Source organism: Megascapheus bottae, unplaced genomic scaffold (genome assembly GCF_031878675.1).
Source record: "Megascapheus bottae isolate mThoBot1 unplaced genomic scaffold, mThoBot2.hap1 HAP1_SCAFFOLD_48, whole genome shotgun sequence".
In the NCBI taxonomy this organism is placed as follows: Eukaryota; Metazoa; Chordata; class Mammalia; order Rodentia; family Geomyidae; genus Megascapheus; species Megascapheus bottae.
In genome coordinates, this window is record NW_028327313.1 from 2,318,046 (window position 1) to 2,382,285 (window position 64,240).

Sequence of the window (64,240 nt, forward strand, 5' to 3'; positions counted from 1 at the left end):
TGAACGACTCCTCCCCGCAAAACCCTACACAGAAAAACAGGAACACCAAAGGAAAAAAAAAAAACAGTGAAAACCGTAACCACCACCAAAAGAAACCAACAAATATGCGAGGAAAGACAGGCTCCGGTCGTTTGGCCCAGTGCAACGGAGTGCTTGCCTAGCTGGATCCCATTCCTTGGGACCACCTTCCAGGACAAAGCTGACTGAGATCCTCCTGTTCACGCTTTCCACATAGCTGAGAGGACCCTAGTGCCCTGAGGGCCCTAGTGCTCCTGGCTTACTTGTCTGTTGAGTTGGGATGCTGATAACTTGTGAGAGGGGGGCAGGGCTCAAGGGGTGAAGACCCTGCCCAACAGAGGTTCCTAAGGAGTTCCAAAAATAAACTGTAGGAGGATGCCCCAGTACCATGACATACACTCCCTCAGCTCTCTTTAGGAAACACAAGGTAGGATGGCTGTTCCCAGCGAGCTTGGCCACGTTGCGTGGTTAAGTCATAAAGTACGAGATGGAGAGAAATGAGTTGGGGGAGGAGGGAGGAAAAAAGTCGGTTTGGGGAGGGGTGTCTCAAGTCTCAACATCCTAGCTACTGAGGAGGCTGAGGTCTGAGGACTGCAGTTCAACGCCAGCCTGGCAACTACAGGACCTGAGACTCGCAGCTCCAAAGAATCATTAGAAAAATGGGAAGTTGGGCTGTGGCTCCAGGGGTAGGGCAGTAGCCATGAGCTGAAGAGTTCAGGGACGGGGCCCAGAGTTCAAGCCCCGTAACACCACAAAGCAAGCTAGGAAGGAAAGAAACCAGACAAGAAAGAGGCCCTAAAAGGGAAGAAAAGAAAGAGCCTTTTGGCCATGGGGTCAAACCTCACTTTCACTGAAAATTCCCTTGAAATGGCCAGTGCAGAAAGAAGTGGTCAGAAGCATTTGCCTGAAAAAGGAATTGAAAGGTGTGGCTGCTGCTGCTGCTGCTGCTGCTGCAAGGTCAATTCCAGCACCTATTGATATGCAAATCAAGTTGCCTGGAACAGGTGCGTCATTGCAAGCCCTTCCGGGGGCTCCGCCCCCCTCAGCATAAATAAGAGCGCTGGTCCGCCTCTCGGGCCTCTCGGAGGAAGGGCCACCCCAGCGAGACCGTCTGCGTTGGGAGCTTGGATAGCGCCTCTGAGTGTGAGAGCGGTAGGATCTGCTCTTTTCATCCTTGTTCACGTTTGCTTTGGTCTTTGAGCGGCTCACTCGGTGGGTGCGTGGTTCCTTCGGTCTGTCGGTCGTTCGGTCTCGGTCTGTTGTGGGGCTAGCGCCGGGGCCTGGGGGCCACCCCTGCGGCCCTCTGGGCTCTGGGCTTGCGCTGTGCCACTGGAGCCGCGGCGCCGCGCCTGATTACCGTGTGGTCGATCGGAGGGAGGAGAGAAGGGGGCCAGGCGCGCTTTCCTGCGCGGGCAGGCCGGGAAGCGGGACCTTCAGATCCCAGCCCCCCGAGTAGCCAAGATCAGCGGTGCGAGCCGGCGACGCCCGGCTCCCCGCTTTCAAGGATGGACGGCGCGGCTCTGCAAGCCTTCCAGAAGGAGCTGAGCTGCGCCGTCTGCAGAAATACCTTCCTAGACCCAGTCACCATAGACTGCGGCCACAGTTTCTGTCGACCTTGTCTCTGCCTGTCCTGGCACGAAAGGCAGACCCCCCCAGGAACGTGCCCTGCCTGCCGCGAACCCACCCAGCAGGGAGACCTCAGGTCTGACGTCCTTCTGAAGAGCCTGGCGGCCCTTGCCAGAAAAGCCAGCCTCTGGCGAATCCTGAGCTCGGAGGAACACAAGTGTGGCCCACACAAGGAGACAAGGCACATCTTCTGCCAGGTCGACAAGGACCTGCTCTGTGCGCAGTGCTCCCGTTCTCAGGAGCACGAGTCTCACAACCACCAGCCCGTGGAAACGGCTGCTGAAGAGCAGCGGGAGGCCATTTGCAAGCTGATGTCCACCATCTGGAACAAGGTACAAGAAAACCAGAGGAACATCCACAAGAACAGGAGACTCATCGTCCAGTGGGTTCGCTATGTGAACCTCTACCGAGGGACCACCAAGGAGGTTTTTGCCATGCTGGATCGGGAACGCCACGAGGAGGAAAAGCAGCATTCGGACAGACTTCTCAGCCAAGGAAGACAGGTTTTGGGGCAACTCAGCCAAATGGAGACCCAGATGATTCAGAAGAGGCGCCAGCTCAGAGAAACCTACCAGGAGCTCATCCAGACGTACCAGAAGCCAGACCTGGAACTTCTCAGGTCTGTCGACCTGACACTGGAGAGTGGCAAGGAAGTGCTGGCCTTCATGCCTGGCCCTGTGAGGCCACAGCTCCGTGCTCTTCCAGTCCCTGGAGTACTGGAGACACTCAACAGGTACCGAGTGGGCATTTCCTTGCGAGAGGCTGCCCACAATCAAGGTGAGCCGCCCGCTCCTCCGCGAGAGGTTGGAGCCGCCCGTGGAGACACGCTTGGGAATCCTGCTGAACACTCCATCGACTCGACCGCCTTCGGGGCCCAGGTCTTCAGCTCGGGGAAACATTACTGGGAGCTCAGTGCCAAACGTTCTTCCACCTGGGCTGTAGGAGTCTGCAGGGACTCGGCGGTGGGGAGAGACCTCCCCATGGATGAATCTCAGGACCTCTTTCTTCTCTTAGCTATGAAATCCAACCCCTACGACAGTCTGTTCACTACTTCTCCACTTGTGTCTCACTACATGGAGATGCCTCTGGACCTGGTTGGGGTCTTCCTTGACCTGGACAGTGGGACTGTGAGCTTTTGGAATGTCGCCAAGAGTTCCCTTATCTGGAGATACCCCAATGGCACTCTGCAATTCCCGGTCAGGCCCGTTTTTCACAGGGGCAACCCATTGCAGTGAGTGGAGGGCCTTTCTAGGTGTTGGGAACTCCGCACCCGAGAACCCGGCTCACAAGTTGTCGCCGTGCCAACTCAACCAACCGGTAAGCCAGGGGCTCTCTGGCCTGTGGTCTCAGCTATGGGGAAAGGGTGAACCGGAAGGTCAAAGTCCACAAGAGACCATGCCAAAACAAAGAGCCTCTTCCCGGAACAAAAGCGCAAACAAAGCAACAACAGAGCAACAACACACCCCACCCACCCCAAATGAAACCAAAACCCAAGGAGTGAACGACTCCTCCCCGCAAAACCCTACACAGAAAAACAGGAACACCAAAGGAAAAAAAAAAAACAGTGAAAACCGTAACCACCACCAAAAGAAACCAACAAATATGCGAGGAAAGACAGGCTCCGGTCGTTTGGCCCAGTGCAACGGAGTGCTTGCCTAGCTGGATCCCATTCCTTGGGACCACCTTCCAGGACAAAGCTGACTGAGATCCTCCTGTTCACGCTTTCCACATAGCTGAGAGGACCCTAGTGCCCTGAGGGCCCTAGTGCTCCTGGCTTACTTGTCTGTTGAGTTGGGATGCTGATAACTTGTGAGAGGGGGGCAGGGCTCAAGGGGTGAAGACCCTGCCCAACAGAGGTTCCTAAGGAGTTCCAAAAATAAACTGTAGGAGGATGCCCCAGTACCATGACATACACTCCCTCAGCTCTCTTTAGGAAACACAAGGTAGGATGGCTGTTCCCAGCGAGCTTGGCCACGTTGCGTGGTTAAGTCATAAAGTACGAGATGGAGAGAAATGTGTTGGGGGAGGAGGGAGGAAAAAAGTCGGTTTGGGGAGGGGTGTCTCAAGTCTCAACATCCTAGCTACTGAGGAGGCTGAGGTCTGAGGACTGCAGTTCAACGCCAGCCTGGCAACTACAGGACCTGAGACTCGCAGCTCCAAAGAATCATTAGAAAAATGGGAAGTTGGGCTGTGGCTCCAGGGGTAGGGCAGTAGCCATGAGCTGAAGAGTTCAGGGACGGGGCCCAGAGTTCAAGCCCCGTAACACCACAAAGCAAGCTAGGAAGGAAAGAAACCAGACAAGAAAGAGGCCCTAAAAGGGAAGAAAAGAAAGAGCCTTTTGGCCATGGGGTCAAACCTCACTTTCACTGAAAATTCCCTTGAAATGGCCAGTGCAGAAAGAAGTGGTCAGAAGCATTTGCCTGAAAAAGGAATTGAAAGGTGTGGCTGCTGCTGCTGCTGCTGCTGCTGCAAGGTCAATTCCAGCACCTATTGATATGCAAATCAAGTTGCCTGGAACAGGTGCGTCATTGCAAGCCCTTCCGGGGGCTCCGCCCCCCTCAGCATAAATAAGAGCGCTGGTCCGCCTCTCGGGCCTCTCGGAGGAAGGGCCACCCCAGCGAGACCGTCTGCGTTGGGAGCTTGGATAGCGCCTCTGAGTGTGAGAGCGGTAGGATCTGCTCTTTTCATCCTTGTTCACGTTTGCTTTGGTCTTTGAGCGGCTCACTCGGTGGGTGCGTGGTTCCTTCGGTCTGTCGGTCGTTCGGTCTCGGTCTGTTGTGGGGCTAGCGCCGGGGCCTGGGGGCCACCCCTGCGGCCCTCTGGGCTCTGGGCTAGCGCTGTGCCACTGGAGCCGCGGCGCCGCGCCTGATTACCGTGTGGTCGATCGGAGGGAGGAGAGAAGGGGGCCAGGCGCGCTTTCCTGCGCGGGCAGGCCGGGAAGCGGGACCTTCAGATCCCAGCCCCCGAGTAGCCAAGATCAGCGGTGCGAGCCGGCGACGCCCGGCTCCCCGCTTTCAAGGATGGACGGCGCGGCTCTGCAAGCCTTCCAGAAGGAGCTGAGCTGCGCCGTCTGCAGAAATACCTTCCTAGACCCAGTCACCATAGACTGCGGCCACAGTTTCTGTCGACCTTGTCTCTGCCTGTCCTGGCACGAAAGGCAGACCCCCCCAGGAACGTGCCCTGCCTGCCGCGAACCCACCCAGCAGGGAGACCTCAGGTCTGACGTCCTTCTGAAGAGCCTGGCGGCCCTTGCCAGAAAAGCCAGCCTCTGGCGAATCCTGAGCTCGGAGGAACACAAGTGTGGCCCACACAAGGAGACAAGGCACATCTTCTGCCAGGTCGGCAAGGACCTGCTCTGTGCGCAGTGCTCCCGCTCTCAGGAGCACGAGTCTCACAACCACCAGCCCGTGGAAACGGCTGCTGAAGAGCAGCGGGAGGCCATTTGCAAGCTGATGTCCACCATCTGGAACAAGGTACAAGAAAACCAGAGGAACATCCACAAGAACAGGAGACTCATCGTCCAGTGGGTTCGCTATGTGAACCTCTACCGAGGGACCACCAAGGAGGTTTTTGCCATGCTGGATCGGGAACGCCACGAGGAGGAAAAGCAGCATTTGGACAGACTTCTCAGCCAAGGAAGACAGGTTTTAGGGCAACTCAGCCAAATGGAGACCCAGATGATTCAGAAGAGGCGCCAGCTCAGAGAAACCTACCAGGAGCTCATCCAGACGTACCAGAAGCCAGACCTGGAACTTCTCAGGTCTGTCGACCTGACACTGGAGAGTGGCAAGGAAGTGCTGGCCTTCATGCCTGGCCCTGTGAGGCCACAGCTCCGTGCTCTTCCAGTCCCTGGAGTACTGGAGACACTCAACAGGTACCGAGTGGGCATTTCCTTGCGAGAGGCTGCCCACAATCAAGGTGAGCCGCCCGCTCCTCCGCGAGAGGTTGGAGCCGCCCGTGGAGACACGCTTGGGAATCCTGCTGAACACTCCATCGACTCGACCGCCTTCGGGGCCCAGGTCTTCAGCTCGGGGAAACATTACTGGGAGCTCAGTGCCAAAGGTTCTTCCACCTGGGCTGTAGGAGTCTGCAGGGACTCGGCGGTGGGGAGAGACCTCCCCATGGATGAATCTCAGGACCTCTTTCTTCTCTTAGCTATGAAATCCAACACCTACGACAGTCTGTTCACTACTTCTCCACTTGCGTCTCACTACATGGAGATGCCTCTGGACCTGGTTGGGGTCTTCCTTGACCTGGACAGTGGGACTGTGAGCTTTTGGAATGTCGCCAAGAGTTCCCTTATCTGGAGATACCCCAATGGCACTCTGCAATTTCCGGTCAGGCCCGTTTTTCACAGGGGCAACCCATTGCAGTGAGTGGAGGGCCTTTCCAGGTGTTGGGAACTCCGCACCCGAGAACCCGGCTCACAAGTTGTCGCCGTGCCAACTCAACCAACCGGTAAGCCAGGGGCTCTCTGGCCTGTGGTCTCAGCTATGGGGAAAGGGTGAACCGGAAGGTCAAAGTCCACAAGAGACCATGCCAAAACAAAGAGCCTCTTCCCGGAACAAAAGCGCAAACAAAGCAACAACAGAGCAACAACACACCCCACCCACCCCAAATGAAACCAAAACCCAAGGAGTGAACGACTCCTCCCCGCAAAACCCTACACAGAAAAACAGGAACACCAAAGGAAAAAAAAAAACAGTGAAAACCGTAACCACCACCAAAAGAAACCAACAAATATGCGAGGAAAGACAGGCTCCGGTCGTTTGGCCCAGTGCAACGGAGTGCTTGCCTAGCTGGATCCCATTCCTTGGGACCACCTTCCAGGACAAAGCTGACTGAGATCCTCCTGTTCACGCTTTCCACATAGCTGAGAGGACCCTAGTGCCCTGAGGGCCCTAGTGCTCCTGGCTTACTTGTCTGTTGATTTGGGATGCTGATAACTTGTGAGAGGGGGGCAGGGCTCAAGGGGTGAAGACCCTGCCCAACAGAGGTTCCTAAGGAGTTCCAAAAATAAACTGTAGGAGGATGCCCCAGTACCATGACATACACTCCCTCAGCTCTCTTTAGGAAACACAAGGTAGGATGGCTGTTCCCAGCGAGCTTGGCCACGTTGCGTGGTTAAGTCATAAAGTACGAGATGGAGAGAAATGAGTTGGGGGAGGAGGGAGGAAAAAAGTCGGTTTGGGGAGGGGTGTCTCAAGTCTCAACATCCTAGCTACTGAGGAGGCTGAGGTCTGAGGACTGCAGTTCAACGCCAGCCTGGCAACTACAGGACCTGAGACTCGCAGCTCCAAAGAATCATTAGAAAAGTGGGAAGTTGGGCTGTGGCTCCAGGGGTAGGGCAGTAGCCATGAGCTGAAGAGTTCAGGGACGGGGCCCAGAGTTCAAGCCCCGTAACACCACAAAGCAAGCTAGGAAGCAAAGAAACCAGACAAGAAAGAGGCCCTAAAAGGGAAGAAAAGAAAGAGCCTTTTGGCCATGGGGTCAAACCTCACTTTCACTGAAAATTCCCTTGAAATGGCCAGTGCAGAAAGAAGTGGTCAGAAGCATTTGCCTGAAAAAGGAATTGAAAGGTGTGGCTGCTGCTTCTGCTGCTGCTGCTGCAAGGTCAATTCCAGCACCTATTGATATGCAAATCAAGTTGCCTGGAACAGGTGCGTCATTGCAAGCCCTTCCGGGGGCTCCGCCCCCCTCAGCATAAATAAGAGCGCTGGTCCGCCTCTCGGGCCTCTCGGAGGAAGGGCCACCCCAGCGAGACCGTCTGCGTTGGAAGCTTGGATAGCGCCTCTGAGTGTGAGAGCGGTAGGATCTGCTCTTTTCATCCTTGTTCACGTTTGCTTTGGTCTTTGAGCGGCTCACTCGGTGGGTGCGTGGTTCCTTCGGTCTGTCGGTCGTTCGGTCTCGGTCTGTTGTGGGGCTAGCGCCGGGGCCTGGGGGCCACCCCTGCGGCCCTCTGGGCTCTGGGCTAGCGCTGTGCCACTGGAGCCGCGGCGCCGCGCCTGATTACCGTGTGGTCGATCGGAGGGAGGAGAGAAGGGGGCCAGGCGCGCTTTCCTGCGCGGGCAGGCCGGGAAGCGGGACCTTCAGATCCCAGCCCCCCGAGTAGCCAAGATCAGCGGTGCGAGCCGGCGACGCCCGGCTCCCCGCTTTCAAGGATGGACGGCGCGGCTCTCCAAGCCTTCCAGAAGGAGCTGAGCTGCGCCGTCTGCAGAAATACCTTCCTAGACCCAGTCACCATAGACTGCGGCCACAGTTTCTGTCGACCTTGTCTCTGCCTTTCCTGGCACGAAAGGCAGACCCCCCCAGGAACGTGCCCTGCCTGCCGCGAACCCACCCAGCAGGGAGACCTCAGGTCTGACGTCCTTCTGAAGAGCCTGGCGGCCCTTGCCAGAAAAGCCAGCCTCTGGCGAATCCTGAGCTCGGAGGAACACAAGTGTGGCCCACACAAGGAGACAAGGCACATCTTCTGCCAGGTCGACAAGGACCTGCTCTGTGCGCAGTGCTCCCGTTCTCAGGAGCACGAGTCTCACAACCACCAGCCCGTGGAAACGGCTGCTGAAGAGCAGCGGGAGGCCATTTGCAAGCTGATGTCCACCATCTGGAACAAGGTACAAGAAAACCAGAGGAACATCCACAAGAACAGGAGACTCATCGTCCAGTGGGTTCGCTATGTGAACCTCTACCGAGGGACCACCAAGGAGGTTTTTGCCATGCTGGATCGGGAACGCCACGAGGAGGAAAAGCAGCATTCGGACAGACTTCTCAGCCAAGGAAGACAGGTTTTAGGGCAACTCAGCCAAATGGAGACCCAGATGATTCAGAAGAGGCGCCAGCTCAGAGAAACCTACCAGGAGCTCATCCAGACGTACCAGAAGCCAGACCTGGAACTTCTCAGGTCTGTCGACCTGACACTGGAGAGTGGCAAGGAAGTGCTGGCCTTCATGCCTGGCCCTGTGAGGCCACAGCTCCGTGCTCTTCCAGTCCCTGGAGTACTGGAGACACTCAACAGGTACCGAGTGGGCATTTCCTTGCGAGAGGCTGCCCACAATCAAGGTGACTCGCCCGCTCCTCCGCGAGAGGTTGGAGCCGCCCGTGGAGACACGCTTGGGAATCCTGCTGAACACTCCATCGACTCGACCGCCTTCGGGGCCCAGGTCTTCAGCTCGGGGAAACATTACTGGGAGCTCAGTGCCAAAGGTTCTTCCACCTGGGCTGTAGGAGTCTGCAGGGACTCGGCGGTGGGGAGAGACCTCCCCATGGATGAATCTCAGGACCTCTTTCTTCTCTTAGCTATGAAATCCAACACCTACGACAGTCTGTTCACTACTTCTCCACTTGCGTCTCACTACATGGAGATGCCTCTGGACCTGGTTGGGGTCTTCCTTGACCTGGACAGTGGGACTGTGAGCTTTTGGAATGTCGCCAAGAGTTCCCTTATCTGGAGATACCCCAATGGCACTCTGCAATTTCCGGTCAGGCCCGTTTTTCACAGGGGCAACCCATTGCAGTGAGTGGAGGGCCTTTCCAGGTGTTGGGAACTCCGCACCCGAGATCCCGGCTCACAAGTTGTCGCCGTGCCAACTCAACCAACCGGTAAGCCAGGGGCTCTCTGGCCTGTGGTCTCAGCTATGGGGAAAGGGTGAACCGGAAGGTCAAAGTCCACAAGAGACCATGCCAAAACAAAGAGCCTCTTCCCGGAACAAAAGCGCAAACAAAGCAACAACAGAGCAACAACACACCCCACCCACCCCAAATGAAACCAAAACCCAAGGAATGAACGACTCCTCCCCGCAAAACCCTACACAGAAAAACAGGAACACCAAAGGAAAAAAAAAACAGTGAAACCCGTAACCACCACCAAAAGAAACCAACAAATATGCGAGGAAAGACAGGCTCCGGTCGTTTGGCCCAGTGCAACGGAGTGCTTGCCTAGCTGGATCCCATTCCTTGGGACCACCTTCCAGGACAAAGGTGACTGAGATCCTCCTGTTCACGCTTTCCACATAGCTGGGAGGACCCTAGTGCCCTGAGGGCCCTAGTGCTCCTGGCTTACTTGTCTGTTGAGTTCGGATGCTGATAATTTGTGAGAGGGGGGCAGGGCTCAAGGGGTGAAGACCCTGCCCAACAGAGGTTCCTAAGGAGTTCCAAAAATAAACTGTAGGAGGATGCCCCAGTACCATGACATACACTCCCTCAGCTCTCTTTAGGAAACACAAGGTAGGATGGCTGTTCCCAGCGAGCTTGGCCACGTTGCGTGGTTAAGTCATAATGTACGAGATGGAGAGAAATGTGTTGGGGGAGGAGGGAGGAAAAAAGTCGGTTTGGGGAGGGGTGTCTCAAGTCTCAACATCCTAGCTACTGAGGAGGCTGAGGTCTGAGGACTGCAGTTCAATGCCAGCCTGGCAACTACAGGACCTGAGACTCGCAGCTCCAAAGAATCATTAGAAAAATGGGAAGTTGGGCTGTGGCTCCAGGGGTAGGGCAGTAGCCATGAGCTGAAGAGTTCAGGGACGGGGCCCAGAGTTCAAGCCCCGTAACACCACAAAGCAAGCTAGGAAGCAAAGAAACCAGACAAGAAAGAGGCCCTAAAAGGGAAGAAAAGAAAGAGCCTTTTGGCCATGGGGTCAAACCTCACTTTCACTGAAAATTCCCTTGAAATGGCCAGTGCAGAAAGAAGTGGTCAGAAGCATTTGCCTGAAAAAGGAATTGAAAGGTGTGGCTGCTGCTGCTGCTGCTGCTGCTGCAAGGTCAATTCCAGCACCTATTGATATGCAAATCAAGTTGCCTGGAACAGGTGCGTCATTGCAAGCCCTTCCGGGGGCTCCGCCCCCCTCAGCATAAATAAGAGCGCTGGTCCGCCTCTCGGGCCTCTCGGAGGAAGGGCCACCCCAGCGAGACCGTCTGCGTTGGGAGCTTGGATAGCGCCTCTGAGTGTGAGAGCGGTAGGATCTGCTCTTTTCATCCTTGTTCACGTTTGCTTTGGTCTTTGAGCGGCTCACTCGGTGGGTGCGTGGTTCCTTCGGTCTGTCGGTCGTTCGGTCTCGGTCTGTTGTGGGGCTAGCGCCGGGGCCTGGGGGCCACCCCTGCGGCCCTCTGGGCTCTGGGCTAGCGCTGTGCCACTGGAGCCGCGGCGCCGCGCCTGATTACCGTGTGGTCGATCGGAGGGAGGAGAGAAGGGGGCCAGGCGCGCTTTCCTGCGCGGGCAGGCCGGGAAGCGGGACCTTCAGATCCCAGCCCCCCGAGTAGCCAAGATCAGCGGTGCGAGCCGGCGACGCCCGGCTCCCCGCTTTCAAGGATGGACGGCGCGGCTCTGCAAGCCTTCCAGAAGGAGCTGAGCTGCGCCGTCTGCAGAAATACCTTCCTAGACCCAGTCACCATAGACTGCGGCCACAGTTTCTGTCGACCTTGTCTCTGCCTGTCCTGGCACGAAAGGCAGACCCCCCCAGGAACGTGCCCTGCCTGCCGCGAACCCACCCAGCAGGGAGACCTCAGGTCTGACGTCCTTCTGAAGAGCCTGGCGGCCCTTGCCAGAAAAGCCAGCCTCTGGCGAATCCTGAGCTCGGAGGAACACAAGTGTGGCCCACACAAGGAGACAAGGCACATCTTCTGCCAGGTCGACAAGGACCTGCTCTGTGCGCAGTGCTCCCGCTCTCAGGAGCACGAGTCTCACAACCACCAGCCCGTGGAAACGGCTGCTGAAGAGCAGCGGGAGGCCATTTGCAAGCTGATGTCCACCATCTGGAACAAGGTACAAGAAAACCAGAGGAACATCCACAAGAACAGGAGACTCATCGTCCAGTGGGTTCGCTATGTGAACCTCTACCGAGGGACCACCAAGGAGGTTTTTGCCATGCTGGATCGGGAACGCCACGAGGAGGAAAAGCAGCATTCGGACAGACTTCTCAGCCAAGGAAGACAGGTTTTAGGGCAACTCAGCCAAATGGAGACCCAGATGATTCAGAAGAGGCGCCAGCTCAGAGAAACCTACCAGGAGCTCATCCAGACGTACCAGAAGCCAGACCTGGAACTTCTCAGGTCTGTCGACCTGACACTGGAGAGTGGCAAGGAAGTGCTGGCCTTCATGCCTGGCCCTGTGAGGCCACAGCTCCGTGCTCTTCCAGTCCCTGGAGTACTGGAGACACTCAACAGGTACCGAGTGGGCATTTCCTTGCGAGAGGCTGCCCACAATCAAGGTGAGCCGCCCGCTCCTCCGCGAGAGGTTGGAGCCGCCCGTGGAGACACGCTTGGGAATCCTGCTGAACACTCCATCGACTCGACCGCCTTCGGGGCCCAGGTCTTCAGCTCGGGGAAACATTACTGGGAGCTCAGTGCCAAAGGTTCTTCCACCTGGGCTGTAGGAGTCTGCAGGGACTCGGCGGTGGGGAGAGACCTCCCCATGGATGAATCTCAGGACCTCTTTCTTCTCTTAGCTATGAAATCCAACACCTACGACAGTCTGTTCACTACTTCTCCACTTGCGTCTCACTACATGGAGATGCCTCTGGACCTGGTTGGGGTCTTCCTTGACCTGGACAGTGGGACTGTGAGCTTTTGGAATGTCGCCAAGAGTTCCCTTATCTGGAGATACCCCAATGGCACTCTGCAATTTCCGGTCAGGCCCGTTTTTCACAGGGGCAACCCATTGCAGTGAGTGGAGGGCCTTTCCAGGTGTTGGGAACTCCGCACCCGAGAACCCGGCTCACAAGTTGTCGCCGTGCCAACTCAACCAACCGGTAAGCCAGGGGCTCTCTGGCCTGTGGTCTCAGCTATGGGGAAAGGGTGAACCGGAAGGTCAAAGTCCACAAGAGACCATGCCAAAACAAAGAGCCTCTTCCCGGAACAAAAGCGCAAACAAAGCAACAACAGAGCAACAACACACCCCACCCACCCCAAATGAAACCAAAACCCAAGGAGTGAACGACTCCTCCCCGCAAAACCCTACACAGAAAAACAGGAACACCAAAGGAAAAAAAAAAACAGTGAAAACCGTAACCACCACCAAAAGAAACCAACAAATATGCGAGGAAAGACAGGCTCCGGTCGTTTGGCCCAGTGCAACGGAGTGCTTGCCATTCCTTGGGACCACCTTCCAGGACAAAGCTGACTGAGATCCTCCTGTTCACGCTTTCCACATAGCTGAGAGGACCCTAGTGCCCTGAGGGCCCTAGTGCTCCTGGCTTACTTGTCTGTTGAGTTGGGATGCTGATAACTTGTGAGAGGGGGGCAGGGCTCAAGGGGTGAAGACCCTGCCCAACAGAGGTTCCTAAGGAGTTCCAAAAATAAACTGTAGGAGGATGCCCCAGTACCATGACATACACTCCCTCAGCTCTCTTTAGGAAACACAAGGTAGGATGGCTGTTCCCAGCGAGCTTGGCCACGTTGCGTGGTTAAGTCATAAAGTACGAGATGGAGAGAAATGTGTTGGGGGAGGAGGGAGGAAAAAAGTCGGTTTGGGGAGGGGTGTCTCAAGTCTCAACATCCTAGCTACTGAGGAGGCTGAGGTCTGAGGACTGCAGTTCAACGCCAGCCTGGCAACTACAGGACCTGAGACTCGCAGCTCCAAAGAATCATTAGAAAAATGGGAAGTTGGGCTGTGGCTCCAGGGGTAGGGCAGTAGCCATGAGCTGAAGAGTTCAGGGACGGGGCCCAGAGTTCAAGCCCCGTAACACCACAAAGCAAGCTAGGAAGCAAAGAAACCAGACAAGAAAGAGGCCCTAAAAGGGAAGAAAAGAAAGAGCCTTTTGGCCATGGGGTCAAACCTCACTTTCACTGAAAATTCCCTTGAAATGGCCAGTGCAGAAAGAAGTGGTCAGAAGCATTTGCCTGAAAAAGGAATTGAAAGGTGTGGCTGCTGCTGCTGCTGCTGCTGCTGCAAGGTCAATTCCAGCACCTATTGATATGCAAATCAAGTTGCCTGGAACAGGTGCGTCATTGCAAGCCCTTCCGGGGGCTCCGCCCCCCTCAGCATAAATAAGAGCACTGGTCCGCCTCTCGGGCCTCTCGGAGGAAGGGCCACCCCAGCGAGACCGTCTGCGTTGGGAGCTTGGATAGCGCCTCTGAGTGTGAGAGCGGTAGGATCTGCTCTTTTCATCCTTGTTCACGTTTGCTTTGGTCTTTGAGCGGCTCACTCGGTGGGTGCGTGGTTCCTTCGGTCTGTCGGTCGTTCGGTCTCGGTCTGTTGTGGGGCTAGCGCCGGGGCCTGGGGGCCACCCCTGCGGCCCTCTGGGCTCTGGGCTTGCGCTGTGCCACTGGAGCCGCGGCGCCGCGCCTGATTACCGTGTGGTCGATCGGAGGGAGGAGAGAAGGGGGCCAGGCGCGCTTTCCTGCGCGGGCAGGCCGGGAAGCGGGACCTTCAGATCCCAGCCCCCCGAGTAGCCAAGATCAGCGGTGCGAGCCGGCGACGCCCGGCTCCCCGCTTTCAAGGATGGACGGCGCGGCTCTGCAAGCCTTCCAGAAGGAGCTGAGCTGCGCCGTCTGCAGAAATACCTTCCTAGACCCAGTCACCATAGACTGCGGCCACAGTTTCTGTCGACCTTGTCTCTGCCTGTCCTGGCACGAAAGGCAGACCCCCCCAGGAACGTGCCCTGCCTGCCGCGAACCCACCCAGCAGGGAGACCTCAGGTCTGACGTCCTTCTGAAGAGCCTGGCGGCCCTTGCCAGAAAAGCCAGCCTCTGGCGAATCCTGAGCTCGGAGGAACACAAGTGTGGCCCACACAAGGAGACAAGGCACATCTTCTGCCAGGTCGACAAGGACCTGCTCTGTGCGCAGTGCTCCCGTTCTCAGGAGCACGAGTCTCACAACCACCAGCCCGTGGAAACGGCTGCTGAAGAGCAGCGGGAGGCCATTTGCAAGCTGATGTCCACCATCTGGAACAAGGTACAAGAAAACCAGAGGAACATCCACAAGAACAGGAGACTCATCGTCCAGTGGGTTCGCTATGTGAACCTCTACCGAGGGACCACCAAGGAGGTTTTTGCCATGCTGGATCGGGAACGCCACGAGGAGGAAAAGCAGCATTCGGACAGACTTCTCAGCCAAGGAAGACAGGTTTTAGGGCAACTCAGCCAAATGGAGACCCAGATGATTCAGAAGAGGCGCCAGCTCAGAGAAACCTACCAGGAGCTCATCCAGACGTACCAGAAGCCAGACCTGGAACTTCTCAGGTCTGTCGACCTGACACTGGAGAGTGGCAAGGAAGTGCTGGCCTTCATGCCTGGCCCTGTGAGGCCACAGCTCCGTGCTCTTCCAGTCCCTGGAGTACTGGAGACACTCAACAGGTACCGAGTGGGCATTTCCTTGCGAGAGGCTGCCCACAATCAAGGTGAGCCGCCCGCTCCTCCGCGAGAGGTTGGAGCCGCCCGTGGAGACACGCTTGGGAATCCTGCTGAACACTCCATCGACTCGACCGCCTTCGGGGCCCAGGTCTTCAGCTCGGGGAAACATTACTGGGAGCTCAGTGCCAAAGGTTCTTCCACCTGGGCTGTAGGAGTCTGCAGGGACTCGGCGGTGGGGAGAGACCTCCCCATGGATGAATCTCAGGACCTCTTTCTTCTCTTAGCTATGAAATCCAACACCTACGACAGTCTGTTCACTACTTCTCCACTTGTGTCTCACTACATGGAGATGCCTCTGGACCTGGTTGGGGTCTTCCTTGACCTGGACAGTGGGACTGTGAGCTTTTGGAATGTCGCCAAGAGTTCCCTTATCTGGAGATACCCCAATGGCACTCTGCAATTCCCGGTCAGGCCCGTTTTTCACAGGGGCAACCCATTGCAGTGAGTGGAGGGCCTTTCTAGGTGTTGGGAACTCCGCACCCGAGAACCCGGCTCACAAGTTGTCGCCGTGCCAACTCAACCAACCGGTAAGCCAGGGGCTCTCTGGCCTGTGGTCTCAGCTATGGGGAAAGGGTGAACCGGAAGGTCAAAGTCCACAAGAGACCATGCCAAAACAAAGAGCCTCTTCCCGGAACAAAAGCGCAAACAAAGCAACAACAGAGCAACAACACACCCCACCCACCCCAAATGAAACCAAAACCCAAGGAGTGAACGACTCCTCCCCGCAAAACCCTACACAGAAAAACAGGAACACCAAAGGAAAAAAAAAAAACAGTGAAAACCGTAACCACCACCAAAAGAAACCAACAAATATGCGAGGAAAGACAGGCTCCGGTCGTTTGGCCCAGTGCAACGGAGTGCTTGCCTAGCTGGATCCCATTCCTTGGGACCACCTTCCAGGACAAAGCTGACTGAGATCCTCCTGTTCACGCTTTCCACATAGCTGAGAGGACCCTAGTGCCCTGAGGGCCCTAGTGCTCCTGGCTTACTTGTCTGTTGAGTTGGGATGCTGATAACTTGTGAGAGGGGGGCAGGGCTCAAGGGGTGAAGACCCTGCCCAACAGAGGTTCCTAAGGAGTTCCAAAAATAAACTGTAGGAGGATGCCCCAGTACCATGACATACACTCCCTCAGCTCTCTTTAGGAAACACAAGGTAGGATGGCTGTTCCCAGCGAGCTTGGCCACGTTGCGTGGTTAAGTCATAAAGTACGAGATGGAGAGAAATGAGTTGGGGGAGGAGGGAGGAAAAAAGTCGGTTTGGGGAGGGGTGTCTCAAGTCTCAACATCCTAGCTACTGAGGAGGCTGAGGTCTGAGGACTGCAGTTCAACGCCAGCCTGGCAACTACAGGACCTGAGACTCGCAGCTCCAAAGAATCATTAGAAAAATGGGAAGTTGGGCTGTGGCTCCAGGGGTAGGGCAGTAGCCATGAGCTGAAGAGTTCAGGGACGGGGCCCAGAGTTCAAGCCCCGTAACACCACAAAGCAAGCTAGGAAGGAAAGAAACCAGACAAGAAAGAGGCCCTAAAAGGGAAGAAAAGAAAGAGCCTTTTGGCCATGGGGTCAAACCTCACTTTCACTGAAAATTCCCTTGAAATGGCCAGTGCAGAAAGAAGTGGTCAGAAGCATTTGCCTGAAAAAGGAATTGAAAGGTGTGGCTGCTGCTGCTGCTGCTGCTGCTGCAAGGTCAATTCCAGCACCTATTGATATGCAAATCAAGTTGCCTGGAACAGGTGCGTCATTGCAAGCCCTTCCGGGGGCTCCGCCCCCCTCAGCATAAATAAGAGCGCTGGTCCGCCTCTCGGGCCTCTCGGAGGAAGGGCCACCCCAGCGAGACCGTCTGCGTTGGGAGCTTGGATAGCGCCTCTGAGTGTGAGAGCGGTAGGATCTGCTCTTTTCATCCTTGTTCACGTTTGCTTTGGTCTTTGAGCGGCTCACTCGGTGGGTGCGTGGTTCCTTCGGTCTGTCGGTCGTTCGGTCTCGGTCTGTTGTGGGGCTAGCGCCGGGGCCTGGGGGCCACCCCTGCGGCCCTCTGGGCTCTGGGCTAGCGCTGTGCCACTGGAGCCGCGGCGCCGCGCCTGATTACCGTGTGGTCGATCGGAGGGAGGAGAGAAGGGGGCCAGGCGCGCTTTCCTGCGCGGGCAGGCCGGGAAGCGGGACCTTCAGATCCCAGCCCCCCGAGTAGCCAAGATCAGCGGTGCGAGCCGGCGACGCCCGGCTCCCCGCTTTCAAGGATGGACGGCGCGGCTCTGCAAGCCTTCCAGAAGGAGCTGAGCTGCGCCGTCTGCAGAAATACCTTCCTAGACCCAGTCACCATAGACTGCGGCCACAGTTTCTGTCGACCTTGTCTCTGCCTGTCCTGGCACGAAAGGCAGACCCCCCCAGGAACGTGCCCTGCCTGCCGCGAACCCACCCAGCAGGGAGACCTCAGGTCTGACGTCCTTCTGAAGAGCCTGGCGGCCCTTGCCAGAAAAGCCAGCCTCTGGCGAATCCTGAGCTCGGAGGAACACAAGTGTGGCCCACACAAGGAGACAAGGCACATCTTCTGCCAGGTCGGCAAGGACCTGCTCTGTGCGCAGTGCTCCCGCTCTCAGGAGCACGAGTCTCACAACCACCAGCCCGTGGAAACGGCTGCTGAAGAGCAGCGGGAGGCCATTTGCAAGCTGATGTCCACCATCTGGAACAAGGTACAAGAAAACCAGAGGAACATCCACAAGAACAGGAGACTCATCGTCCAGTGGGTTCGCTATGTGAACCTCTACCGAGGGACCACCAAGGAGGTTTTTGCCATGCTGGATCGGGAACGCCACGAGGAGGAAAAGCAGCATTTGGACAGACTTCTCAGCCAAGGAAGACAGGTTTTAGGGCAACTCAGCCAAATGGAGACCCAGATGATTCAGAAGAGGCGCCAGCTCAGAGAAACCTACCAGGAGCTCATCCAGACGTACCAGAAGCCAGACCTGGAACTTCTCAGGTCTGTCGACCTGACACTGGAGAGTGGCAAGGAAGTGCTGGCCTTCATGCCTGGCCCTGTGAGGCCACAGCTCCGTGCTCTTCCAGTCCCTGGAGTACTGGAGACACTCAACAGGTACCGAGTGGGCATTTCCTTGCGAGAGGCTGCCCACAATCAAGGTGAGCCGCCCGCTCCTCCGCGAGAGGTTGGAGCCGCCCGTGGAGACACGCTTGGGAATCCTGCTGAACACTCCATCGACTCGACCGCCTTCGGGGCCCAGGTCTTCAGCTCGGGGAAACATTACTGGGAGCTCAGTGCCAAAGGTTCTTCCACCTGGGCTGTAGGAGTCTGCAGGGACTCGGCGGTGGGGAGAGACCTCCCCATGGATGAATCTCAGGACCTCTTTCTTCTCTTAGCTATGAAATCCAACACCTACGACAGTCTGTTCACTACTTCTCCACTTGCGTCTCACTACATGGAGATGCCTCTGGACCTGGTTGGGGTCTTCCTTGACCTGGACAGTGGGACTGTGAGCTTTTGGAATGTCGCCAAGAGTTCCCTTATCTGGAGATACCCCAATGGCACTCTGCAATTTCCGGTCAGGCCCGTTTTTCACAGGGGCAACCCATTGCAGTGAGTGGAGGGCCTTTCCAGGTGTTGGGAACTCCGCACCCGAGAACCCGGCTCACAAGTTGTCGCCGTGCCAACTCAACCAACCGGTAAGCCAGGGGCTCTCTGGCCTGTGGTCTCAGCTATGGGGAAAGGGTGAACCGGAAGGTCAAAGTCCACAAGAGACCATGCCAAAACAAAGAGCCTCTTCCCGGAACAAAAGCGCAAACAAAGCAACAACAGAGCAACAACACACCCCACCCACCCCAAATGAAACCAAAACCCAAGGAGTGAACGACTCCTCCCCGCAAAACCCTACACAGAAAAACAGGAACACCAAAGGAAAAAAAAAAACAGTGAAAACCGTAACCACCACCAAAAGAAACCAACAAATATGCGAGGAAAGACAGGCTCCGGTCGTTTGGCCCAGTGCAACGGAGTGCTTGCCTAGCTGGATCCCATTCCTTGGGACCACCTTCCAGGACAAAGCTGACTGAGATCCTCCTGTTCACGCTTTCCACATAGCTGAGAGGACCCTAGTGCCCTGAGGGCCCTAGTGCTCCTGGCTTACTTGTCTGTTGATTTGGGATGCTGATAACTTGTGAGAGGGGGGCAGGGCTCAAGGGGTGAAGACCCTGCCCAACAGAGGTTCCTAAGGAGTTCCAAAAATAAACTGTAGGAGGATGCCCCAGTACCATGACATACACTCCCTCAGCTCTCTTTAGGAAACACAAGGTAGGATGGCTGTTCCCAGCGAGCTTGGCCACGTTGCGTGGTTAAGTCATAAAGTACGAGATGGAGAGAAATGTGTTGGGGGAGGAGGGAGGAAAAAAGTCGGTTTGGGGAGGGGTGTCTCAAGTCTCAACATCCTAGCTACTGAGGAGGCTGAGGTCTGAGGACTGCAGTTCAACGCCAGCCTGGCAACTACAGGACCTGAGACTCGCAGCTCCAAAGAATCATTAGAAAAGTGGGAAGTTGGGCTGTGGCTCCAGGGGTAGGGCAGTAGCCATGAGCTGAAGAGTTCAGGGACGGGGCCCAGAGTTCAAGCCCCGTAACACCACAAAGCAAGCTAGGAAGCAAAGAAACCAGACAAGAAAGAGGCCCTAAAAGGGAAGAAAAGAAAGAGCCTTTTGGCCATGGGGTCAAACCTCACTTTCACTGAAAATTCCCTTGAAATGGCCAGTGCAGAAAGAAGTGGTCAGAAGCATTTGCCTGAAAAAGGAATTGAAAGGTGTGGCTGCTGCTTCTGCTGCTGCTGCTGCAAGGTCAATTCCAGCACCTATTGATATGCAAATCAAGTTGCCTGGAACAGGTGCGTCATTGCAAGCCCTTCCGGGGGCTCCGCCCCCCTCAGCATAAATAAGAGCGCTGGTCCGCCTCTCGGGCCTCTCGGAGGAAGGGCCACCCCAGCGAGACCGTCTGCGTTGGAAGCTTGGATAGCGCCTCTGAGTGTGAGAGCGGTAGGATCTGCTCTTTTCATCCTTGTTCACGTTTGCTTTGGTCTTTGAGCGGCTCACTCGGTGGGTGCGTGGTTCCTTCGGTCTGTCGGTCGTTCGGTCTCGGTCTGTTGTGGGGCTAGCGCCGGGGCCTGGGGGCCACCCCTGCGGCCCTCTGGGCTCTGGGCTAGCGCTGTGCCACTGGAGCCGCGGCGCCGCGCCTGATTACCGTGTGGTCGATCGGAGGGAGGAGAGAAGGGGGCCAGGCGCGCTTTCCTGCGCGGGCAGGCCGGGAAGCGGGACCTTCAGATCCCAGCCCCCCGAGTAGCCAAGATCAGCGGTGCGAGCCGGCGACGCCCGGCTCCCCGCTTTCAAGGATGGACGGCGCGGCTCTGCAAGCCTTCCAGAAGGAGCTGAGCTGCGCCGTCTGCAGAAATACCTTCCTAGACCCAGTCACCATAGACTGCGGCCACAGTTTCTGTCGACCTTGTCTCTGCCTTTCCTGGCACGAAAGGCAGACCCCCCCAGGAACGTGCCCTGCCTGCCGCGAACCCACCCAGCAGGGAGACCTCAGGTCTGACGTCCTTCTGAAGAGCCTGGCGGCCCTTGCCAGAAAAGCCAGCCTCTGGCGAATCCTGAGCTCGGAGGAACACAAGTGTGGCCCACACAAGGAGACAAGGCACATCTTCTGCCAGGTCGACAAGGACCTGCTCTGTGCGCAGTGCTCCCGTTCTCAGGAGCACGAGTCTCACAACCACCAGCCCGTGGAAACGGCTGCTGAAGAGCAGCGGGAGGCCATTTGCAAGCTGATGTCCACCATCTGGAACAAGGTACAAGAAAACCAGAGGAACATCCACAAGAACAGGAGACTCATCGTCCAGTGGGTTCGCTATGTGAACCTCTACCGAGGGACCACCAAGGAGGTTTTTGCCATGCTGGATCGGGAACGCCACGAGGAGGAAAAGCAGCATTCGGACAGACTTCTCAGCCAAGGAAGACAGGTTTTAGGGCAACTCAGCCAAATGGAGACCCAGATGATTCAGAAGAGGCGCCAGCTCAGAGAAACCTACCAGGAGCTCATCCAGACGTACCAGAAGCCAGACCTGGAACTTCTCAGGTCTGTCGACCTGACACTGGAGAGTGGCAAGGAAGTGCTGGCCTTCATGCCTGGCCCTGTGAGGCCACAGCTCCGTGCTCTTCCAGTCCCTGGAGTACTGGAGACACTCAACAGGTACCGAGTGGGCATTTCCTTGCGAGAGGCTGCCCACAATCAAGGTGACTCGCCCGCTCCTCCGCGAGAGGTTGGAGCCGCCCGTGGAGACACGCTTGGGAATCCTGCTGAACACTCCATCGACTCGACCGCCTTCGGGGCCCAGGTCTTCAGCTCGGGGAAACATTACTGGGAGCTCAGTGCCAAAGGTTCTTCCACCTGGGCTGTAGGAGTCTGCAGGGACTCGGCGGTGGGGAGAGACCTCCCCATGGATGAATCTCAGGACCTCTTTCTTCTCTTAGCTATGAAATCCAACACCTACGACAGTCTGTTCACTACTTCTCCACTTGCGTCTCACTACATGGAGATGCCTCTGGACCTGGTTGGGGTCTTCCTTGACCTGGACAGTGGGACTGTGAGCTTTTGGAATGTCGCCAAGAGTTCCCTTATCTGGAGATACCCCAATGGCACTCTGCAATTTCCGGTCAGGCCCGTTTTTCACAGGGGCAACCCATTGCAGTGAGTGGAGGGCCTTTCCAGGTGTTGGGAACTCCGCACCCGAGATCCCGGCTCACAAGTTGTCGCCGTGCCAACTCAACCAACCGGTAAGCCAGGGGCTCTCTGGCCTGTGGTCTCAGCTATGGGGAAAGGGTGAACCGGAAGGTCAAAGTCCACAAGAGACCATGCCAAAACAAAGAGCCTCTTCCCGGAACAAAAGCGCAAACAAAGCAACAACAGAGCAACAACACACCCCACCCACCCCAAATGAAACCAAAACCCAAGGAATGAACGACTCCTCCCCGCAAAACCCTACACAGAAAAACAGGAACACCAAAGGAAAAAAAAAACAGTGAAACCCGTAACCACCACCAAAAGAAACCAACAAATATGCGAGGAAAGACAGGCTCCGGTCGTTTGGCCCAGTGCAACGGAGTGCTTGCCTAGCTGGATCCCATTCCTTGGGACCACCTTCCAGGACAAAGGTGACTGAGATCCTCCTGTTCACGCTTTCCACATAGCTGGGAGGACCCTAGTGCCCTGAGGGCCCTAGTGCTCCTGGCTTACTTGTCTGTTGAGTTCGGATGCTGATAATTTGTGAGAGGGGGGCAGGGCTCAAGGGGTGAAGACCCTGCCCAACAGAGGTTCCTAAGGAGTTCCAAAAATAAACTGTAGGAGGATGCCCCAGTACCATGACATACACTCCCTCAGCTCTCTTTAGGAAACACAAGGTAGGATGGCTGTTCCCAGCGAGCTTGGCCACGTTGCGTGGTTAAGTCATAAAGTACGAGATGGAGAGAAATGTGTTGGGGGAGGAGGGAGGAAAAAAGTCGGTTTGGGGAGGGGTGTCTCAAGTCTCAACGTCCTAGCTACTGAGGAGGCTGAGGTCTGAGGACTGCAGTTCAACGCCAGCCTGGCAACTACAGGACCTGAGACTCGCAGCTCCAAAGAATCATTAGAAAAATGGGAAGTTGGGCTGTGGCTCCAGGGGTAGGGCAGTAGCCATGAGCTGAAGAGTTCAGGGACGGGGCCCAGAGTTCAAGCCCCGTAACACCACAAAGCAAGCTAGGAAGCAAAGAAACCAGACAAGAAAGAGGCCCTAAAAGGGAAGAAAAGAAAGAGCCTTTTGGCCATGGGGTCAAACCTCACTTTCACTGAAAATTCCCTTGAAATGGCCAGTGCAGAAAGAAGTGGTCAGAAGCATTTGCCTGAAAAAGGAATTGAAAGGTGTGGCTGCTGCTGCTGCTGCTGCTGCTGCAAGGTCAATTCCAGCACCTATTGATATGCAAATCAAGTTGCCTGGAACAGGTGCGTCATTGCAAGCCCTTCCGGGGGCTCCGCCCCCCTCAGCATAAATAAGAGCGCTGGTCCGCCTCTCGGGCCTCTCGGAGGAAGGGCCACCCCAGCGAGACCGTCTGCGTTGGGAGCTTGGATAGCGCCTCTGAGTGTGAGAGCGGTAGGATCTGCTCTTTTCATCCTTGTTCACGTTTGCTTTGGTCTTTGAGCGGCTCACTCGGTGGGTGCGTGGTTCCTTCGGTCTGTCGGTCGGTCGGTCTCGGTCTGTTGTGGGGCTAGCGCCGGGGCCTGGGGGCCACCCCTGCGGCCCTCTGGGCTCTGGGCTAGCGCTGTGCCACTGGAGCCGCGGCGCCGCGCCTGATTACCGTGTGGTCGATCGGAGGGAGGAGAGAAGGGGGCCAGGCGCGCTTTCCTGCGCGGGCAGGCCGGGAAGCGGGACCTTCAGATCCCAGCCCCCCGAGTAGCCAAGATCAGCGGTGCGAGCCGGCGACGCCCGGCTCCCCGCTTTCAAGGATGGACGGCGCGGCTCTGCAAGCCTTCCAGAAGGAGCTGAGCTGCGCCGTCTGCAGAAATACCTTCCTAGACCCAGTCACCATAGACTGCGGCCACAGTTTCTGTCGACCTTGTCTCTGCCTGTCCTGGCACGAAAGGCAGACCCCCCCAGGAACGTGCCCTGCCTGCCGCGAACCCACCCAGCAGGGAGACCTCAGGTCTGACGTCCTTCTGAAGAGCCTGGCGGCCCTTGCCAGAAAAGCCAGCCTCTGGCGAATCCTGAGCTCGGAGGAACACAAGTGTGGCCCACACAAGGAGACAAGGCACATCTTCTGCCAGGTCGACAAGGACCTGCTCTGTGCGCAGTGCTCCCGCTCTCAGGAGCACGAGTCTCACAACCACCAGCCCGTGGAAACGGCTGCTGAAGAGCAGCGGGAGGCCATTTGCAAGCTGATGTCCACCATCTGGAACAAGGTACAAGAAAACCAGAGGAACATCCACAAGAACAGGAGACTCATCGTCCAGTGGGTTCGCTATGTGAACCTCTACCGAGGGACCACCAAGGAGGTTTTTGCCATGCTGGATCGGGAACGCCACGAGGAGGAAAAGCAGCATTCGGACAGACTTCTCAGCCAAGGAAGACAGGTTTTAGGGCAACTCAGCCAAATGGAGACCCAGATGATTCAGAAGAGGCGCCAGCTCAGAGAAACCTACCAGGAGCTCATCCAGACGTACCAGAAGCCAGACCTGGAACTTCTCAGGTCTGTCGACCTGACACTGGAGAGTGGCAAGGAAGTGCTGGCCTTCATGCCTGGCCCTGTGAGGCCACAGCTCCGTGCTCTTCCAGTCCCTGGAGTACTGGAGACACTCAACAGGTACCGAGTGGGCATTTCCTTGCGAGAGGCTGCCCACAATCAAGGTGAGCCGCCCGCTCCTCCGCGAGAGGTTGGAGCCGCCCGTGGAGACACGCTTGGGAATCCTGCTGAACACTCCATCGACTCGACCGCCTTCGGGGCCCAGGTCTTCAGCTCGGGGAAACATTACTGGGAGCTCAGTGCCAAAGGTTCTTCCACCTGGGCTGTAGGAGTCTGCAGGGACTCGGCGGTGGGGAGAGACCTCCCCATGGATGAATCTCAGGACCTCTTTCTTCTCTTAGCTATGAAATCCAACACCTACGACAGTCTGTTCACTACTTCTCCACTTGCGTCTCACTACATGGAGATGCCTCTGGACCTGGTTGGGGTCTTCCTTGACCTGGACAGTGGGACTGTGAGCTTTTGGAATGTCGCCAAGAGTTCCCTTATCTGGAGATACCCCAATGGCACTCTGCAATTTCCGGTCAGGCCCGTTTTTCACAGGGGCAACCCATTGCAGTGAGTGGAGGGCCTTTCCAGGTGTTGGGAACTCCGCACCCGAGATCCCGGCTCACAAGTTGTCGCCGTGCCAACTCAACCAACCGGTAAGCCAGGGGCTCTCTGGCCTGTGGTCTCAGCTATGGGGAAAGGGTGAACCGGAAGGTCAAAGTCCACAAGAGACCATGCCAAAACAAAGAGCCTCTTCCCGGAACAAAAGCGCAAACAAAGCAACAACAGAGCAACAACACACCCCACCCACCCCAAATGAAACCAAAACCCAAGGAATGAACGACTCCTCCCCGCAAAACCCTACACAGAAAAACAGGAACACCAAAGGAAAAAAAAAACAGTGAAACCCGTAACCACCACCAAAAGAAACCAACAAATATGCGAGGAAAGACAGGCTCCGGTCGTTTGGCCCAGTGCAACGGAGTGCTTGCCTAGCTGGATCCCATTCCTTGGGACCACCTTCCAGGACAAAGGTGACTGAGATCCTCCTGTTCACGCTTTCCACATAGCTGGGAGGACCCTAGTGCCCTGAGGGCCCTAGTGCTCCTGGCTTACTTGTCTGTTGAGTTCGGATGCTGATAATTTGTGAGAGGGGGGCAGGGCTCAAGGGGTGAAGACCCTGCCCAACAGAGGTTCCTAAGGAGTTCCAAAAATAAACTGTAGGAGGATGCCCCAGTACCATGACATACACTCCCTCAGCTCTCTTTAGGAAACACAAGGTAGGATGGCTGTTCCCAGCGAGCTTGGCCACGTTGCGTGGTTAAGTCATAAAGTACGAGATGGAGAGAAATGTGTTGGGGGAGGAGGGAGGAAAAAAGTCGGTTTGGGGAGGGGTGTCTCAAGTCTCAACATCCTAGCTACTGAGGAGGCTGAGGTCTGAGGACTGCAGTTCAATGCCAGCCTGGCAACTACAGGACCTGAGACTCGCAGCTCCAAAGAATCATTAGAAAAATGGGAAGTTGGGCTGTGGCTCCAGGGGTAGGGCAGTAGCCATGAGCTGAAGAGTTCAGGGACGGGGCCCAGAGTTCAAGCCCCGTAACACCACAAAGCAAGCTAGGAAGCAAAGAAACCAGACAAGAAAGAGGCCCTAAAAGGGAAGAAAAGAAAGAGCCTTTTGGCCATGGGGTCAAACCTCACTTTCACTGAAAATTCCCTTGAAATGGCCAGTGCAGAAAGAAGTGGTCAGAAGCATTTGCCTGAAAAAGGAATTGAAAGGTGTGGCTGCTGCTGCTGCTGCTGCTGCAAGGTCAATTCCAGCACCTATTGATATGCAAATCAAGTTGCCTGGAACAGGTGCGTCATTGCAAGCCCTTCCGGGGGCTCCGCCCCCCTCAGCATAAATAAGAGCGCTGGTCCGCCTCTCGGGCCTCTCGGAGGAAGGGCCACCCCAGCGAGACCGTCTGCGTTGGGAGCTTTGGATAGCGCCTCTGAGTTGTGTAGAGCGGTAGGATAGCGCTCTTTTCATCCTTGTTCACGTTTAGCTTGTCTTGAGCGGGCTCACTCGGTGGGGCGTGTCCCTCGTCGTGTGTCCCGGGTCGGTCGTCGGTCTTGTGCTCGATGTGGGCTATCGCCGGGGCCTGGGGCCACCCTGCGGCCCTCTGGGCTCTGGGCTAGCGCTGTGCCACTGGAGCCGCGGCGCCGCGCCTGATTACCGTGTGGTCGATCGGAGGGAGGAGAGAAGGGGGCCAGGCGCGCTTTCCTGCGCGGGCAGGCCGGGAAGCGGGACCTTCAGATCCCAGCCCCCCGAGTAGCCAAGATCAGCGGTGCGAGCCGGCGACGCCCGGCTCCCCGCTTTCAAGGATGGACGGCGCGGCTCTGCAAGCCTTCCAGAAGGAGCTGAGCTGCGCCGTCTGCAGAAATACCTTCCTAGACCCAGTCACCATAGACTGCGGCCACAGTTTCTGTCGACCTTGTCTCTGCCTGTCCTGGCACGAAAGGCAGACCCCCCCAGGAACGTGCCCTGCCTGCCGCGAACCCACCCAGCAGGGAGACCTCAGGTCTGACGTCCTTCTGAAGAGCCTGGCGGCCCTTGCCAGAAAAGCCAGCCTCTGGCGAATCCTGAGCTCGGAGGAACACAAGTGTGGCCCACACAAGGAGACAAGGCACATCTTCTGCCAGGTCGACAAGGACCTGCTCTGTGCGCAGTGCTCCCGCTCTCAGGAGCACGAGTCTCACAACCACCAGCCCGTGGAAACGGCTGCTGAAGAGCAGCGGGAGGCCATTTGCAAGCTGATGTCCACCATCTGGAACAAGGTACAAGAAAACCAGAGGAACATCCACAAGAACAGGAGACTCATCGTCCAGTGGGTTCGCTATGTGAACCTCTACCGAGGGACCACCAAGGAGGTTTTTGCCATGCTGGATCGGGAACGCCACGAGGAGGAAAAGCAGCATTCGGACAGACTTCTCAGCCAAGGAAGACAGGTTTTAGGGCAACTCAGCCAAATGGAGACCCAGATGATTCAGAAGAGGCGCCAGCTCAGAGAAACCTACCAGGAGCTCATCCAGACGTACCAGAAGCCAGACCTGGAACTTCTCAGGTCTGTCGACCTGACACTGGAGAGTGGCAAGGAAGTGCTGGCCTTCATGCCTGGCCCTGTGAGGCCACAGCTCCGTGCTCTTCCAGTCCCTGGAGTACTGGAGACACTCAACAGGTACCGAGTGGGCATTTCCTTGCGAGAGGCTGCCCACAATCAAGGTGAGCCGCCCGCTCCTCCGCGAGAGGTTGGAGCCGCCCGTGGAGACACGCTTGGGAATCCTGCTGAACACTCCATCGACTCGACCGCCTTCGGGGCCCAGGTCTTCAGCTCGGGGAAACATTACTGGGAGCTCAGTGCCAAAGGTTCTTCCACCTGGGCTGTAGGAGTCTGCAGGGACTCGGCGGTGGGGAGAGACCTCCCCATGGATGAATCTCAGGACCTCTTTCTTCTCTTAGCTATGAAATCCAACACCTACGACAGTCTGTTCACTACTTCTCCACTTGCGTCTCACTACATGGAGATGCCTCTGGACCTGGTTGGGGTCTTCCTTGACCTGGACAGTGGGACTGTGAGCTTTTGGAATGTCGCCAAGAGTTCCCTTATCTGGAGATACCCCAATGGCACTCTGCAATTTCCGGTCAGGCCCGTTTTTCACAGGGGCAACCCATTGCAGTGAGTGGAGGGCCTTTCCAGGTGTTGGGAACTCCGCACCCGAGAACCCGGCTCACAAGTTGTCGCCGTGCCAACTCAACCAACCGGTAAGCCAGGGGCTCTCTGGCCTGTGGTCTCAGCTATGGGGAAAGGGTGAACCGGAAGGTCAAAGTCCACAAGAGACCATGCCAAAACAAAGAGCCTCTTCCCGGAACAAAAGCGCAAACAAAGCAACAACAGAGCAACAACACACCCCACCCACCCCAAATGAAACCAAAACCCAAGGAGTGAACGACTCCTCCCCGCAAAACCCTACACAGAAAAACAGGAACACCAAAGGAAAAAAAAAAACAGTGAAAACCGTAACCACCACCAAAAGAAACCAACAAATATGCGAGGAAAGACAGGCTCCGGTCGTTTGGCCCAGTGCAACGGAGTGCTTGCCATTCCTTGGGACCACCTTCCAGGACAAAGCTGACTGAGATCCTCCTGTTCACGCTTTCCACATAGCTGAGAGGACCCTAGTGCCCTGAGGGCCCTAGTGCTCCTGGCTTACTTGTCTGTTGAGTTGGGATGCTGATAACTTGTGAGAGGGGGGCAGGGCTCAAGGGGTGAAGACCCTGCCCAACAGAGGTTCCTAAGGAGTTCCAAAAATAAACTGTAGGAGGATGCCCCAGTACCATGACATACACTCCCTCAGCTCTCTTTAGGAAACACAAGGTAGGATGGCTGTTCCCAGCGAGCTTGGCCACGTTGCGTGGTTAAGTCATAAAGTACGAGATGGAGAGAAATGTGTTGGGGGAGGAGGGAGGAAAAAAGTCGGTTTGGGGAGGGGTGTCTCAAGTCTCAACATCCTAGCTACTGAGGAGGCTGAGGTCTGAGGACTGCAGTTCAACGCCAGCCTGGCAACTACAGGACCTGAGACTCGCAGCTCCAAAGAATCATTAGAAAAATGGGAAGTTGGGCTGTGGCTCCAGGGGTAGGGCAGTAGCCATGAGCTGAAGAGTTCAGGGACGGGGCCCAGAGTTCAAGCCCCGTAACACCACAAAGCAAGCTAGGAAGGAAAGAAACCAGACAAGAAAGAGGCCCTAAAAGGGAAGAAAAGAAAGAGCCTTTTGGCCATGGGGTCAAACCTCACTTTCACTGAAAATTCCCTTGAAATGGCCAGTGCAGAAAGAAGTGGTCAGAAGCATTTGCCTGAAAAAGGAATTGAAAGGTGTGGCTGCTGCTGCTGCTGCTGCTGCTGCAAGGTCAATTCCAGCACCTATTGATATGCAAATCAAGTTGCCTGGAACAGGTGCGTCATTGCAAGCCCTTCCGGGGGCTCCGCCCCCCTCAGCATAAATAAGAGCGCTGGTCCGCCTCTCGGGCCTCTCGGAGGAAGGGCCACCCCAGCGAGACCGTCTGCGTTGGGAGCTTGGATAGCGCCTCTGAGTGTGAGAGCGGTAGGATCTGCTCTTTTCATCCTTGTTCACGTTTGCTTTGGTCTTTGAGCGGCTCACTCGGTGGGTGCGTGGTTCCTTCGGTCTGTCGGTCGTTCGGTCTCGGTCTGTTGTGGGGCTAGCGCCGGGGCCTGGGGGCCACCCCTGCGGCCCTCTGGGCTCTGGGCTAGCGCTGTGCCACTGGAGCCGCGGCGCCGCGCCTGATTACCGTGTGGTCGATCGGAGGGAGGAGAGAAGGGGGCCAGGCGCGCTTTCCTGCGCGGGCAGGCCGGGAAGCGGGACCTTCAGATCCCAGCCCCCCGAGTAGCCAAGATCAGCGGTGCGAGCCGGCGACGCCCGGCTCCCCGCTTTCAAGGATGGACGGCGCGGCTCTGCAAGCCTTCCAGAAGGAGTGCGCCGTCTGCAGAAATACCTTCCTAGACCCAGTCACCATAGACTGCGGCCACAGTTTCTGTCGACCTTGTCTCTGCCTGTCCTGGCACGAAAGGCAGACCCCCCCAGGAACGTGCCCTGCCTGCCGCGAACCCACCCAGCAGGGAGACCTCAGGTCTGACGTCCTTCTGAAGAGCCTGGCGGCCCTTGCCAGAAAAGCCAGCCTCTGGCGAATCCTGAGCTCGGAGGAACACAAGTGTGGCCCACACAAGGAGACAAGGCACATCTTCTGCCAGGTCGACAAGGACCTGCTCTGTGCGCAGTGCTCCCGTTCTCAGGAGCACGAGTCTCACAACCACCAGCCCGTGGAAACGGCTGCTGAAGAGCAGCGGGAGGCCATTTGCAAGCTGATGTCCACCATCTGGAACAAGGTACAAGAAAACCAGAGGAACATCCACAAGAACAGGAGACTCATCGTCCAGTGGGTTCGCTATGTGAACCTCTACCGAGGGACCACCAAGGAGGTTTTTGCCATGCTGGATCGGGAACGCCACGAGGAGGAAAAGCAGCATTCGGACAGACTTCTCAGCCAAGGAAGACAGGTTTTAGGGCAACTCAGCCAAATGGAGACCCAGATGATTCAGAAGAGGCGCCAGCTCAGAGAAACCTACCAGGAGCTCATCCAGACGTACCAGAAGCCAGACCTGGAACTTCTCAGGTCTGTCGACCTGACACTGGAGAGTGGCAAGGAAGTGCTGGCCTTCATGCCTGGCCCTGTGAGGCCACAGCTCCGTGCTCTTCCAGTCCCTGGAGTACTGGAGACACTCAACAGGTACCGAGTGGGCATTTCCTTGCGAGAGGCTGCCCACAATCAAGGTGAGCCGCCCGCTCCTCCGCGAGAGGTTGGAGCCGCCCGTGGAGACACGCTTGGGAATCCTGCTGAACACTCCATCGACTCGACCGCCTTCGGGGCCCAGGTCTTCAGCTCGGGGAAACATTACTGGGAGCTCAGTGCCAAAGGTTCTTCCACCTGGGCTGTAGGAGTCTGCAGGGACTCGGCGGTGGGGAGAGACCTCCCCATGGATGAATCTCAGGACCTCTTTCTTCTCTTAGCTATGAAATCCAACACCTACGACAATCTGTTCACTACTTCTCCACTTGTGTCTCACTACATGGAGATGCCTCTGGACCTGGTTGGGGTCTTCCTTGACCTGGACAGTGGGACTGTGAGCTTTTGGAATGTCGCCAAGAGTTCCCTTATCTGGAGATACCCCAATGGCACTCTGCAATTTCCGGTCAGGCCCGTTTTTCACAGGGGCAACCCATTGCAGTGAGTGGAGGGCCTTTCCAGGTGTTGGGAACTCCGCACCCGAGATCCCGGCTCACAAGTTGTCGCCGTGCCAACTCAACCAACCGGTAAGCCAGGGGCTCTCTGGCCTGTGGTCTCAGCTATGGGGAAAGGGTGAACCGGAAGGTCAAAGTCCACAAGAGACCATGCCAAAACAAAGAGCCTCTTCCCGGAACAAAAGCGCAAACAAAGCAACAACAGAGCAACAACACACCCCACCCACCCCAAATGAAACCAAAACCCAAGGAATGAACGACTCCTCCCCGCAAAACCCTACACAGAAAAACAGGAACACCAAAGGAAAAAAAAAACAGTGAAAACCGTAACCACCACCAAAAGAAACCAACAAATATGCGAGGAAAGACAGGCTCCGGTCGTTTGGCCCAGTGCAACGGAGTGCTTGCCTAGCTGGATCCCATTCCTTGGGACCACCTTCCAGGACAAAGCTGACTGAGATCCTCCTGTTCACGCTTTCCACATAGCTGGGAGGACCCTAGTGCCCTGAGGGCCCTAGTGCTCCTGGCTTACTTGTCTGTTGAGTTCGGATGCTGATACCTTGTGAGAGGGGGGCAGGGCTCAAGGGGTGAAGACCCTGCCCAACAGAGGTTCCTAAGGAGTTCCAAAAATAAACTGTAGGAGGATGCCCCAGTACCATGACATACACTCCCTCAGCTCTCTTTAGGAAACACAAGGTAGGATGGCTGTTCCCAGCGAGCTTGGCCACGTTGCGTGGTTAAGTCATAAAGTACGAGATGGAGAGAAATGAGTTGGGGGAGGAGGGAGGAAAAAAGTCGGTTTGGGGAGGGGTGTCTCAAGTCTCAACATCCTAGCTACTGAGGAGGCTGAGGTCTGAGCACTGCAGTTCAACGCCAGCCTGGCAACTACAGGACCTGAGACTCGCAGCTCCAAAGAATCATTAGAAAAATGGGAAGTTGGGCTGTGGCTCCAGGGGTAGGGCAGTAGCCATGAGCTGAAGAGTTCAGGGACGGGGCCCAGAGTTCAAGCCCCGTAACACCACAAAGCAAGCTAGGAAGCAAAGAAACCAGACAAGAAAGAGGCCCTAAAAGGGAAGAAAAGAAAGAGCCTTTTGGCCATGGGGTCAAACCTCACTTTCACTGAAAATTCCCTTGAAATGGCCAGTGCAGAAAGAAGTGGTCAGAAGCATTTGCCTGAAAAAGGAATTGAAAGGTGTGGCTGCTGCTGCTGCTGCTGCTGCAAGGTCAATTCCAGCACCTATTGATATGCAAATCAAGTTGCCTGGAACAGGTGCGTCATTGCAAGCCCTTCCGGGGGCTCCGCCCCCCTTAGCATAAATAAGAGCACTGGTCCGCCTCTCGGGCCTCTCGGAGGAAGGGCCACCCCAGCAAGACCGTCTGCGTTGGGAGCTTGGATAGCGCCTCTGAGTGTGAGAGCGGTAGGATCTGCTCTTTTCATCCTTGTTCACGTTTGCTTTGGTCTTTGAGCGGCTCACTCGGTGGGTGCGTGGTTCCTTCGGTCTGTCGGTCTGTGGGTCGGTCGGTCGGTCGGTCTCGGTCTGTTGTGGGGCTAGCGCCGGGGCCTGGGGGCCACCCCTGCGGCCCTCTGGGCTCTGGGCTTGCGCTGTGCCACTGGAGCCGCGGCGCCGCGCCTGATTACCGTGTGGTCGATCGGAGGGAGGAGAGAAGGGGGCCAGGCGCGCTTTCCTGCGCGGGCAGGCCGGGAAGCGGGACCTTCAGATCCCAGCCCCCCGAGTAGCCAAGATCAGCGGTGCGAGCCGGCGACGCCCGGCTCCCCGCTTTCAAGGATGGACGGCGCGGCTCTGCAAGCCTTCCAGAAGGAGCTGAGCTGCGCCGTCTGCAGAAATACCTTCCTAGACCCAGTCACCATAGACTGCGGCCACAGTTTCTGTCGACCTTGTCTCTGCCTGTCCTGGCACGAAAGGCAGACCCCCCCAGGAACGTGCCCTGCCTGCCGCGAACCCACCCAGCAGGGAGACCTCAGGTCTGACGTCCTTCTGAAGAGCCTGGCGGCCCTTGCCAGAAAAGCCAGCCTCTGGCGAATCCTGAGCTCGGAGGAACACAAGTGTGGCCCACACAAGGAGACAAGGCACATCTTCTGCCAGGTCGGCAAGGACCTGCTCTGTGCGCAGTGCTCCCGCTCTCAGGAGCACGAGTCTCACAACCACCAGCCCGTGGAAACGGCTGCTGAAGAGCAGCGGGAGGCCATTTGCAAGCTGATGTCCACCATCTGGAACAAGGTACAAGAAAACCAGAGGAACATCCACAAGAACAGGAGACTCATCGTCCAGTGGGTTCGCTATGTGAACCTCTACCGAGGGACCACCAAGGAGGTTTTTGCCATGCTGGATCGGGAACGCCACGAGGAGGAAAAGCAGCATTCAGACAGACTTCTCAGCCAAGGAAGACAGGTTTTAGGGCAACTCAGCCAAATGGAGACCCAGATGATTCAGAAGAGGCGCCAGCTCAGAGAAACCTACCAGGAGCTCATCCAGACGTACCAGAAGCCAGACCTGGAACTTCTCAGGTCTGTCGACCTGACACTGGAGAGTGGCAAGGAAGTGCTGGCCTTCATGCCTGGCCCTGTGAGGCCACAGCTCCGTGCTCTTCCAGTCCCTGGAGTACTGGAGACACTCAACAGGTACCGAGTGGGCATTTCCTTGCGAGAGGCTGCCCACAATCAAGGTGAGCCGCCCGTGGAGACACGCTTGGGAATCCTGCTGAACACTCCATCGACTCGACCGCCTTCGGGGCCCAGGTCTTCAGCTCGGGGAAACATTACTGGGAGCTCAGTGCCAAAGGTTCTTCCACCTGGGCTGTAGGAGTCTGCAGGGACTCGGCGGTGGGGAGAGACCTCCCCATGGATGAATCTCAGGACCTCTTTCTTCTCTTAGCTATGAAATCCAACACCTACGACAGTCTGTTCACTACTTCTCCACTTGCGTCTCACTACATGGAGATGCCTCTGGACCTGGTTGGGGTCTTCCTTGACCTGGACAGTGGGACTGTGAGCTTTTGGAATGTCGCCAAGAGTTCCCTTATCTGGAGATACCCCAATGGCACTCTGCAATTTCCGGTCAGGCCCGTTTTTCACAGGGGCAACCCATTGCAGTGAGTGGAGGGCCTTTCCAGGTGTTGGGAACTCCGCACCCGAGAACCCGGCTCACAAGTTGTCGCCGTGCCAACTCAACCAACCGGTAAGCCAGGGGCTCTCTGGCCTGTGGTCTCAGCTATGGGGAAAGGGTGAACCGGAAGGTCAAAGTCCACAAGAGACCATGCCAAAACAAAGAGCCTCTTCCCGGAACAAAAGCGCAAACAAAGCAACAACAGAGCAACAACACACCCCACCCACCCCAAATGAAACCAAAACCCAAGGAGTGAACGACTCCTCCCCGCAAAACCCTACACAGAAAAACAGGAACACCAAAGGAAAAAAAAAAAACAGTGAAAACCGTAACCACCACCAAAAGAAACCAACAAATATGCGAGGAAAGACAGGCTCCGGTCGTTTGGCCCAGTGCAACGGAGTGCTTGCCTAGCTGGATCCCATTCCTTGGGACCACCTTCCAGGACAAAGCTGACTGAGATCCTCCTGTTCACGCTTTCCACATAGCTGAGAGGACCCTAGTGCCCTGAGGGCCCTAGTGCTCCTGGCTTACTTGTCTGTTGAGTTGGGATGCTGATAACTTGTGAGAGGGGGGCAGGGCTCAAGGGGTGAAGACCCTGCCCAACAGAGGTTCCTAAGGAGTTCCAAAAATAAACTGTAGGAGGATGCCCCAGTACCATGACATACACTCCCTCAGCTCTCTTTAGGAAACACAAGGTAGGATGGCTGTTCCCAGCGAGCTTGGCCACGTTGCGTGGTTAAGTCATAAAGTACGAGATGGAGAGAAATGTGTTGGGGGAGGAGGGAGGAAAAAAGTCGGTTTGGGGAGGGGTGTCTCAAGTCTCAACATCCTAGCTACTGAGGAGGCTGAGGTCTGAGGACTGCAGTTCAACGCCAGCCTGGCAACTACAGGACCTGAGACTCGCAGCTCCAAAGAATCATTAGAAAAATGGGAAGTTGGGCTGTGGCTCCAGGGGTAGGGCAGTAGCCATGAGCTGAAGAGTTCAGGGACGGGGCCCAGAGTTCAAGCCCCGTAACACCACAAAGCAAGCTAGGAAGCAAAGAAACCAGACAAGAAAGAGGCCCTAAAAGGGAAGAAAAGAAAGAGCCTTTTGGCCATGGGGTCAAACCTCACTTTCACTGAAAATTCCCTTGAAATGGCCAGTGCAGAAAGAAGTGGTCAGAAGCATTTGCCTGAAAAAGGAATTGAAAGGTGTGGCTGCTGCTGCTGCTGCTGCTGCTGCAAGGTCAATTCCAGCACCTATTGATATGCAAATCAAGTTGCCTGGAACAGGTGCGTCATTGCAAGCCCTTCCGGGGGCTCCGCCCCCCTCAGCATAAATAAGAGCGCTGGTCCGCCTCTCGGGCCTCTCGGAGGAAGGGCCACCCCAGCGAGACCGTCTGCGTTGGGAGCTTGGATAGCGCCTCTGAGTGTGAGAGCGGTAGGATCTGCTCTTTTCATCCTTGTTCACGTTTGCTTTGGTCTTTGAGCGGCTCACTCGGTGGGTGCGTGGTTCCTTCGGTCTGTCGATCGTTCGGTCTCGGTCTGTTGTGGGGCTAGCGCCGGGGCCTGGGGGCCACCCCTGCGGCCCTCTGGGCTCTGGGCTAGCGCTGTGCCACTGGAGCCGCGGCGCCGCGCCTGATTACCGTGTGGTCGATCGGAGGGAGGAGAGAAGGGGGCCAGGCGCGCTTTCCTGCGCGGGCAGGCCGGGAAGCGGGACCTTCAGATCCCAGCCCCCCGAGTAGCCAAGATCAGCGGTGCGAGCCGGCGACGCCCGGCTCCCCGCTTTCAAGGATGGACGGCGCGGCTCTGCAAGCCTTCCAGAAGGAGCTGAGCTGCGCCGTCTGCAGAAATACCTTCCTAGACCCAGTCACCATAGACTGCGGCCACAGTTTCTGTCGACCTTGTCTCTGCCTGTCCTGGCACGAAAGGCAGACCCCCCCAGGAACGTGCCCTGCCTGCCGCGAACCCACCCAGCAGGGAGACCTCAGGTCTGACGTCCTTCTGAAGAGCCTGGCGGCCCTTGCCAGAAAAGCCAGCCTCTGGCGAATCCTGAGCTCGGAGGAACACAAGTGTGGCCCACACAAGGAGACAAGGCACATCTTCTGCCAGGTCGACAAGGACCTGCTCTGTGCGCAGTGCTCCCGTTCTCAGGAGCACGAGTCTCACAACCACCAGCCCGTGGAAACGGCTGCTGAAGAGCAGCGGGAGGCCATTTGCAAGCTGATGTCCACCATCTGGAACAAGGTACAAGAAAACCAGAGGAACATCCACAAGAACAGGAGACTCATCGTCCAGTGGGTTCGCTATGTGAACCTCTACCGAGGGACCACCAAGGAGGTTTTTGCCATGCTGGATCGGGAACGCCACGAGGAGGAAAAGCAGCATTCGGACAGACTTCTCAGCCAAGGAAGACAGGTTTTAGGGCAACTCAGCCAAATGGAGACCCAGATGATTCAGAAGAGGCGCCAGCTCAGAGAAACCTACCAGGAGCTCATCCAGACGTACCAGAAGCCAGACCTGGAACTTCTCAGGTCTGTCGACCTGACACTGGAGAGTGGCAAGGAAGTGCTGGCCTTCATGCCTGGCCCTGTGAGGCCACAGCTCCGTGCTCTTCCAGTCCCTGGAGTACTGGAGACACTCAACAGGTACCGAGTGGGCATTTCCTTGCGAGAGGCTGCCCACAATCAAGGTGAGCCGCCCGCTCCTCCGCGAGAGGTTGGAGCCGCCCGTGGAGACACGCTTGGGAATCCTGCTGAACACTCCATCGACTCGACCGCCTTCGGGGCCCAGGTCTTCAGCTCGGGGAAACATTACTGGGAGCTCAGTGCCAAAGGTTCTTCCACCTGGGCTGTAGGAGTCTGCAGGGACTCGGCGGTGGGGAGAGACCTCCCCATGGATGAATCTCAGGACCTCTTTCTTCTCTTAGCTATGAAATCCAACACCTACGACAATCTGTTCACTACTTCTCCACTTGTGTCTCACTACATGGAGATGCCTCTGGACCTGGTTGGGGTCCTCCTTGACCTGGACAGTGGGACTGTGAGCTTTTGGAATGTCGCCAAGAGTTCCCTTATCTGGAGATACCCCAATGGCACTCTGCAATTTCCGGTCAGGCCCGTTTTTCACAGGGGCAACCCATTGCAGTGAGTGGAGGGCCTTTCCAGGTGTTGGGAACTCCGCACCCGAGATCCCGGCTCACAAGTTGTCGCCGTGCCAACTCAACCAACCGGTAAGCCAGGGGCTCTCTGGCCTGTGGTCTCAGCTATGGGGAAAGGGTGAACCGGAAGGTCAAAGTCCACAAGAGACCATGCCAAAACAAAGAGCCTCTTCCCGGAACAAAAGCGCAAACAAAGCAACAACAGAGCAACAACACACCCCACCCACCCCAAATGAAACCAAAACCCAAGGAATGAACGACTCCTCCCCGCAAAACCCTACACAGAAAAACAGGAACACCAAAGGAAAAAAAAAACAGTGAAAACCGTAACCACCACCAAAAGAAACCAACAAATATGCGAGGAAAGACAGGCTCCGGTCGTTTGGCCCAGTGCAACGGAGTGCTTGCCTAGCTGGATCCCATTCCTTGGGACCACCTTCCAGGACAAAGCTGACTGAGATCCTCCTGTTCACGCTTTCCACATAGCTGGGAGGACCCTAGTGCCCTGAGGGCCCTAGTGCTCCTGGCTTACTTGTCTGTTGAGTTCGGATGCTGATACCTTGTGAGAGGGGGGCAGGGCTCAAGGGGTGAAGACCCTGCCCAACAGAGGTTCCTAAGGAGTTCCAAAAATAAACTGTAGGAGGATGCCCCAGTACCATGACATACACTCCCTCAGCTCTCTTTAGGAAACACAAGGTAGGATGGCTGTTCCCAGCGAGCTTGGCCACGTTGCGTGGTTAAGTCATAAAGTACGAGATGGAGAGAAATGAGTTGGGGGAGGAGGGAGGAAAAAAGTCGGTTTGGGGAGGGGTGTCTCAAGTCTCAACATCCTAGCTACTGAGGAGGCTGAGGTCTGAGGACTGCAGTTCAACGCCAGCCTGGCAACTACAGGACCTGAGACTCGCAGCTCCAAAGAATCATTAGAAAAATGGGAAGTTGGGCTGTGGCTCCAGGGGTAGGGCAGTAGCCATGAGCTGAAGAGTTCAGGGACGGGGCCCAGAGTTCAAGCCCCGTAACACCACAAAGCAAGCTAGGAAGCAAAGAAACCAGACAAGAAAGAGGCCCTAAAAGGGAAGAAAAGAAAGAGCCTTTTGGCCATGGGGTCAAACCTCACTTTCACTGAAAATTCCCTTGAAATGGCCAGTGCAGAAAGAAGTGGTCAGAAGCATTTGCCTGAAAAAGGAATTGAAAGGTGTGGCTGCTGCTGCTGCTGCTGCTGCAAGGTCAATTCCAGCACCTATTGATATGCAAATCAAGTTGCCTGGAACAGGTGCGTCATTGCAAGCCCTTCCGGGGGCTCCGCCCCCCTCAGCATAAATAAGAGCACTGGTCCGCCTCTCGGGCTTCTCGGAGGAAGGGCCACCCCAGCAAGACCGTCTGCGTTGGGAGCTTGGATAGCGCCTCTGAGTGTGAGAGCGGTAGGATCTGCTCTTTTCATCCTTGTTCACGTTTGCTTTGGTCTTTGAGCGGCTCACTCGGTGGGTGCGTGGTTCCTTCGGTCTGTCGGTCTGTGGGTCGGTCGGTCGGTCGGTCTCGGTCTGTTGTGGGGCTAGCGCCGGGGCCTGGGGGCCACCCCTGCGGCCCTCTGGGCTCTGGGCTTGCGCTGTGCCACTGGAGCCGCGGCGCCGCGCCTGATTACCGTGTGGTCGATCGGAGGGAGGAGAGAAGGGGGCCAGGCGCGCTTTCCTGCGCGGGCAGGCCGGGAAGCGGGACCTTCAGATCCCAGCCCCCCGAGTAGCCAAGATCAGCGGTGCGAGCCGGCGACGCCCGGCTCCCCGCTTTCAAGGATGGACGGCGCGGCTCTGCAAGCCTTCCAGAAGGAGCTGAGCTGCGCCGTCTGCAGAAATACCTTCCTAGACCCAGTCACCATAGACTGCGGCCACAGTTTCTGTCGACCTTGTCTCTGCCTGTCCTGGCACGAAAGGCAGACCCCCCCAGGAACGTGCCCTGCCTGCCGCGAACCCACCCAGCAGGGAGACCTCAGGTCTGACGTCCTTCTGAAGAGCCTGGCGGCCCTTGCCAGAAAAGCCAGCCTCTGGCGAATCCTGAGCTCGGAGGAACACAAGTGTGGCCCACACAAGGAGACAAGGCACATCTTCTGCCAGGTCGGCAAGGACCTGCTCTGTGCGCAGTGCTCCCGCTCTCAGGAGCACGAGTCTCACAACCACCAGCCCGTGGAAACGGCTGCTGAAGAGCAGCGGGAGGCCATTTGCAAGCTGATGTCCACCATCTGGAACAAGGTACAAGAAAACCAGAGGAACATCCACAAGAACAGGAGACTCATCGTCCAGTGGGTTCGCTATGTGAACCTCTACCGAGGGACCACCAAGGAGGTTTTTGCCATGCTGGATCGGGAACGCCACGAGGAGGAAAAGCAGCATTCGGACAGACTTCTCAGCCAAGGAAGACAGGTTTTAGGGCAACTCAGCCAAATGGAGACCCAGATGATTCAGAAGAGGCGCCAGCTCAGAGAAACCTACCAGGAGCTCATCCAGACGTACCAGAAGCCAGACCTGGAACTTCTCAGGTCTGTCGACCTGACACTGGAGAGTGGCAAGGAAGTGCTGGCCTTCATGCCTGGCCCTGTGAGGCCACAGCTCCGTGCTCTTCCAGTCCCTGGAGTACTGGAGACACTCAACAGGTACCGAGTGGGCATTTCCTTGCGAGAGGCTGCCCACAATCAAGGTGAGCCGCCCGTGGAGACACGCTTGGGAATCCTGCTGAACACTCCATCGACTCGACCGCCTTCGGGGCCCAGGTCTTCAGCTCGGGGAAACATTACTGGGAGCTCAGTGCCAAAGGTTCTTCCACCTGGGCTGTAGGAGTCTGCAGGGACTCGGCGGTGGGGAGAGACCTCCCCATGGATGAATCTCAGGACCTCTTTCTTCTCTTAGCTATGAAATCCAACACCTACGACAGTCTGTTCACTACTTCTCCACTTGCGTCTCACTACATGGAGATGCCTCTGGACCTGGTTGGGGTCTTCCTTGACCTGGACAGTGGGACTGTGAGCTTTTGGAATGTCGCCAAGAGTTCCCTTATCTGGAGATACCCCAATGGCACTCTGCAATTTCCGGTCAGGCCCGTTTTTCACAGGGGCAACCCATTGCAGTGAGTGGAGGGCCTTTCCAGGTGTTGGGAACTCCGCACCCGAGAACCCGGCTCACAAGTTGTCGCCGTGCCAACTCAACCAACCGGTAAGCCAGGGGCTCTCTGGCCTGTGGTCTCAGCTATGGGGAAAGGGTGAACCGGAAGGTCAAAGTCCACAAGAGACCATGCCAAAACAAAGAGCCTCTTCCCGGAACAAAAGCGCAAACAAAGCAACAACAGAGCAACAACACACCCCACCCACCCCAAATGAAACCAAAACCCAAGGAGTGAACGACTCCTCCCCGCAAAACCCTACACAGAAAAACAGGAACACCAAAGGAAAAAAAAAAAACAGTGAAAACCGTAACCACCACCAAAAGAAACCAACAAATATGCGAGGAAAGACAGGCTCCGGTCGTTTGGCCCAGTGCAACGGAGTGCTTGCCTAGCTGGATCCCATTCCTTGGGACCACCTTCCAGGACAAAGCTGACTGAGATCCTCCTGTTCACGCTTTCCACATAGCTGAGAGGACCCTAGTGCCCTGAGGGCCCTAGTGCTCCTGGCTTACTTGTCTGTTGAGTTGGGATGCTGATAACTTGTGAGAGGGGGGCAGGGCTCAAGGGGTGAAGACCCTGCCCAACAGAGGTTCCTAAGGAGTTCCAAAAATAAACTGTAGGAGGATGCCCCAGTACCATGACATACACTCCCTCAGCTCTCTTTAGGAAACACAAGGTAGGATGGCTGTTCCCAGCGAGCTTGGCCACGTTGCGTGGTTAAGTCATAAAGTACGAGATGGAGAGAAATGTGTTGGGGGAGGAGGGAGGAAAAAAGTCGGTTTGGGGAGGGGTGTCTCAAGTCTCAACATCCTAGCTACTGAGGAGGCTGAGGTCTGAGGACTGCAGTTCAACGCCAGCCTGGCAACTACAGGACCTGAGACTCGCAGCTCCAAAGAATCATTAGAAAAATGGGAAGTTGGGCTGTGGCTCCAGGGGTAGGGCAGTAGCCATGAGCTGAAGAGTTCAGGGACGGGGCCCAGAGTTCAAGCCCCGTAACACCACAAAGCAAGCTAGGAAGCAAAGAAACCAGACAAGAAAGAGGCCCTAAAAGGGAAGAAAAGAAAGAGCCTTTTGGCCATGGGGTCAAACCTCACTTTCACTGAAAATTCCCTTGAAATGGCCAGTGCAGAAAGAAGTGGTCAGAAGCATTTGCCTGAAAAAGGAATTGAAAGGTGTGGCTGCTGCTGCTGCTGCTGCTGCTGCAAGGTCAATTCCAGCACCTATTGATATGCAAATCAAGTTGCCTGGAACAGGTGCGTCATTGCAAGCCCTTCCGGGGGCTCCGCCCCCCTCAGCATAAATAAGAGCGCTGGTCCGCCTCTCGGGCCTCTCGGAGGAAGGGCCACCCCAGCGAGACCGTCTGCGTTGGGAGCTTGGATAGCGCCTCTGAGTGTGAGAGCGGTAGGATCTGCTCTTTTCATCCTTGTTCACGTTTGCTTTGGTCTTTGAGCGGCTCACTCGGTGGGTGCGTGGTTCCTTCGGTCTGTCGATCGTTCGGTCTCGGTCTGTTGTGGGGCTAGCGCCGGGGCCTGGGGGCCACCCCTGCGGCCCTCTGGGCTCTGGGCTAGCGCTGTGCCACTGGAGCCGCGGCGCCGCGCCTGATTACCGTGTGGTCGATCGGAGGGAGGAGAGAAGGGGGCCAGGCGCGCTTTCCTGCGCGGGCAGGCCGGGAAGCGGGACCTTCAGATCCCAGCCCCCCGAGTAGCCAAGATCAGCGGTGCGAGCCGGCGACGCCCGGCTCCCCGCTTTCAAGGATGGACGGCGCGGCTCTGCAAGCCTTCCAGAAGGAGCTGAGCTGCGCCGTCTGCAGAAATACCTTCCTAGACCCAGTCACCATAGACTGCGGCCACAGTTTCTGTCGACCTTGTCTCTGCCTGTCCTGGCACGAAAGGCAGACCCCCCCAGGAACGTGCCCTGCCTGCCGCGAACCCACCCAGCAGGGAGACCTCAGGTCTGACGTCCTTCTGAAGAGCCTGGCGGCCCTTGCCAGAAAAGCCAGCCTCTGGCGAATCCTGAGCTCGGAGGAACACAAGTGTGGCCCACACAAGGAGACAAGGCACATCTTCTGCCAGGTCGACAAGGACCTGCTCTGTGCGCAGTGCTCCCGTTCTCAGGAGCACGAGTCTCACAACCACCAGCCCGTGGAAACGGCTGCTGAAGAGCAGCGGGAGGCCATTTGCAAGCTGATGTCCACCATCTGGAACAAGGTACAAGAAAACCAGAGGAACATCCACAAGAACAGGAGACTCATCGTCCAGTGGGTTCGCTATGTGAACCTCTACCGAGGGACCACCAAGGAGGTTTTTGCCATGCTGGATCGGGAACGCCACGAGGAGGAAAAGCAGCATTCGGACAGACTTCTCAGCCAAGGAAGACAGGTTTTAGGGCAACTCAGCCAAATGGAGACCCAGATGATTCAGAAGAGGCGCCAGCTCAGAGAAACCTACCAGGAGCTCATCCAGACGTACCAGAAGCCAGACCTGGAACTTCTCAGGTCTGTCGACCTGACACTGGAGAGTGGCAAGGAAGTGCTGGCCTTCATGCCTGGCCCTGTGAGGCCACAGCTCCGTGCTCTTCCAGTCCCTGGAGTACTGGAGACACTCAACAGGTACCGAGTGGGCATTTCCTTGCGAGAGGCTGCCCACAATCAAGGTGAGCCGCCCGCTCCTCCGCGAGAGGTTGGAGCCGCCCGTGGAGACACGCTTGGGAATCCTGCTGAACACTCCATCGACTCGACCGCCTTCGGGGCCCAGGTCTTCAGCTCGGGGAAACATTACTGGGAGCTCAGTGCCAAAGGTTCTTCCACCTGGGCTGTAGGAGTCTGCAGGGACTCGGCGGTGGGGAGAGACCTCCCCATGGATGAATCTCAGGACCTCTTTCTTCTCTTAGCTATGAAATCCAACACCTACGACAATCTGTTCACTACTTCTCCACTTGTGTCTCACTACATGGAGATGCCTCTGGACCTGGTTGGGGTCCTCCTTGACCTGGACAGTGGGACTGTGAGCTTTTGGAATGTCGCCAAGAGTTCCCTTATCTGGAGATACCCCAATGGCACTCTGCAATTTCCGGTCAGGCCCGTTTTTCACAGGGGCAACCCATTGCAGTGAGTGGAGGGCCTTTCCAGGTGTTGGGAACTCCGCACCCGAGATCCCGGCTCACAAGTTGTCGCCGTGCCAACTCAACCAACCGGTAAGCCAGGGGCTCTCTGGCCTGTGGTCTCAGCTATGGGGAAAGGGTGAACCGGAAGGTCAAAGTCCACAAGAGACCATGCCAAAACAAAGAGCCTCTTCCCGGAACAAAAGCGCAAACAAAGCAACAACAGAGCAACAACACACCCCACCCACCCCAAATGAAACCAAAACCCAAGGAATGAACGACTCCTCCCCGCAAAACCCTACACAGAAAAACAGGAACACCAAAGGAAAAAAAAAACAGTGAAAACCGTAACCACCACCAAAAGAAACCAACAAATATGCGAGGAAAGACAGGCTCCGGTCGTTTGGCCCAGTGCAACGGAGTGCTTGCCTAGCTGGATCCCATTCCTTGGGACCACCTTCCAGGACAAAGCTGACTGAGATCCTCCTGTTCACGCTTTCCACATAGCTGGGAGGACCCTAGTGCCCTGAGGGCCCTAGTGCTCCTGGCTTACTTGTCTGTTGAGTTCGGATGCTGATACCTTGTGAGAGGGGGGCAGGGCTCAAGGGGTGAAGACCCTGCCCAACAGAGGTTCCTAAGGAGTTCCAAAAATAAACTGTAGGAGGATGCCCCAGTACCATGACATACACTCCCTCAGCTCTCTTTAGGAAACACAAGGTAGGATGGCTGTTCCCAGCGAGCTTGGCCACGTTGCGTGGTTAAGTCATAAAGTACGAGATGGAGAGAAATGAGTTGGGGGAGGAGGGAGGAAAAAAGTCGGTTTGGGGAGGGGTGTCTCAAGTCTCAACATCCTAGCTACTGAGGAGGCTGAGGTCTGAGGACTGCAGTTCAACGCCAGCCTGGCAACTACAGGACCTGAGACTCGCAGCTCCAAAGAATCATTAGAAAAATGGGAAGTTGGGCTGTGGCTCCAGGGGTAGGGCAGTAGCCATGAGCTGAAGAGTTCAGGGACGGGGCCCAGAGTTCAAGCCCCGTAACACCACAAAGCAAGCTAGGAAGCAAAGAAACCAGACAAGAAAGAGGCCCTAAAAGGGAAGAAAAGAAAGAGCCTTTTGGCCATGGGGTCAAACCTCACTTTCACTGAAAATTCCCTTGAAATGGCCAGTGCAGAAAGAAGTGGTCAGAAGCATTTGCCTGAAAAAGGAATTGAAAGGTGTGGCTGCTGCTGCTGCTGCTGCTGCAAGGTCAATTCCAGCACCTATTGATATGCAAATCAAGTTGCCTGGAACAGGTGCGTCATTGCAAGCCCTTCCGGGGGCTCCGCCCCCCTCAGCATAAATAAGAGCACTGGTCCGCCTCTCGGGCTTCTCGGAGGAAGGGCCACCCCAGCAAGACCGTCTGCGTTGGGAGCTTGGATAGCGCCTCTGAGTGTGAGAGCGGTAGGATCTGCTCTTTTCATCCTTGTTCACGTTTGCTTTGGTCTTTGAGCGGCTCACTCGGTGGGTGCGTGGTTCCTTCGGTCTGTCGGTCTGTGGGTCGGTCGGTCGGTCGGTCTCGGTCTGTTGTGGGGCTAGCGCCGGGGCCTGGGGGCCACCCCTGCGGCCCTCTGGGCTCTGGGCTTGCGCTGTGCCACTGGAGCCGCGGCGCCGCGCCTGATTACCGTGTGGTCGATCGGAGGGAGGAGAGAAGGGGGCCAGGCGCGCTTTCCTGCGCGGGCAGGCCGGGAAGCGGGACCTTCAGATCCCAGCCCCCCGAGTAGCCAAGATCAGCGGTGCGAGCCGGCGACGCCCGGCTCCCCGCTTTCAAGGATGGACGGCGCGGCTCTGCAAGCCTTCCAGAAGGAGCTGAGCTGCGCCGTCTGCAGAAATACCTTCCTAGACCCAGTCACCATAGACTGCGGCCACAGTTTCTGTCGACCTTGTCTCTGCCTGTCCTGGCACGAAAGGCAGACCCCCCCAGGAACGTGCCCTGCCTGCCGCGAACCCACCCAGCAGGGAGACCTCAGGTCTGACGTCCTTCTGAAGAGCCTGGCGGCCCTTGCCAGAAAAGCCAGCCTCTGGCGAATCCTGAGCTCGGAGGAACACAAGTGTGGCCCACACAAGGAGACAAGGCACATCTTCTGCCAGGTCGGCAAGGACCTGCTCTGTGCGCAGTGCTCCCGCTCTCAGGAGCACGAGTCTCACAACCACCAGCCCGTGGAAACGGCTGCTGAAGAGCAGCGGGAGGCCATTTGCAAGCTGATGTCCACCATCTGGAACAAGGTACAAGAAAACCAGAGGAACATCCACAAGAACAGGAGACTCATCGTCCAGTGGGTTCGCTATGTGAACCTCTACCGAGGGACCACCAAGGAGGTTTTTGCCATGCTGGATCGGGAACGCCACGAGGAGGAAAAGCAGCATTCGGACAGACTTCTCAGCCAAGGAAGACAGGTTTTAGGGCAACTCAGCCAAATGGAGACCCAGATGATTCAGAAGAGGCGCCAGCTCAGAGAAACCTACCAGGAGCTCATCCAGACGTACCAGAAGCCAGACCTGGAACTTCTCAGGTCTGTCGACCTGACACTGGAGAGTGGCAAGGAAGTGCTGGCCTTCATGCCTGGCCCTGTGAGGCCACAGCTCCGTGCTCTTCCAGTCCCTGGAGTACTGGAGACACTCAACAGGTACCGAGTGGGCATTTCCTTGCGAGAGGCTGCCCACAATCAAGGTGAGCCGCCCGTGGAGACACGCTTGGGAATCCTGCTGAACACTCCATCGACTCGACCGCCTTCGGGGCCCAGGTCTTCAGCTCGGGGAAACATTACTGGGAGCTCAGTGCCAAAGGTTCTTCCACCTGGGCTGTAGGAGTCTGCAGGGACTCGGCGGTGGGGAGAGACCTCCCCATGGATGAATCTCAGGACCTCTTTCTTCTCTTAGCTATGAAATCCAACACCTACGACAGTCTGTTCACTACTTCTCCACTTGCGTCTCACTACATGGAGATGCCTCTGGACCTGGTTGGGGTCTTCCTTGACCGGGACAGTGGGACTGTGAGCTTTTGGAATGTCGCCAAGAGTTCCCTTATCTGGAGATACCCCAATGGCACTCTGCAATTTCCGGTCAGGCCCGTTTTTCACAGGGGCAACCCATTGCAGTGAGTGGAGGGCCTTTCCAGGTGTTGGGAACTCCGCACCCGAGAACCCGGCTCACAAGTTGTCGCCGTGCCAACTCAACCAACCGGTAAGCCAGGGGCTCTCTGGCCTGTGGTCTCAGCTATGGGGAAAGGGTGAACCGGAAGGTCAAAGTCCACAAGAGACCATGCCAAAACAAAGAGCCTCTTCCCGGAACAAAAGCGCAAACAAAGCAACAACAGAGCAACAACACATCCCACCCACCCCAAATGAAACCAAAACCCAAGGAATGAACGACTCCTCCCCGCAAAACCCTACACAGAAAAACAGGAACACCAAAGGAAAAAAAAACAGTGAAAACCGTAACCACCACCAAAAGAAACCAACAAATATGCGAGGAAAGACAGGCTCCGGTCGTTTGGCCCAGTGCAACGGAGTGCTTGCCTAGCTGGATCCCATTCCTTGGGACCACCTTCCAGGACAAAGCTGACTGAGATCCTCCTGTTCACGCTTTCCACATAGCTGAGAGGACCCTAGTGCCCTGAGGGCCCTAGTGCTCCTGGCTTACTTGTCTGTTGAGTTCGGATGCTGATACCTTGTGAGAGGGGGGCAGGGCTCAAGGGGTGAAGACCCTGCCCAACAGAGGTTCCTAAGGAGTTCCAAAAATAAACTGTAGGAGGATGCCCCAGTACCATGACATACACTCCCTCAGCTCTCTTTAGGAAACACAAGGTAGGATGGCTGTTCCCAGCGAGCTTGGCCACGTTGCGTGGTTAAGTCATAAAGTACGAGATGGAGAGAAATGAGTTGGGGGAGGAGGGAGGAAAAAAGTCGGTTTGGGGAGGGGTGTCTCAAGTCTCAACATCCTAGCTACTGAGGAGGCTGAGGTCTGAGGACTGCAGTTCAACGCCAGCCTGGCAACTACAGGACCTGAGACTCGCAGCTCCAAAGAATCATTAGAAAAATGGGAAGTTGGGCTGTGGCTCCAGGGGTAGGGCAGTAGCCATGAGCTGAAGAGTTCAGGGACGGGGCCCAGAGTTCAAGCCCCGTAACACCACAAAGCAAGCTAGGAAGGAAAGAAACCAGACAAGAAAGAGGCCCTAAAAGGGAAGAAAAGAAAGAGCCTTTTGGCCATGGGGTCAAACCTCACTTTCACTGAAAATTCCCTTGAAATGGCCAGTGCAGAAAGAACTGGTCAGAAGCATTTGCCTGAAAAAGGAATTGAAAGGTGTGGCTGCTGCTGCTGCTGCTGCTGCAAGGTCAATTCCAGCACCTATTGATATGCAAATCAAGTTGCCTGGAACAGGTGCGTCATTGCAAGCCCTTCCGGGGGCTCCGCCCCCCTCAGCATAAATAAGAGCACTGGTCCGCCTCTCGGGCCTCTCGGAGGAAGGGCCACCCCAGCAAGACCGTCTGCGTTGGGAGCTTGGATAGCGCCTCTGAGTGTGAGAGCGGTAGGATCTGCTCTTTTCATCCTTGTTCACGTTTGCTTTGGTCTTTGAGCGGCTCACTCGGTGGGTGCGTGGTTCCTTCGGTCTGTCGGTCTGTGGGTCGGTCGGTCGGTCGGTCTCGGTCTGTTGTGGGGCTAGCGCCGGGGCCTGGGGGCCACCCCTGCGGCCCTCTGGGCTCTGGGCTTGCGCTGTGCCACTGGAGCCGCGGCGCCGCGCCTGATTACCGTGTGGTCGATCGGAGGGAGGAGAGAAGGGGGCCAGGCGCGCTTTCCTGCGCGGGCAGGCCGGGAAGCGGGACCTTCAGATCCCAGCCCCCCGAGTAGCCAAGATCAGCGGTGCGAGCCGGCGACGCCCGGCTCCCCGCTTTCAAGGATGGACGGCGCGGCTCTGCAAGCCTTCCAGAAGGAGCTGAGCTGCGCCGTCTGCAGAAATACCTTCCTAGACCCAGTCACCATAGACTGCGGCCACAGTTTCTGTCGACCTTGTCTCTGCCTGTCCTGGCACGAAAGGCAGACCCCCCCAGGAACGTGCCCTGCCTGCCGCGAACCCACCCAGCAGGGAGACCTCAGGTCTGACGTCCTTCTGAAGAGCCTGGCGGCCCTTGCCAGAAAAGCCAGCCTCTGGCGAATCCTGAGCTCGGAGGAACACAAGTGTGGCCCACACAAGGAGACAAGGCACATCTTCTGCCAGGTCGGCAAGGACCTGCTCTGTGCGCAGTGCTCCCGCTCTCAGGAGCACGAGTCTCACAACCACCAGCCCGTGGAAACGGCTGCTGAAGAGCAGCGGGAGGCCATTTGCAAGCTGATGTCCACCATCTGGAACAAGGTACAAGAAAACCAGAGGAACATCCACAAGAACAGGAGACTCATCGTCCAGTGGGTTCGCTATGTGAACCTCTACCGAGGGACCACCAAGGAGGTTTTTGCCATGCTGGATCGGGAACGCCACGAGGAGGAAAAGCAGCATTCGGACAGACTTCTCAGCCAAGGAAGACAGGTTTTAGGGCAACTCAGCCAAATGGAGACCCAGATGATTCAGAAGAGGCGCCAGCTCAGAGAAACCTACCAGGAGCTCATCCAGACGTACCAGAAGCCAGACCTGGAACTTCTCAGGTCTGTCGACCTGACACTGGAGAGTGGCAAGGAAGTGCTGGCCTTCATGCCTGGCCCTGTGAGGCCACAGCTCCGTGCTCTTCCAGTCCCTGGAGTACTGGAGACACTCAACAGGTACCGAGTGGGCATTTCCTTGCGAGAGGCTGCCCACAATCAAGGTGAGCCGCCCGCTCCTCCGCGAGAGGTTGGAGCCGCCCGTGGAGACACGCTTGGGAATCCTGCTGAACACTCCATCGACTCGACCGCCTTCGGGGCCCAGGTCTTCAGCTCGGGGAAACATTACTGGGAGCTCAGTGCCAAAGGTTCTTCCACCTGGGCTGTAGGAGTCTGCAGGGACTCGGCGGTGGGGAGAGACCTCCCCATGGATGAATCTCAGGACCTCTTTCTTCTCTTAGCTATGAAATCCAACACCTACGACAGTCTGTTCACTACTTCTCCACTTGCGTCTCACTACATGGAGATGCCTCTGGACCTGGTTGGGGTCTTCCTTGACCGGGACAGTGGGACTGTGAGCTTTTGGAATGTCGCCAAGAGTTCCCTTATCTGGAGATACCCCAATGGCACTCTGCAATTTCCGGTCAGGCCCGATTTTCACAGGGGCAACCCATTGCAGTGAGTGGAGGGCCTTTCCAGGTGTTGGGAACTCCGCACCCGAGAACCCGGCTCACAAGTTGTCGCCGTGCCAACTCAACCAACCGGTAAGCCAGGGGCTCTCTGGCCTGTGGTCTCAGCTATGGGGAAAGGGTGAACCGGAAGGTCAAAGTCCACAAGAGACCATGCCAAAACAAAGAGCCTCTTCCCGGAACAAAAGCGCAAACAAAGCAACAACAGAGCAACAACACACCCCACCCACCCCAAATGAAACCAAAACCCAAGGAGTGAACGACTCCTCCCCGCAAAACCCTACACAGAAAAACAGGAACACCAAAGGAAAAAAAAAAAACAGTGAAAACCGTAACCACCACCAAAAGAAACCAACAAATATGCGAGGAAAGACAGGCTCCGGTCGTTTGGCCCAGTGCAACGGAGTGCTTGCCTAGCTGGATCCCATTCCTTGGGACCACCTTCCAGGACAAAGCTGACTGAGATCCTCCTGTTCACGCTTTCCACATAGCTGAGAGGACCCTAGAGCCCTGAGGGCCCTAGTGCTCCTGGCTTACTTGTCTGTTGAGTTGGGATGCTGATAACTTGTGAGAGGGGGGCAGGGCTCAAGGGGTGAAGACCCTGCCCAACAGAGGTTCCTAAGGAGTTCCAAAAATAAACTGTAGGAGGATGCCCCAGTACCATGACATACACTCCCTCAGCTCTCTTTAGGAAACACAAGGTAGGATGGCTGTTCCCAGCGAGCTTGGCCACGTTGCGTGGTTAAGTCATAAAGTACGAGATGGAGAGAAATGAGTTGGGGGAGGAGGGAGGAAAAAAGTCGGTTTGGGGAGGGGTGTCTCAAGTCTCAACATCCTAGCTACTGAGGAGGCTGAGGTCTGAGGACTGCAGTTCAACGCCAGCCTGGCAACTACAGGACCTGAGACTCGCAGCTCCAAAGAATCATTAGAAAAATGGGAAGTTGGGCTGTGGCTCCAGGGGTAGGGCAGTAGCCATGAGCTGAAGAGTTCAGGGACGGGGCCCAGAGTTCAAGCCCCGTAACACCACAAAGCAAGCTAGGAAGCAAAGAAACCAGACAAGAAAGAGGCCCTAAAAGGGAAGAAAAGAAAGAGCCTTTTGGCCATGGGGTCAAACCTCACTTTCACTGAAAATTCCCTTGAAATGGCCAGTGCAGAAAGAAGTGGTCAGAAGCATTTGCCTGAAAAAGGAATTGAAAGGTGTGGCTGCTGCTGCTGCTGCTGCTGCAAGGTCAATTCCAGCACCTATTGATATGCAAGTCAAGTTGCCTGGAACAGGTGCGTCATTGCAAGCCCTTCCGGGGGCTCCGCCCCCCTCAGCATAAATAAGAGCGCTGGTCCGCCTCTCGGGCCTCTCGGAGGAAGGGCCACCCCAGCGAGACCGTCTGCGTTGGGAGCTTGGATAGCGCCTCTGAGTGTGAGAGCGGTAGGATCTGCTCTTTTCATCCTTGTTCACGTTTGCTTTGGTCTTTGAGCGGCTCACTCGGTGGGTGCGTGGTTCCTTCGGTCTGTCGGTCGGTCGGTCTCGGTCTGTTGTGGGGCTAGCGCCGGGGCCTGGGGGCCACCCCTGCGGCCCTCTGGGCTCTGGGCTAGCGCTGTGCCACTGGAGCCGCGGCGCCGCGCCTGATTACCGTGTGGTCGATCGGAGGGAGGAGAGAAGGGGGCCAGGCGCGCTTTCCTGCGGGGGCAGGCCGGGAAGCGGGACCTTCAGATCCCAGCCCTCCGAGTAGCCAAGATCAGCGGTGCGAGCCGGCGACGCCCGGCTCCCCGCTTTCAAGGATGGACGGCGCGGCTCTGCAAGCCTTCCAGAAGGAGCTGAGCTGCGCCGTCTGCAGAAATACCTTCCTAGACCCAGTCACCATAGACTGCGGCCACAGTTTCTGTCGACCTTGTCTCTGCCTGTCCTGGCACGAAAGGCAGACCCCCCCAGGAACGTGCCCTGCCTGCCGCGAACCCACCCAGCAGGGAGACCTCAGGTCTGACGTCCTTCTGAAGAGCCTGGCGGCCCTTGCCAGAAAAGCCAGCCTCTGGCGAATCCTGAGCTCGGAGGAACACAAGTGTGGCCCACACAAGGAGACAAGGCACATCTTCTGCCAGGTCGACAAGGACCTGCTCTGTGCGCAGTGCTCCCGCTCTCAGGAGCACGAGTCTCACAACCACCAGCCCGTGGAAACGGCTGCTGAAGAGCAGCGGGAGGCCATTTGCAAGCTGATGTCCACCATCTGGAACAAGGTACAAGAAAACCAGAGGAACATCCACAAGAACAGGAGACTCATCGTCCAGTGGGTTCGCTATGTGAACCTCTACCGAGGGACCACCAAGGAGGTTTTTGCCATGCTGGATCGGGAACGCCACGAGGAGGAAAAGCAGCATTCGGACAGACTTCTCAGCCAAGGAAGACAGGTTTTAGGGCAACTCAGCCAAATGGAGACCCAGATGATTCAGAAGAGGCGCCAGCTCAGAGAAACCTACCAGGAGCTCATCCAGACGTACCAGAAGCCAGACCTGGAACTTCTCAGGTCTGTCGACCTGACACTGGAGAGTGGCAAGGAAGTGCTGGCCTTCATGCCTGGCCCTGTGAGGCCACAGCTCCGTGCTCTTCCAGTCCCTGGAGTACTGGAGACACTCAACAGGTACCGAGTGGGCATTTCCTTGCGAGAGGCTGCCCACAATCAAGGTGAGCCGCCCGCTCCTCCGCGAGAGGTTGGAGCCGCCCGTGGAGACACGCTTGGGAATCCTGCTGAACACTCCATCGACTCGACCGCCTTCGGGGCCCAGGTCTTCAGCTCGGGGAAACATTACTGGGAGCTCAGTGCCAAAGGTTCTTCCACCTGGGCTGTAGGAGTCTGCAGGGACTCGGCGGTGGGGAGAGACCTCCCCATGGATGAATCTCAGGACCTCTTTCTTCTCTTAGCTATGAAATCCAACACCTACGACAGTCTGTTCACTACTTCTCCACTTGCGTCTCACTACATGGAGATGCCTCTGGACCTGGTTGGGGTCTTCCTTGACCGGGACAGTGGGACTGTGAGCTTTTGGAATGTCGCCAAGAGTTCCCTTATCTGGAGATACCCCAATGGCACTCTGCAATTTCCGGTCAGGCCCGATTTTCACAGGGGCAACCCATTGCAGTGAGTGGAGGGCCTTTCCAGGTGTTGGGAACTCCGCACCCGAGAACCCGGCTCACAAGTTGTCGCCGTGCCAACTCAACCAACCGGTAAGCCAGGGGCTCTCTGGCCTGTGGTCTCAGCTATGGGGAAAGGGTGAACCGGAAGGTCAAAGTCCACAAGAGACCATGCCAAAACAAAGAGCCTCTTCCCGGAACAAAAGCGCAAACAAAGCAACAACAGAGCAACAACACACCCCACCCACCCCAAATGAAACCAAAACCCAAGGAGTGAACGACTCCTCCCCGCAAAACCCTACACAGAAAAACAGGAACACCAAAGGAAAAAAAAAAAAACAGTGAAAACCGTAACCACCACCAAAAGAAACCAACAAATATGCGAGGAAAGACAGGCTCCGGTCGTTTGGCCCAGTGCAACGGAGTGCTTGCCTAGCTGGATCCCATTCCTTGGGACCACCTTCCAGGACAAAGCTGACTGAGATCCTCCTGTTCACGCTTTCCACATAGCTGAGAGGACCCTAGAGCCCTGAGGGCCCTAGTGCTCCTGGCTTACTTGTCTGTTGAGTTGGGATGCTGATAACTTGTGAGAGGGGGGCAGGGCTCAAGGGGTGAAGACCCTGCCCAACAGAGGTTCCTAAGGAGTTCCAAAAATAAACTGTAGGAGGATGCCCCAGTACCATGACATACACTCCCTCAGCTCTCTTTAGGAAACACAAGGTAGGATGGCTGTTCCCAGCGAGCTTGGCCACGTTGCGTGGTTAAGTCATAAAGTACGAGATGGAGAGAAATGAGTTGGGGGAGGAGGGAGGAAAAAAGTCGGTTTGGGGAGGGGTGTCTCAAGTCTCAACATCCTAGCTACTGAGGAGGCTGAGGTCTGAGGACTGCAGTTCAACGCCAGCCTGGCAACTACAGGACCTGAGACTCGCAGCTCCAAAGAATCATTAGAAAAATGGGAAGTTGGGCTGTGGCTCCAGGGGTAGGGCAGTAGCCATGAGCTGAAGAGTTCAGGGACGGGGCCCAGAGTTCAAGCCCCGTAACACCACAAAGCAAGCTAGGAAGCAAAGAAACCAGACAAGAAAGAGGCCCTAAAAGGGAAGAAAAGAAAGAGCCTTTTGGCCATGGGGTCAAACCTCACTTTCACTGAAAATTCCCTTGAAATGGCCAGTGCAGAAAGAAGTGGTCAGAAGCATTTGCCTGAAAAAGGAATTGAAAGGTGTGGCTGCTGCTGCTGCTGCTGCTGCAAGGTCAATTCCAGCACCTATTGATATGCAAGTCAAGTTGCCTGGAACAGGTGCGTCATTGCAAGCCCTTCCGGGGGCTCCGCCCCCCTCAGCATAAATAAGAGCGCTGGTCCGCCTCTCGGGCCTCTCGGAGGAAGGGCCACCCCAGCGAGACCGTCTGCGTTGGGAGCTTGGATAGCGCCTCTGAGTGTGAGAGCGGTAGGATCTGCTCTTTTCATCCTTGTTCACGTTTGCTTTGGTCTTTGAGCGGCTCACTCGGTGGGTGCGTGGTTCCTTCGGTCTGTCGGTCGGTCGGTCTCGGTCTGTTGTGGGGCTAGCGCCGGGGCCTGGGGGCCACCCCTGCGGCCCTCTGGGCTCTGGGCTAGCGCTGTGCCACTGGAGCCGCGGCGCCGCGCCTGATTACCGTGTGGTCGATCGGAGGGAGGAGAGAAGGGGGCCAGGCGCGCTTTCCTGCGGGGGCAGGCCGGGAAGCGGGACCTTCAGATCCCAGCCCTCCGAGTAGCCAAGATCAGCGGTGCGAGCCGGCGACGCCCGGCTCCCCGCTTTCAAGGATGGACGGCGCGGCTCTGCAAGCCTTCCAGAAGGAGCTGAGCTGCGCCGTCTGCAGAAATACCTTCCTAGACCCAGTCACCATAGACTGCGGCCACAGTTTCTGTCGACCTTGTCTCTGCCTGTCCTGGCACGAAAGGCAGACCCCCCCAGGAACGTGCCCTGCCTGCCGCGAACCCACCCAGCAGGGAGACCTCAGGTCTGACGTCCTTCTGAAGAGCCTGGCGGCCCTTGCCAGAAAAGCCAGCCTCTGGCGAATCCTGAGCTCGGAGGAACACAAGTGTGGCCCACACAAGGAGACAAGGCACATCTTCTGCCAGGTCGGCAAGGACCTGCTCTGTGCGCAGTGCTCCCGCTCTCAGGAGCACGAGTCTCACAACCACCAGCCCGTGGAAACGGCTGCTGAAGAGCAGCGGGAGGCCATTTGCAAGCTGATGTCCACCATCTGGAACAAGGTACAAGAAAACCAGAGGAACATCCACAAGAACAGGAGACTCATCGTCCAGTGGGTTCGCTATGTGAACCTCTACCGAGGGACCACCAAGGAGGTTTTTGCCATGCTGGATCGGGAACGCCACGAGGAGGAAAAGCAGCATTCGGACAGACTTCTCAGCCAAGGAAGACAGGTTTTAGGGCAACTCAGCCAAATGGAGACCCAGATGATTCAGAAGAGGCGCCAGCTCAGAGAAACCTACCAGGAGCTCATCCAGACGTACCAGAAGCCAGACCTGGAACTTCTCAGGTCTGTCGACCTGACACTGGAGAGTGGCAAGGAAGTGCTGGCCTTCATGCCTGGCCCTGTGAGGCCACAGCTCCGTGCTCTTCCAGTCCCTGGAGTACTGGAGACACTCAACAGGTACCGAGTGGGCATTTCCTTGCGAGAGGCTGCCCACAATCAAGGTGAGCCGCCCGCTCCTCCGCGAGAGGTTGGAGCCGCCCGTGGAGACACGCTTGGGAATCCTGCTGAACACTCCATCGACTCGACCGCCTTCGGGGCCCAGGTCTTCAGCTCGGGGAAACATTACTGGGAGCTCAGTGCCAAAGGTTCTTCCACCTGGGCTGTAGGAGTCTGCAGGGACTCGGCGGTGGGGAGAGACCTCCCCATGGATGAATCTCAGGACCTCTTTCTTCTCTTAGCTATGAAATCCAACACCTACGACAGTCTGTTCACTACTTCTCCACTTGTGTCTCACTACATGGAGATGCCTCTGGACCTGGTTGGGGTCTTCCTTGACCGGGACAGTGGGACTGTGAGCTTTTGGAATGTCGCCAAGAGTTCCCTTATCTGGAGATACCCCAATGGCACTCTGCAATTCCCGGTCAGGCCCGTTTTTCACAGGGGCAACCCATTGCAGTGAGTGGAGGGCCTTTCCAGGTGTTGGGAACTCCGCACCCGAGAACCCGGCTCACAAGTTGTCGCCGTGCCAACTCAACCAACCGGTAAGCCAGGGGCTCTCTGGCCTGTGGTCTCAGCTATGGGGAAAGGGTGAACCGGAAGGTCAAAGTCCACAAGAGACCATGCCAAAACAAAGAGCCTCTTCCCGGAACAAAAGCGCAAACAAAGCAACAACAGAGCAACAACACACCCCACCCACCCCAAATGAAACCAAAACCCAAGGAGTGAACGACTCCTCCCCGCGAAACCCTACACAGAAAAACAGGAACACCAAAGGAAAAAAAAAACAGTGAAAACCGTAACCACCACCAAAAGAAACCAACAAATATGCGAGGAAAGACAGGCTCCGGTCGTTTGGCCCAGTGCAACGGAGTGCTTGCCTAGCTGGATCCCATTCCTTGGGACCACCTTCCAGGACAAAGCTGACTGAGATCCTCCTGTTCACGCTTTCCACATAGCTGAGAGGACCCTAGTGCCCTGAGGGCCCTAGTGCTCCTGGCTTACTTGTCTGTTGAGTTGGGATGCTGATAACTTGTGAGAGGGGGGCAGGGCTCAAGGGGTGAAGACCCTGCCCAACAGAGGTTCCTAAGGAGTTCCAAAAATAAACTGTAGGAGGATGCCCCAGTACCATGACATACACTCCCTCAGCTCTCTTTAGGAAACACAAGGTAGGATGGCTGTTCCCAGCGAGCTTGGCCACGTTGCGTGGTTAAGTCATAAAGTACGAGATGGAGAGAAATGAGTTGGGGGAGGAGGGAGGAAAAAAGTCGGTTTGGGGAGGGGTGTCTCAAGTCTCAACATCCTAGCTACTGAGGAGGCTGAGGTCTGAGGACTGCAGTTCAACGCCAGCCTGGCAACTACAGGACCTGAGACTCGCAGCTCCAAAGAATCATTAGAAAAATGGGAAGTTGGGCTGTGGCTCCAGGGGTAGGGCAGTAGCCATGAGCTGAAGAGTTCAGGGACGGGGCCCAGAGTTCAAGCCCCGTAACACCACAAAGCAAGCTAGGAAGCAAAGAAACCAGACAAGAAAGAGGCCCTAAAAGGGAAGAAAAGAAAGAGCCTTTTGGCCATGGGGTCAAACCTCACTTTCACTGAAAATTCCCTTGAAATGGCCAGTGCAGAAAGAAGTGGTCAGAAGCATTTGCCTGAAAAAGGAATTGAAAGGTGTGGCTGCTGCTGCTGCTGCTGCTGCAAGGTCAATTCCAGCACCTATTGATATGCAAATCAAGTTGCCTGGAACAGGTGCGTCATTGCAAGCCCTTCCGGGGGCTCCGCCCCCCTCAGCATAAATAAGAGCGCTGGTCCGCCTCTCGGGCCTCTCGGAGGAAGGGCCACCCCAGCGAGACCGTCTGCGTTGGGAGCTTGGATAGCGCCTCTGAGTGTGAGAGCGGTAGGATCTGCTCTTTTCATCCTTGTTCACGTTTGCTTTGGTCTTTGAGCGGCTCACTCGGTGGGTGCGTGGTTCCTTCGGTCTGTCGGTCGGTCGGTCTCGGTCTGTTGTGGGGCTAGCGCCGGGGCCTGGGGGCCACCCCTGCGGCCCTCTGGGCTCTGGGCTAGCGCTGTGCCACTGGAGCCGCGGCGCCGCGCCTGATTACCGTGTGGTCGATCGGAGGGAGGAGAGAAGGGGGCCAGGCGCGCTTTCCTGCGCGGGCAGGCCGGGAAGCGGGACCTTCAGATCCCAGCCCCCCGAGTAGCCAAGATCAGCGGTGCGAGCCGGCGACGCCCGGCTCCCCGCTTTCAAGGATGGACGGCGCGGCTCTGCAAGCCTTCCAGAAGGAGCTGAGCTGCGCCGTCTGCAGAAATACCTTCCTAGACCCAGTCACCATAGACTGCGGCCACAGTTTCTGTCGACCTTGTCTCTGCCTGTCCTGGCACGAAAGGCAGACCCCCCCAGGAACGTGCCCTGCCTGCCGCGAACCCACCCAGCAGGGAGACCTCAGGTCTGACGTCCTTCTGAAGAGCCTGGCGGCCCTTGCCAGAAAAGCCAGCCTCTGGCGAATCCTGAGCTCGGAGGAACACAAGTGTGGCCCACACAAGGAGACAAGGCACATCTTCTGCCAGGTCGGCAAGGACCTGCTCTGTGCGCAGTGCTCCCGCTCTCAGGAGCACGAGTCTCACAACCACCAGCCCGTGGAAACGGCTGCTGAAGAGCAGCGGGAGGCCATTTGCAAGCTGATGTCCACCATCTGGAACAAGGTACAAGAAAACCAGAGGAACATCCACAAGAACAGGAGACTCATCGTCCAGTGGGTTCGCTATGTGAACCTCTACCGAGGGACCACCAAGGAGGTTTTTGCCATGCTGGATCGGGAACGCCACGAGGAGGAAAAGCAGCATTCGGACAGACTTCTCAGCCAAGGAAGACAGGTTTTAGGGCAACTCAGCCAAATGGAGACCCAGATGATTCAGAAGAGGCGCCAGCTCAGAGAAACCTACCAGGAGCTCATCCAGACGTACCAGAAGCCAGACCTGGAACTTCTCAGGTCTGTCGACCTGACACTGGAGAGTGGCAAGGAAGTGCTGGCCTTCATGCCTGGCCCTGTGAGGCCACAGCTCCGTGCTCTTCCAGTCCCTGGAGTACTGGAGACACTCAACAGGTACCGAGTGGGCATTTCCTTGCGAGAGGCTGCCCACAATCAAGGTGAGCCGCCCGCTCCTCCGCGAGAGGTTGGAGCCGCCCGTGGAGACACGCTTGGGAATCCTGCTGAACACTCCATCGACTCGACCGCCTTCGGGGCCCAGGTCTTCAGCTCGGGGAAACATTACTGGGAGCTCAGTGCCAAAGGTTCTTCCACCTGGGCTGTAGGAGTCTGCAGGGACTCGGCGGTGGGGAGAGACCTCCCCATGGATGAATCTCAGGACCTCTTTCTTCTCTTAGCTATGAAATCCAACACCTACGACAGTCTGTTCACTACTTCTCCACTTGTGTCTCACTACATGGAGATGCCTCTGGACCTGGTTGGGGTCTTCCTTGACCTGGACAGTGGGACTGTGAGCTTTTGGAATGTCGCCAAGAGTTCCCTTATCTGGAGATACCCCAATGGCACTCTGCAATTCCCGGTCAGGCCCGTTTTTCACAGGGGCAACCCATTGCAGTGAGTGGAGGGCCTTTCCAGGTGTTGGGAACTCCGCACCCGAGAACCCGGCTCACAAGTTGTCGCCGTGCCAACTCAACCAACCGGTAAGCCAGGGGCTCTCTGGCCTGTGGTCTCAGCTATGGGGAAAGGGTGAACCGGAAGGTCAAAGTCCACAAGAGACCATGCCAAAACAAAGAGCCTCTTCCCGGAACAAAAGCGCAAACAAAGCAACAACAGAGCAACAACACACCCCACCCACCCCAAATGAAACCAAAACCCAAGGAGTGAACGACTCCTCCCCGCGAAACCCTACACAGAAAAACAGGAACACCAAAGGAAAAAAAAAAACAGTGAAAACCGTAACCACCACCAAAAGAAACCAACAAATATGCGAGGAAAGACAGGCTCCGGTCGTTTGGCCCAGTGCAACGGAGTGCTTGCCTAGCTGGATCCCATTCCTTGGGACCACCTTCCAGGACAAAGCTGACTGAGATCCTCCTGTTCACGCTTTCCACATAGCTGAGAGGACCCTAGTGCCCTGAGGGCCCTAGTGCTCCTGGCTTACTTGTCTGTTGAGTTCGGATGCTGATACCTTGTGAGAGGGGGGCAGGGCTCAAGGGGTGAAGACCCTGCCCAACAGAGGTTCCTAAGGAGTTCCAAAAATAAACTGTAGGAGGATGCCCCAGTACCATGACATACACTCCCTCAGCTCTCTTTAGGAAACACAAGGTAGGATGGCTGTTCCCAGCGAGCTTGGCCACGTTGCGTGGTTAAGTCATAAAGTACGAGATGGAGAGAAATGAGTTGGGGGAGGAGGGAGGAAAAAAGTCGGTTTGGGGAGGGGTGTCTCAAGTCTCAACGTCCTAGCTACTGAGGAGGCTGAGGTCTGAGGACTGCAGTTCAACGCCAGCCTGGCAACTACAGGACCTGAGACTCGCAGCTCCAAAGAATCATTAGAAAAATGGGAAGTTGGGCTGTGGCTCCAGGGGTAGGGCAGTAGCCATGAGCTGAAGAGTTCAGGGACGGGGCCCAGAGTTCAAGCCCCGTAACACCACAAAGCAAGCTAGGAAGCAAAGAAACCAGACAAGAAAGAGGCCCTAAAAGGGAAGAAAAGAAAGAGCCTTTTGGCCATGGGGTCAAACCTCACTTTCACTGAAAATTCCCTTGAAATGGCCAGTGCAGAAAGAAGTGGTCAGAAGCATTTGCCTGAAAAAGGAATTGAAAGGTGTGGCTGCTGCTGCTGCTGCTGCTGCTGCAAGGTCAATTCCAGCACCTATTGATATGCAAATCAAGTTGCCTGGAACAGGTGCGTCATTGCAAGCCCTTCCGGGGGCTCCGCCCCCCTCAGCATAAATAAGAGCGCTGGTCCGCCTCTCGGGCCTCTCGGAGGAAGGGCCACCCCAGCGAGACCGTCTGCGTTGGGAGCTTGGATAGCGCCTCTGAGTGTGAGAGCGGTAGGATCTGCTCTTTTCATCCTTGTTCACGTTTGCTTTGGTCTTTGAGCGGCTCACTCGGTGGGTGCGTGGTTCCTTCGGTCTGTCGGTCGGTCGGTCTCGGTCTGTTGTGGGGCTAGCGCCGGGGCCTGGGGGCCACCCCTGCGGCCCTCTGGGCTCTGGGCTAGCGCTGTGCCACTGGAGCCGCGGCGCCGCGCCTGATTACCGTGTGGTCGATCGGAGGGAGGAGAGAAGGGGGCCAGGCGCGCTTTCCTGCGCGGGCAGGCCGGGAAGCGGGACCTTCAGATCCCAGCCCCCCGAGTAGCCAAGATCAGCGGTGCGAGCCGGCGACGCCCGGCTCCCCGCTTTCAAGGATGGACGGCGCGGCTCTGCAAGCCTTCCAGAAGGAGCTGAGCTGCGCCGTCTGCAGAAATACCTTCCTAGACCCAGTCACCATAGACTGCGGCCACAGTTTCTGTCGACCTTGTCTCTGCCTGTCCTGGCACGAAAGGCAGACCCCCCCAGGAACGTGCCCTGCCTGCCGCGAACCCACCCAGCAGGGAGACCTCAGGTCTGACGTCCTTCTGAAGAGCCTGGCGGCCCTTGCCAGAAAAGCCAGCCTCTGGCGAATCCTGAGCTCGGAGGAACACAAGTGTGGCCCACACAAGGAGACAAGGCACATCTTCTGCCAGGTCGGCAAGGACCTGCTCTGTGCTCAGTGCTCCCGCTCTCAGGAGCACGAGTCTCACAACCACCAGCCCGTGGAAACGGCTGCTGAAGAGCAGCGGGAGGCCATTTGCAAGCTGATGTCCACCATCTGGAACAAGGTACAAGAAAACCAGAGGAACATCCACAAGAACAGGAGACTCATCGTCCAGTGGGTTCGCTATGTGAACCTCTACCGAGGGACCACCAAGGAGGTTTTTGCCATGCTGGATCGGGAACGCCACGAGGAGGAAAAGCAGCATTCGGACAGACTTCTCAGCCAAGGAAGACAGGTTTTAGGGCAACTCAGCCAAATGGAGACCCAGATGATTCAGAAGAGGCGCCAGCTCAGAGAAACCTACCAGGAGCTCATCCAGACGTACCAGAAGCCAGACCTGGAACTTCTCAGGTCTGTTGACCTGACACTGGAGAGTGGCAAGGAAGTGCTGGCCTTCATGCCTGGCCCTGTGAGGCCACAGCTCCGTGCTCTTCCAGTCCCTGGAGTACTGGAGACACTCAACAGGTACCGAGTGGGCATTTCCTTGCGAGAGGCTGCCCACAATCAAGGTGAGCCGCCCGCTCCTCCGCGAGAGGTTGGAGCCGCCCGTGGAGACACGCTTGGGAATCCTGCTGAACACTCCATCGACTCGACCGCCTTCGGGGCCCAGGTCTTCAGCTCGGGGAAACATTACTGGGAGCTCAGTGCCAAAGGTTCTTCCACCTGGGCTGTAGGAGTCTGCAGGGACTCGGCGGTGGGGAGAGACCTCCCCATGGATGAATCTCAGGACCTCTTTCTTCTCTTAGCTATGAAATCCAACACCTACGACAGTCTGTTCACTACTTCTCCACTTGTGTCTCACTACATGGAGATGCCTCTGGACCTGGTTGGGGTCTTCCTTGACCGGGACAGTGGGACTGTGAGCTTTTGGAATGTCGCCAAGAGTTCCCTTATCTGGAGATACCCCAATGGCACTCTGCAATTCCCGGTCAGGCCCGTTTTTCACAGGGGCAACCCATTGCAGTGAGTGGAGGGCCTTTCCAGGTGTTGGGAACTCCGCACCCGAGAACCCGGCTCACAAGTTGTCGCCGTGCCAACTCAACCAACCGGTAAGCCAGGGGCTCTCTGGCCTGTGGTCTCAGCTATGGGGAAAGGGTGAACCGGAAGGTCAAAGTCCACAAGAGACCATGCCAAAACAAAGAGCCTCTTCCAGGAACAAAAGCGCAAACAAAGCAACAACAGAGCAACAACACACCCCACCCACCCCAAATGAAACCAAAACCCAAGGAGTGAACGACTCCTCCCCGCGAAACCCTACACAGAAAAAACAGGAACACCAAAGGAAAAAAAAAAAACAGTGAAAACCGTAACCACCACCAAAGAAACCAACAAATATGCGAGGAAAGACAGGCTCCGGTCGTTTGGCCCAGTGCAACGGAGTGCTTGCCTAGCTGGATCCCATTCCTTGGGACCACCTTCCAGGACAAAGCTGACTGAGATCCTCCTGTTCACGCTTTCCACATAGCTGAGAGGACCCTAGTGCCCTGAGGGCCCTAGTGCTCCTGGCTTACTTGTCTGTTGAGTTGGGATGCTGATAACTTGTGAGAGGGGGGCAGGGCTCAAGGGGTGAAGACCCTGCCCAACAGAGGTTCCTAAGGAGTTCCAAAAATAAACTGTAGGAGGATGCCCCAGTACCATGACATACACTCCCTCAGCTCTCTTTAGGAAACACAAGGTAGGATGGCTGTTCCCAGCGAGCTTGGCCACGTTGCGTGGTTAAGTCATAAAGTACGAGATGGAGAGAAATGAGTTGGGGGAGGAGGGAGGAAAAAAGTCGGTTTGGGGAGGGGTGTCTCAAGTCTCAACATCCTAGCTATTTGAATATTTCTGGGAAGTTCCCCAACTGGGGTAGGTCTAGGGACTGGCATGGCCCCTCCCACTGGGCTGCAAGTGAGATGAGCCAAGGCCAGACAAAGCAGCTGCAGGCTTAGTCCCGTTTCCTATTTCCTAACAATCTGCTGAAGTGACAGTCTGGAGACAATTGGTGGCAGGACGCAGACTTCGGTCTTAGTTCTCCTAGGTTTAAGACTCCCACCCAACTTTCATCTGCAAAAAGAATTATGGTGAAATTGATTCCCATCCTAAACATGGATCCTTGTGGTGTGTGTGTGTGTGTGTGTGTGTGTGTGTGTGTGTGTGTGTGCGTGAATCATTTTTTTTTCATTTTTTTATTGTAATTAGTAAAGGGGTTACATGGTATTTGCCAGATAGAAGGTGCATTAATTCACATACATTGATACCCTTTCACATGTCTTGGTACCCATTACCCTCCCTCCCATACCCCCCACCGGTCTTGGTTTTCCCCCCTGTGTGAATCATTTTTAAAATGTACGGCCAATATAAATTTTGTGCGCTTTAAGATCTTTGAGTATAAATACATGTGTGAATGGGTGTAAGTGAATATGTTCAAAGTTAAGTTGTCAGCATCCAAAACAATGGATAAATTCATAATTGAAACACAATAGCAATTGGGTAAATCTAAGTCTAAACTTCAAGAAAACTATTACGTTTGAATGTTTTCCAATGTTTCAAAGTATTATTGCATTATTTTAAAGAGAAACTAGTTAGTAGGAATTTTCTGATTATAAAATCTGCATTAAAAATCTGGTATTGTTTTACTTCCGCCTTCCCTACCAGACATACAATCACTCAGCCACTAACCTTCCAATGATGTCTTAGAAACACAGAAGACTCCACATTTGTTTGGTTACATAAAGAAA

At 56.3% G+C, this 64,240-nt stretch overlaps 1 pseudogene; it reads left to right on the forward strand.

Moving 5' to 3' along the window:
- Positions 1-51,713: 51,713 nt before the first annotated feature.
- On the forward strand, positions 51,714-59,346 carry LOC150040129 (tripartite motif-containing protein 43 pseudogene; annotated as a pseudogene).
- The last annotated feature ends 4,894 nt before the right edge of the window (positions 59,347-64,240 follow it).